General features: G+C 38.5%; 1 protein-coding gene across 3 annotated transcripts; it reads left to right on the top strand.

Moving 5' to 3' along the window:
- The first annotated feature begins 53,565 nt into the window (after positions 1–53,565).
- LOC118823674 (TATA-box-binding protein-like) lies at positions 53,566–60,528 on the top strand. Of its 3 annotated transcripts, none has more exons than XM_036593414.1 (9): positions 53,566–54,749; positions 55,100–55,207; positions 55,768–55,854; positions 57,169–57,314; positions 57,978–58,062; positions 58,248–58,339; positions 59,537–59,701; positions 59,936–60,027; positions 60,203–60,528. In XM_036593414.1, exons 3-9 carry the CDS (start codon positions 55,801–55,803, stop codon positions 60,310–60,312), a joined length of 744 nt encoding a protein of 247 aa, XP_036449307.1. In that variant the 5' UTR covers positions 53,566–54,749; positions 55,100–55,207; positions 55,768–55,800; the 3' UTR covers positions 60,313–60,528. The 3 variants fall into 3 exon arrangements, with proteins under 3 accessions (XP_036449307.1, XP_036449308.1, XP_036449306.1); XM_036593415.1 differs by having other exon boundaries at positions 55,119–55,207; XM_036593413.1 differs by having other exon boundaries at positions 53,566–55,207.
- The last annotated feature ends 420 nt before the right edge of the window (positions 60,529–60,948 follow it).

The following is a 60,948-nucleotide window of genomic DNA, read 5'->3' on the forward strand; positions in this document are numbered from 1 at the left end:
CCAATTTTGTGAGAAAAAATATCACTCTAGGTCTTTTGGAAGTTCTAGATACATTTGCTGACTGTGAATGCACTGAGCTGCACTGAGCTGCACTGCACAAAAAATGGTCTCTTGTCAAGTGAAATTATCTTAATTGTAGTCGATGTATCTAACATTTCTTATTTTGAGATGGCTGTGCAGTTATTATAAGGTTATGTAGCATATTTCTAAACATTATTTGCCTTTTTTAAGTAATTTTATTGACTAAAATTATCTCACCATACTGGCAGATAATTTAGCTTGTTTCAAGGACATTTCGTAAAACAAGCAAAATTATCAATTAATACAAGGGAGTTAATTTTATTCAATTAAATTATTTAAAACAAGTAAAAAATTGAACCTTATCTTAAAAAATAAGCTTACAACGATCTTAACAGGAGAAATATTGAATATATCGACTAGAGTTAACATAATTTTACTAGACAAGATACCATTTTTGCAGTGTGTAGTCTAACCAGGTTTCAGTCAGTTGTTAGGAATGGAAAACAGCAGCTGTAGCTCAATGCCAGGACATGTGCTAATATGTCTGTTACAAGCTTCAAATAAAACATATGTGTTTTACAAATTTGAATGTCTGTTTAGTCAAAAATTGTTAATGTGAATCACTGTTAGCTAAGCGCTAACAGTACTAAAATCCAAATACAAGCACTAACAGAAATTAGCATTATCATAGAACTGTTTTTTTCATGTTTTCTGACCACATTTGGACAGTTAGGGCCCCAACCAATGGCCTAGCTCTAACAGTCATGGTTTGCCACTGCATGTTGACAAAAATTCAATTCAACCTACTGATAATGAAACCGTAGATTTTTGTTGAAATATATACATTTAGAAGATGCTACAACTTGCAAATGCTATTTATTGTGTATGCATATGAAAGCTCACACTGTCAGGACAGTTCAGATGTAGTTTTTATCCTGTAATTGAGGATTTTAAGGATAAACATCTGAGTGCTAAGCTAAGCAGAAAGTCCACAGGCTTGTGTTAGGGCTGCAAACTAAAACAGTTTTTCTCCACCTATATACTGTCATGGGTAGTTTTTATTGTTACAGCTTGAAGCAAGATATTGTGATGCTCTCTTTTTGGCAAGTATAATGGTGTCAGTGACTTCAGTCACGCTAATGTAGATAATAGTAGACTATGCCATAGACTTAGCTAGCTAGTATCATTAAAATGGCTAAAGCTGAACTTCCTGCTTAGTCTATCAACCAGATTATCGTCTCTAAAAATCATGAGGTGAATGTGCCATGAGTTAAGCATGTTGTTTGCATGATGCTAATTATAAGCTTTCATATCTTATTAGCTACATTAGCCTTGTAGCTCCAGTGAAAAACTAAAGAAACACACTTCAGGTACCAATCATGTCCTGAGCACATTTGGGATTAGAAGAAACTGTGGAAATTAGATTTTAAGCTATTCCATTACTGCATAGCTGCACTATGTATGATTTAACATAAGCACAGGCCCAAAAAGTAGCGCCAGCTTAATGTTTAAGTCTGAAATACAAAACCATTATAATATGAAGATATCCCAGATAGCGAGCATATATCGGCCCACTGGCTTGATAAGTTTGGCACCTCGCTGACTCTTTGCCACTGCAGATCCACCCTCGGACCACCCAGATTACTGTCCTGTATATAAACTCTAAGCTTTAATCTTCTCAAACAGATTTTAAATGCAAACAGCCTTTTAATTTGCAAAATAAGACAAATATTACAAACAGCCGAGAGAAAAAAAATATATAAATGTCCTTATATAAAATGCTTTTATAGAAAGTGTTGTTGCTGACACTGTGCGAGATTAAATTTATTTACTAAATGAATTTACAAAGTATAACTAAAGAAAGGAAGGAAGGAAAAATAAGGGATGATACCAATAGTAGTTAATTCACCTCAGAAGACACGTCCTTCACCAAGGTTTGACTGAGTTTTTGTTGAATTCTCTTTCAACACACTCTCATCATCAGATTCATCCGCTTGGGGAAGAGGTCCGAATCACAACCCTCGTTACAAAATGTCTTCTCCATGTTGTGTGCAATTACACATTTCCACCAAAGAGGTCTCCAAATCCCCAAAACGTACATAGTGAAGAGGAACAGCGGGACATTTCAAAAGAAAACAACATGTCCCCAAATGTTTAATGGGCAGTGTAAGGAGGTATTTGTGCCTTGGATCTTGTATGCAAACCCTTGAAGACATGGGGAGGGACGGTAGTGCAGTGGGATTTGTTTATATGTTGATCTGCAGCAGCAGAAGTTAATCTAATCCCAGGTCTGAGTATATGGCTATTGATCTGCGCTGCTTGGGATGAATGCAGAACCATGCTTTGTTTCTCAATGAGCTTTCTTCTTCTGTTAAAAGTTTTTGAAGGAGTAAATGGGTCAGTGGAAAAGCTAAGTCTAAACATACACACACACCCTGGACAGGAGGAGTGTGTTATTGTCTCTGACTGCCCATGTACCCATGAGAATAGGCCTGAGGCGAGAGAGAAGAGAAAGAGACAGAAAAGCACATTCCCCAGAGGAAAGAAAAAAAATACAGAGTTCCGGAGAGACAGAGTGTGTGTATGTGTGTACGCAGTGCGTGAGCAGGTTAGCCATGTCCCAAGGGTCTACAGTACTGTGCAAAAGTCAGAGACCACTCTTCATGAATTTAATAAGATATTTATACTTTAGCATCAAGAAAAAAGCAGAAAATGTTAATTTAATAAAAAAAAATACACAAAAGCCTCAACAAGTAAATTGCTGTCACTACTCTTCACCTTTATTACAGCTTCTGCTGCTGTCAGAAGACTCGCTTTCAGTTTTTTAAAGAAATCTGCAGGGATATTTTTCCACAGCTCTAAAGTTCAGTCTTAGAAGTTGGTCGCATTTGCATTTTCAGGAGATATTTCTGATTAGATTGGATACAATAAAATCCACAGGAGTTTCCAAAACTGCATCTCAAAAAATAATTAAAAGCTACAGAGAAAATACGGCTCCCAACAACCACCTGGAAAACCTGATAGACCATCAGAACTGCCCCCATCAGATAAAAAGCATTTAAAGCTTTCATCTGTGAGAGAGAGGAGAAAATCAAGCTGCTTCAGATCTGAAAACATCCACAGGTGTTTCTGTCCATCCTTCCACTGTGAGAAGACGACTCAGCGCTGTGGGTCTGAAAGGATGTGTAGCTGTCAAGAAGACCTTACTGAGAAAAGGAGACACATCAAAAAGCTGAACAATGGACTGACCACCCCAGAGTCCAGACCTCAACATCACTGAATGTGTTTGATTACTTCAGAAAATGATCAACCAGCTTCTAAGACTGAACTTTGGAGGTGTGTCTGCAGATTTCTTTGAGAAATAAAAGTGAGTCTCCTAAAAAGAATGGGAGCTGGAATAAATGGAAAGAGTCGACAGTTGTCAGTGGACAGTGTCTCAACCAAAAATGTTAACCTGCTCAACATCAAATAAAGGCTAGCTGCACAGTGCTCCCCAGTCATTCCGTTATCAGCAGTATTATAATGAAAAGGAAATATACTTACATATACTTTACAAAATACGTCAATATAATTTGTAGTATAGTATATTTAGCCGTATTTCTGACATAGTGTCCTCTACAGAGAACACACCTGAATATGAAATTTTTTCTAAACTTTAGTGCACAATTTCTACTGATTTGCTGGGTTTAACATATTGAAAAAAACGTGCCTTAACTATATATATATATATATATATATATATATATATATATATAAAGAAATACTTGTAGTAGGTGCTAAGCTATCACATATATTGGTTTATATTACACACAGGATGTGAAAATGAAGAAATACATACGTACATTTAGACCCACCAAAAATATAGTGCTGGATGATAATAAATAATTGCCCCCCCCCCCCCCCCTTTGAAGGCATATGATGCCCTAAATGTAACTAAAGCCCAGCAGTGAGGAGCTGAACTTTACCCTCCTCTGCTATCACTGCAGACTGGTAGGGTCACTTACAGAGCAGCACTAGTAGCCTGATAATGAAGTAGTGTTCTCTTTATTTGAGGGTCCCATTTAGTAGGGAAGATTTTAACCACTACCCTTATAACTCAGTTCCAAGGGGCAAGGTGACACTAGAAAACAAGGAGTAGGGGTAAAAATAAGAAATGGGACTGGGCCATACATGTTTTTTGTAAATTTAACCTGACGTGGATTCTGAATAAAATTGCTCATGTTTATGGTAATGTTACTCACAGACTGACCCAGATAGGCTGTCCTGCTCCGACATGTTTTATGAATGCTGGCCCTGGACCCTCATTTTAGCTTTAACCTGCTACCGAAGCTGGAGAATGAGGATTTGACAAGAGAACATCTATAAAAATATAAATCACATACATACAGGACAGCGCTGTGCGTGTTGATTACTGAATTAACAGGTTCGTTGGGATTTACGTGTCACTTTGGCTGTGAGACACAGCATCGTTGTGGCTGAATAAATGACAGTTCAATTTCATACTTGATTTCTCTGTTTCCTGATTTATATTTAGGGCTCTTTTTTGTGTGCGTGTGCGTCGTCCCATTAGAATTATGGAACGCAGAAACGCTGTTGAGGAATGGAAGATTTTACGAGCTGTAATATTCAGGTTTGAACGAAGCAATGTGCATAAATAGCTAATGGATTTTGTTTATGTGAGAAGACAAGCATTACATTAGCAATGCTCAGAAAAGATCTGCGTGGTGTTGCAGATAAGGAGGCCACATTAGTTAGACTGAGATTTCTGTTCTTGCTCATCGCACTGAAATGATCTTATCTGCACTTGACTGGAACACAGCATTGCACTACAGTACACTGCTCTCTCTTCCATTTCTCTTCCATTTTTTTCACTTTTATTTTATAAAATAATAGGACCTGAATAATAAACCCAGTATACTTTCTCTTCTCAATGCAATTATCATGAATCTGTCAGGATTAAAGGTGCAGTAAGCAATATTTTCACATCCACCATTGGTTCACTGCTGGTCACCAGGCGTTCATGGCCTTCTAGCCTCTGGCTCAGATGCAAATAAAGCACATACAGCACATGATCTATGCTCAACAAAATGGAGTTACGATGAAATGTGTTATCCATGACAGATTAAAGGTGCGGTGAGAAATATTTTGTAACTCTTTACTTGAACCCATGACATCAACATAAACCACAAACTATGTGCCATTTGTTTTACAGATTTCATGGCAGCTTATGACAGATGATTTTTGCACGCAAAGTGTATGCTAGTTAGCCATCATGACATCAAACATTATGACAAATAACATGATTAATGGTAATGATAATATGACACTGCTATATTGCTGGACAAAATTTGTCATGGCAGCATATGGCATTTGCCATGACATATTTATGGCATGGTTATTTCAATGTAATGTAGCTGGCTTACAAAATATACAAAAAAAATTACAATATATTGCTTATTGCACCTTTAATCTTTCATGGACAATAAACACTTTCTCAATAAGCATTAATCATGTACTGTATAAATTTTATTTGCCTCTGGATAGAAAGCAGTGACCACCTGGTGACCAGCAGTGAACCAGTGGTGAATGTGAAAATATTGCATATTGTACCTTTAATGTCAATGTAAAATAACAGAGTTCAAGTGAAGTGAATATTTTAAGTTCCGCTACTGGTTTGGTTCTGGTCACATGGGACAGAAATAGACTACAATTCTGTCATGTTGCTTAAATTATATACCACACCAAAGTAAAATTGATTACTATTTACATTTTATTTGTTATACCTTGATTTATCATTCTGTTTATTGTACCTTTAATTCAGCCCACTGAATGTATCATGTTAAGGCTGCTTTTTATGTTGCTCTTATTGTTTTAAGATACTCCCACATCATGACCTGATTGTCGTAGATTATAAAACACTTACTCAAATGTACATTATGCAGATACTGCACATCCACACATGCTAAATAAAACTGGGTTTTAGCTTGAGATGAGCAGCTCTCTGCAAGCTGATGCCTTCAAACCAAAACACCAAAACATGTTTAATTCACATAACCACACATACATACAGCTCATTATCAGTCTCCAGCACGGCTCGAAGGCCCCCGAGATGAAACAAATATTCTTATTCTAATCCCCACCAGAGTGAATGAGCCGTGAGCTGGAATACTGTACAGTAACATGCTGTAATACTCATCTGCATTCACCGTGTGTGTTTTTCCCCCATCGCTTTCCTCAGCTACCCCAATCCAGCAAAAACCTGTAAAACCATCACTCCTCCTGAATCCAGAGCAGCGCCAACACCACACACCAACAGGATAAAGAGAGCTCACCTGAACACGATGAGTCAAATTAAAGGTACAATAAATAGAAATAAGCTGAAAAATCTATGACTTCACAATGATTCTTTAGGAAATGATTCAGTGCCTCATGAAATCTCAAATTTCACAATAATTTAATTCATTTATTTTGGTATTATTATTTTTGGTATTATTGGTTTCTCTGAGGTGGTTGCTAGGGTAGTGCTATGTGGTTGCTAAGGTATTGGGGGTGACTGATATGTTAGGATAGGGTATTGCTAGGTAGTTACTATGGTACTCATGGTTGCTAGGTTGTTGCTAGGGGGTTGTGGTGGTGTGTCCAGGTGGTTTCTATGGTGTTGCTGAGAGGTTAAGTGCTTGCTAGGGTGTTGCTATATGGTTGCTGTGAGGTGGCTGCTCGGATGTTGCCAGGTGGTTGCTATGGTATCTCTGGTGATTGCTCAGGGTTTACTATGATGTTACTATATGGTTGCTGTGAGGTGGATGCTAGGGTTGCCAGGTGGTTGCTATGGTATCTCTGGTGATTGCTCAGGGTTTACTATGATGTTGCTATATGGTTGCTAAGGTATTGGGGGGTGACTGATAGGGTAGGATAGGGTATTGCTAGGTAGTTACTATGGTACTCATGGTTGCTAGGTTGTTGCTAGGGGGTGTGGTGGTATGTCCAGGTGGTTGCTATGGTGTTGCTAAGAGGTTAAGTAGTTGCTAGGCTGTTGCTATATGGTTGCTGTGAGGTGGCTGCTCGGATGTTGCCAGTTGTTTGCTACGGTATCTCTGGTGATTGCTAAGGGTTTGGGGATGACTGATAGAGTAGGATAGGGTATTGCTAGGTAGTAACTATGGTACTTATGGTGGCTAGTGGATTGCTAGGGGGTTGCGGTGGTGTTCCAGGTGGTTGTTATGGTGTTGCTAAGAGGTTAAGTGCTTGCTAGGGTGTTGCTACATGGTTGCTGTGAGGTGGTTGCTAAGGTTTTGCTATATGGTTGCTGTGAGGTGGTTGCTAGGGTGTTGCCAGGTGGTTGCTATGGTGTTGCGAAGAGGTTAAGTTTTATAGGGATGTAATATGTAAGATTGTTTTCTGTTCTGTGACAACAAGGTGACAAGCAGGGAATCTGTGGTGGAGATGAAAATATTACTTATTGTACCTTTAATTTCAATAGATTAGTGGTAAATGCATTGTTTTCGTTAATGAGCATGAATCTTAAACTTAATAAATCTGTTAAGTTGCATACTATGTGCTTTATTTGTATTGAGACCTACTCTAGGCCAGACGCTAGAAGGCAGACGTTCAGTTACTTTAATCTTTGCTATGCAGCTTGAAAATAAAAGGTGCCTTTGCTTCATGGTTTTCTTTTTTCATTCTTTATTTTTTGAAATTTTTTTTTTTTCAGTACCAGCATACAGAAGAAAAATGGAAAGCAAACACAGCCCCGCTGGCTCTTGGATGATTCTTAAATTTCTGTTGCCCAAGCTCAAGACTCCTTCAGGGTCAGAAAGAAATGCGAGGTGTAGAACTGAGTAGAAGGAAAAACAATGTGGACATTATTTCCTTTTTTTTGGCAGTGGCCCAAAACACAACAGCTCATTAGAATTCATCAGTACAGACCTTAGATTCACAGAGCAGAGCGTGAAAAACACTTTGAATTCTGTATAGACACAACATAAGAGGATGGAAAAGGGCAGAGGGCGGAGTGGTCAGTTTAATCTGAAAACAGCCATTGCAATGTGTGCAGCTATAATCAGAAAGAGTTTATTTAACTCTGTAAGATTGTTAGTGTGTTGCTGCCAATATGGTACAACAAGCTGTGCTTATAATATTTAACAAACATTGATATACATTATATATACAGTGAACTTTGACATCTATGGAAAGAACATAATGGACAAATATCTCATTCTCATATCTAATTCCATCTCATTGTTCATTCAATATATAATGTAATACACATCAATATTCATTGTATATATATATATATATATATATATATATATATATATATATATATATATATATATATATATATATCACATCACTGTCCACTCCTACCTTGTTGGTCCACCTTGTAGATGTAAAGTCAGAGACAGTAGCTCATCTGTTGATCAGCCACTAGTTCTTCATCAGTGGTCAGGGGACGCTGCCCACAGGACTGTGTCTGATCCACTCACACCGGCACAACCCACGCTAACACACCACCACCACCGTCAGTGTTACAGCAGTGCTGAGGATGACCCACCACTCAAATAACATCTGCTCTGTGGTGGTCTGACCACTGAAGAACAGGGTAACAGATGGACTACAGTCCGTAATTGTAGAACTACAAAGTGCTCCTATATGGTCAGTGGAGCTGATAAAATGGACACTGAGTGTAGAAACAAGGAGGTAGTTTTAATGTTTTGTTTAAGAAATACTGCAGTACACATATGTAGGTTTTGCTAACATAAAAAGCCAATTTTAGCGGTTTATTTACTATTTAAAACATCAAAAGTGCAAAAGTTTTGGCACACTGTGTATATGCTTATCATTGTTTTGAATTTGCAGAAGAATCGCATATTTAAGTTTACTGTAGAGGATATACTAACTTAATCCAATTAACCAGTAAGCTGACATGTGTTGAACGTGGAGGTGTCTAAACTTTTGCATCTGACTGTATAAAGTGGAGGGAAACTCCAGAGGATGCTTTATTTTCTTTCTGCAATCAGCTCTGCATTTGTCTGACTGTTATGCATGTCTGAGAAACCAAAGGAAAACATTCAACATTGATATTTTTATGCAAAGTTTGATTCTCAAAAATGACCTGTCCTGATTGGATGTATGGATCCTATCAATCTGCCCATCCCAACAAACACAGGCGCTGCTGCATCTCTGTCTATACTGTCTTCTCTCACATGTTGCGTTTCTGAAAATTTACTATAGAAAATGAGCTGTAAATTCTGAACAAACAACCCTCTATTTGTTGTGGACCGCCAGTCGGTGTTGACTGTAATGTGCTCTGTCAAATCATCAGGAGCTTGTCAGCTAGGAGAGAGGTTTCAGCGTCCACATGTGGGCAAATGTCAGACATGTCAAAACAGGAGAGCCGTGGTGTTCAGAAGCCTGGAGAGATCATGTGGAAACGGAAAACTTGCATCATCACTGTTACCCAGCTGACCCTTACCTGTCTACAAAGCGTAAAGACACCTGACTGAATGACATCTGTTTTCAGTCACTGTTTTCCTTTTTATTCATTTTTTAGAAGGCCTACGCTTCACACAGTGAAATACAAACCTCAGTTCTACAAAAGTTGGCACAGCATGCGAAATGTGGTAAAAACAGGAAGCAGTGATGTGTAAATATACTTTGACTTGTTTTTCAACAACAGCAGTACAAAGACAAGATATTTACTGTTTTATCTAATCAACTTCAGTGGTTTTTGTATTGTCGGGACTAAGGGCTACCCCCTTCAACCCCAGGCCTCCAACATAATATTATGAATAAAAAAGAAATCTTTTAATACCAGCTAAACACTTTCACTAATAACTGTTTTAAGTCTAAGTCTTCAGCATCAGTTGGTACAGGATCTCGAGAGACCCAACTGCGCAAATACAGTGTTCCAAACAACAGTTTATACTACTTATCTGGGGTAGTTTGATATCCCCCCATTTTACTTCTCAAATTTTGATATTAGCCTGTTCTCTAATAAGTGCATCTCTTCGTGCATCAATTTGGTCATCGCATGTTGAGCTCACTCCTAAAAACTGGTTTCAACCGGTTTTTACTAGTCTGCTTTACCTTTCAAGGTCAACTTGCCCCTCTCTTCACTGGGTCAGTAGGTACACACAGGCCTGTCTTTGAACCCAGGGGCTTTCCAGTGTCTAGAATCTCCTACGCAGACAGACTAAGGCCGACCCTTTGTGAGAGAATTAATATTCTCTGTTAGCCAATTCTACCTATTTGGTTATTGATTACAATATCTAATCTATTTGATTACTGATTAAAGGAATATTTATTCAAAATCTCTGTCAGTATGCTCAATGGGCCTCCTTCACCAACCGTTCTTAAGAAATTTCTTCTTCTTCTTCACCTTTTCTTATTTGGGATTTGGGTAAAATCTACACGCACTCAAGAGCACAAAGGTGTGAACAGTGCTGTGGTTTAAGAACACGTCATGAATCTGACATAGACTTTTTCATAGGACCTTTCCCTACAACACATTTTAGAAAAAACTTAGGAAGATATTGGGGAATGAGGCCCATTCTGAAGTTGATGTGGGTTCTAAAAGTTGGGACAGAGCCAATTTAAGACTGGAAACATGTGAATGTTTAAAGAACATGTTATACAGGTGGTGACTCCAGGAAAAGCCCAGTCCTTTATGAACGAGGACTCACCAAAAAATGCACCCAACAGTTTAAAAACATTGGGCCTCATTCACCAATATCTTCCTAAGTTTGTTCTTAAATGTGAAAAGTGTCCTAAGAAAAAGTCTACATCAGATTCATGATGTGTTCTTCACCCACAGAACTCTTCTCACCTTTGTTCTCTAGAGTGTGTGTAGATTCTGTTCTTCCCTAAGAATCCCAAATAAGAAAACATCATGAATGTCAGAATGTTCGGGAAAACTACGTAAGTGGGTTTTAAAAATAAATTTATCCTTAAGAACGGTTGGTGAACAAGGCCCAGTGTTCCTCAATAAGTAGTTGCAATGATTTTAAGTATTTCACCATCTATGATAATTAATACCATCAAAAGATTCAGGGAATCTGGACAAATTTCTGTGCTTAAAGGTCAAGGATGAAAACCACAACTGAGTGGTTCATGAAAGAGATCACCACATGGGCTCAGGAATATTTTAGATTGTTTATTGTTTTCTGGGCAAAAGAAGAAAAGGATAATCCAGATTGTTACCAGGGTAAAGTTCAGAAATCAGAGTCTGTGATGCTATGGGAGTTTATTAGTGGGTAACTTGCACATCTGTGAAGGTACCATTAATGCTGAACAATATTTACATATTTATATATGTAATATTTATTTTTGAGCAACATATTCTGCCTTCGAAACAACGTCTTTTTCAGAGACATCTATGGCTTCGTTACAAGCCTCATTTCTCAAATCTGATTTTTTGCTCAGATCCGATCTCTATTACATGATGGTTCACACTTGTGGTAAGTGGTAGTTGCTTAAGTAAGTGACTCAAATCTGTCATTAATGTGAACAGACTGGTGTCCTGGAATGACCTGCATGTGCACATCCTAATCAGTAATGTCACATGAATGTGGTTCTAGATTGGATAAATATGTGATTCACGGCCATGTGGCCGTAATGAGAATGCTCAAATGGGAATTCATGCACTTTTTTGCCACTGCGCATGTGCCATCATTCAGCGTTACCATGGCAGCAGCACAGAACAGAAGTTAAAGCCTGTAAATGGTAAAAAACAAACATGTTACACGTGTTACAGCATGGCTGTGTAATCAGAGTGCGGGTGCTAGACTAGCCTGCCTCTCTCCTGTTACAACTGTGGCATGTTATGAAGCGCAAAATGTCAGCGATGGCCTCGTATGGTTGCTCAGGTCAAGACTTGGTCAACACTTTAAATGGAAGAATGACAAAAATCCTGCTTTCAAAAGTGGGTCAGTTGGTGCTGTTAAAAAAAGGTGATGTAACACAGTGGTAAACATATTCCTGTCCCAGCTTTTTCAGTTTCATACAGGTCCAACAGAATTTACTAATCACTGCTTTCTGTTTTTTCGTTAGTGTATCATTATTATTTCATTACTTTTCCACTTTCTTGGAATTGAGACTTGTACAGGGAGATTCACTCGAAAGAGGCCCCGAATATTCTGTAATAACTCTCGCTAGGATGAAGCAAGCTGAATAAAACAATGTGCAATGTGCTCATCAGTATATGGAGCTTTGAACAAGCCGCGATGCCCCTGCGTCGGAGCGATGAGGTAGGCGCCGGACAGCCATTGCGACGTTTAACCTCCATTTGCAGCTTCCAGGTGCATACCCCCCGTACCCCTTCAAGTGTGTGGCAGAAAATGGAGATCACTTACAGCATCGCATGTAATGCAATCAATTACACATACGTCAAGGTGTGTAGTTCATTTTTTTGGTTTAGATTGCTTCATCCTAACGGGAGTTACAACAGAATATTTGGGGCCTCTTTCGAGTGAATCTCCCTGTATAATCTGTATTTATGCTGTCTTTGTATTGTGTTTACTGTGCATATTAGACCAAATAGAACAGTGAGAAAGCTTTTCATTGTTGATGTTTTCTCTGCTCTCCCACTGTGCAGGTAAAAGTGGCTAACACTGAGCATCTGTGCTCTGTCAGCACTCCACAGGGGGTCCTGAAACACCTCTACACCTCCCACCTGACGCTCCACAGCCGGGATGCATCTCACAGCGGGAGCTACAGGGGAGTGCAGAGTACAGGGGAAATCCTTACTTTGAAAAAGGCTTTCAGCTTCACACACAGCAGAATACACTCACAACAGTGAGTTAAATATCAGTTTGAAATCACTATTAAAACAACAAAGCTTGAATTACCCAGGATGCTCAGTGGCTGTTCAGAGTACTGGACATTGCTGTGGTTCACGATAGCAAAACATAGTTTTTACCCTTTGGTTTGTAACAAGATACTCCAAAATATTTACATTCTATTGGCATTAAAATCCAGAAGAATTCTTGGAAGTGTACTGTTGTGATGGTTGGAAATAATTTAACTTTTTTTTATGAATTATACAAAATTTATTTGTACAATAACTGGAATATCATGAAGTTTATCAGTGTATGAAACTGAAAGTTCACTGCTATAATTATTGGAAATTGGAATGTGATGCCATGACCTATTTGTGCAGTAGTAAGAAAGTAGTGGGGAATTTATTTGTGTAATAATTGGAAATAATTGGACGTTTACTGGTATATTAAAAGATTGACAGTTTGCTATTGGAAATTTGATTGAATATTTATTGATAGAATATTTGGAAGTTTTGCATAATATTGGGAAATAACTAGAAATGTGTTTGATTAGTAATGGCTGGAAAAAATTATTCTTAAAATTGTTGGAAAATAATTGAAAATGTATTGCTTTAATAATTGGAATTTAATTTGTGTTATAATTGGAAATAATTGGAAATGATTGGAAATGTATTGCTATAATACTTGGAAATAGCTAGAAATGTATTTCTATAATTATTGGAAAATTATTTGTGTAATAATTGAAAATGATTAGAAATGTATTACAATAATAATGAGAAATGGCTGAAAATGCATCACTACAATGTTTGGAAATGTATTTGTGTAAACTGGAAATTTGTGGCTGTGTTGATTGGATGCATCCATTTTGCAACTTGGAAAACATTAAGTGATTTTAAACGTTGCTTATGGGAGACACTATCAGACTCAGTTGAGTGGTGTGGATTTGACTGTGCTGGTGTGACTGAGAGTTTGTGGATATGGGATTGGATTAGATTAGGGCTCAAAGTGAGATAGACAGTCTCTAAACTCCAAAAAAACAGCTTCAGAATTCCCAGCTTCAGGGTCAAGAAAAAACGTGTGGCTGTGAGATAAAGGAGATAAAGGAAAAGAGAAGCACTTTTCATGTGTGTCTTGGCTCAAGTTCTTACTGACGGTCTGCAGATAAATATCTGATAGAGCTTCAGCTCAAACCTGCTGAATGATAATCAATCATCTCTCCAAACACTGGAGATACAGTTGGAGTAGATTTCAGCATTAAATCTTAAACATTAAGGGTCAGTTTCCTAGGAGGGGATTAAGCCTACATTCTTAAAAAAGATGGTTCCTTAAGGTTCCTTAGTAAAGAAAATTGTTCTACATAGAACCATGAACACTCCAAGAACCCTTTGCATGATTAAAGGGTTCTTAGTATCATGAAAGGGTTCTCGACATTGATGCAGAATGTGCTGTAGATGGTTCTACATAGATCCTTTTTTAAAAGGGTTCTATAAAGCACAAAAAAGGGTTGTTACGATGTCAAACTTGTTACAATAGAAGAACCCCAAAGATCATGCAAAGTGTTCTTTGAGTGTTCATGGTTCTACATGGAATCATTTTCTTTGCTAAAGATCATTTGAAGAAGCATCTTTTTAAAGTGTGTAGTTCTGGACTGCAGTGGAATCTCAGAATAGAGATTCTTCAATGAAAGGAGTGTAGTTCAGGACTAGGCTTAAATGTAGTTGCTCTAAAGCTATGCTTTATAGCAGTGAGTAACCATGACTGACAGAGCTGAGTTCTCTGTTTGGACCATGAACGTTAAAAAATGTCATTAAAACCACCTGAATGGTGATTTCTGCTAGCGCCCCTATGGGATTTCTAGTAGCATGTTAGCACAAAGCCAATGGTGGTGCACAGGAACATCTGTTGGCTGTTCTAGATCATAGACAGACACTGAAACTTGCAAAACATTCCATATGTTTTGTTTAAAGCTTATAACAGACAAGCTATCAGTCCATATACACTGTCACCCAATGAGTGGGTAGTACAGATCGGACCTGGGCTTCCATAGAGTTATAAAACACACAGTACTGCATATGACACATTGTTGAAAACTCAGCTTCTGTGTTTAAGCTGGTTTATAAAAGCTAAATTAATGTTCTCGTCCTGCAGTTTTCGAGCTTGAACCACAAAACTTTACAGGATCGTAGGATCTTTTAGGTTGCTTGTGCTTTTCTAAGCGATTCCAGTGTTCGGTTTTCGTAAAACTATTGTTTAAAGATTTTTCCCATAGGAAATGAATGGGTGGAATGTTGGGCACATTCAAGTCTAACTGCCACAAGTGATGTCACAATGCACATCTCTCACACAGACACTCATACACAGTACACACAGACTCACACGCCTACAGCCTAATGCACAGCAATATCAGCACAGATATTGGATTTATGGTTGCACTGAATTTAAGGTGCACTGTTGGCTCCAACTTCTTAGCTAGTTCTGTTCTCTCAGCTCGTGTATCCTAGTGATGACTGTGGCTCTTGAGGGCAATTTATAAACGGAGTCATTGGAGACTATTGAGATTATGTCATGCAGACCTTCATCCTTATCCAGTATGTAAATCAGCCTGCATGCTGTGACTATCCATTTAGCACTTGCTACCATTAACTTGCTGGGGGTTGACATATCAATTGTTTTCAGTGTGGTCTGTCGCATGTTACCAGGCCTAACGCTGTTGGTGTTAGATGTCTGTTTGGCTTACATGTGATATCGTAGGCTGGATGTACTCCGGTTTTGTTTAGCGAGAGGTCTGGCAAAGTTTTGAAATGGAACCTTAATGGAACAAGAGGTTTTTCTCCATCATTCACCGATTCAAAGAATACAGACTGACTTCTTACACAGTCTGATTCACCATAAGGCTAGAGTGGCATTTCAAAAAGACAAAAAGAACCTGCCTTAATGGCACTAATTTCAACAGCACTAGTAAAAACACGTTAAAGTAATGGGTCAAAGTAAAAACGCATGTTAAAGTAATGGGTCAAACACACCACAATATGACCAAACATATATAACGCTCTGTGTCAGACACAGCAGGATTTCACACATCTCTATTTTTACTGATGTGACACATCCACATGCAGAGTCAATCCTGCAGGATTCCCCATGGCAAGCACACGCGTTCTCCGACAGTCTTCCACCTCCTGAATATAACAGAAGATCAGAAATGCATAGAGTGAATTATGCAAATGTGTGAAATATGTATGCAGCACAACTGAAGATAATGTATGACTCTTTCAGAGATGTGATGTACCACCATGACATGAAAGCCGTGATCTAATGGAAAAGAAGAAGACGCAGGTGCTGCTGTTGCTGTTTACACTTAGGAAAGACTCATTAGGGCTCAAAGTCGAGGATTCTGCGAATGGTGCATCAATGAAAGCGACTTCACAGGGTGACTTATTCTCACAAAATATGATAAATACTAAGACCTAACCTGAAAAACATAGAATTACTCAAATTTAATATTTTCTCCATCCCTGGTTGAAAAATGTACAATAGATTGAAATGATTTGATTGATTTTTGAATATTTGTGCAACTTTTTATGTTTAAAATGACCAAATTCTCATTGCTGCAAAATGTGAACATACAATTGCAAATAATGTTTTCTTATAATCAGGTTACTGCAGTCAGATTAAATATTAAATATTAAAAAAATTTTTTATAAAAAACTATTAGTAATAAGAAACACATGTGGACACATTGCAGTGATGAGAATAAGGGTTAAAAATGCCCAAGAAGTTTAAGTATTTATACATTATTAAATAAATATTGTTTATCAGTATGATAATTATGATAATATTTATGGATTCATGGTTTGAAGTGGTTTCATGAGAATGACCCAAGTGTAGCTCACATACACCAAATCCTTACAAGTTGCAGTTACAAAACACAACAATAACGGAAGCATGTTGTAATTTTAGTAATTGTTTAATTGTAGTGGTATGCAAAAGTTTGTCAAATTGCATGTTTTGTTAATTTTCTAAGTGAAAATAAGTTAACGCACCCTCTACAGGGAACACACTCAAATATGGCATTTTTTCTGCAAACATTAGTGCACACTTTCTATTTATTTGCTATATTTAACACTTTGGAAAAACTAAAACATGAAATATAAAATGTGCAATAACTTTTGCACAGGTCATGTATTATATTTTATTTTCCCCAGCATATTAAATTCAGCAAATAAAATAGAAATTGTGCACTAAAACATCATATTTATGTGTGTTCTCTGTAGAGGGTGTGTTAACTTATTTATTTTCACTTTAAAAATCAACAAAACCTGTAATTTGACCAGGGGTGCCCAAACTTTTGCATACCACTGTAATTATTTCCCACTCACAGGTCATTGAAACACACAGAGAAACTGTTGACAAACGTACAATCCTTACAACATTTGATTGGAGTATTTTATTACAACTTGATACAATTTTATTTTAGAAATCTAGAAAAAGTTGAAAAATGAAGTTATTTTTGTCTGTAGTAAAGTTTATGAGAAAAAGTCTTGCCACTTGTATTGTTGAAAGATTTTAACAGTGAAGCAAATGGAAAAACGTAGTACAGACTAGGTACTTTAGGTAAAAAGAATTCATTGTGTAATAACTATGTCATTAACTATTTAATAATTAAGTAATTACATTCAAACAGTAAATATGGTAATAGTAACCCGACATCTAAGGGTTAAAAACCTACACCCCATATAATCAGCTTCTTTTCCACCTTTAAAGGGCCATGCAAAGCACAATCCTGAAAATAAAGCAGAATTATTGATATTTCTCTGCGTTAGCGTGCTGGCTGTGACCTTGTGCCTCTGCGGTGGGAAGCGTGGGAGTGTTCCTGCACCCTCGGTGCACTGAGAGAGGTCCTGAGTGCTCTTCTGCTGTAGCAGGTGGGAGGAACATCACCAGGCCTGGAAAGAGTTCTCAAATATCCTACTCAAGTGGAAGAGCCGTTCCTTTAATAAAAACGTTGCATAAAGAAACGGCTGGAATGGCAGCGCAGCTTGTGCCACTGCAGCAAGAGCACACTGGAGCTGACACTTCACAGGAGTGCAAGATGATGAAGTGAATTCAATATACACTCGCCGTCCACTTCAGAAGAAATCCTTACTTTGTACTTCCTCTCACTGACCAGTTTATTAGAAACGTCTCCCTTTCAGGTCCACTAGTTGTCCACCACCCAAATTATCCAGGCAGGAGTAAGTCTATGGTCAGAAACTGATCACTCATGGAGGGCTAAATGATGGCTTATGCATATTTTTACGTCAACGGATGAGCTATAGTCTCTATCTATACAGCAGGTGGAGCTATAAGGGGGTTCCAATAAAGTGGACACTGACCGTAGCCCATCTAGTGCCTACAGTGGACAGTATACTTCAAAAAATGAAAGAACTAAATAAAAACAAACTACCGCTGAAGACACCAATCATAGTGAGTAGAAGGTCTCAGAACAAATGGCATTGGAATTAGGACCAATCACAGTCAGGGGGAGGTCTCAGAACAAACGCTGCTGTGATTAGGACCAATCGCAGTCGGGGAGGTCTCAAAGCAAACAAAGCAGTGATTAGGACCACTCACAGTCAGGGGGAGGTCTCAGAACATACAACAGGGTGTTTAGGGCCAATCACGGTCAGGGGGAGGTCTCAGAACAAACAACACTGTTATTAGAACCAATCGCAGTCAGTGGAAGGTCTCAAAACAAATAATGAGATGATTAGAACCAGTCACAGTTAGGGGGAGGTCTTAGAACAAACAACAGGGTGGTTAGGACCAATTACAGTCAGGGGGAGGTCTCAGACCAAACAGTGCAGTGATTAGGACCAATCACAGTTAGGGGGAGGTCTTAGAACAAATGGTGCAATGATTAGAACCAATCACAGTCAGGGGGAGGTTTCAAAGCAAACCAAGCAGTGATAAGGACCAATCACAGTCAGGAGGAGGTCTCAGAATAAAAGTCATTGGCAAAAGTCATTACATTTCAATAGATGATTACGAGAAAACAAGAATATTATCTTTTAAATGATATAATATGATGAATCTTGTTTCCTCATCCTTTCCCTGCCCATAAAGACCATACATGAAAATTTAGCTACAAAAACGGCCTTTTTGGTGTTCATGTTGCAATTATCAGGATATTTACATATGACATAAGACTCATTCAGCCTGCAGCATATTAGCTCCACCCATTCCTGTTGAAGTGAAATGGAGTGTTGTTACTGCAGACAGTCAGCAGCAGAGTTACTGGAGTGGAAGACATGGAAAAAAAAGCTTAAACGTTGTGCTGTTTCTGGCAAAGGGATCATTGCAGCCTTCCAAAGGGTCCACACATCCGAAAGGAGCAGCTTTACAGGGCAGTAAGTAAGAACAGAGGTCATTTACATATATTAGTCTTAAAGGCACAGTAACAAAGATAGTCTGTTTAACTCTGAGGGATAAAGAGAGGTTGGACAATGGTCATGTAAAATGAATTTAATCAGTGGAGAAACAAGAAATATAAAAGAAAAACGTAGAATAAGAGTCTTTTAAGAGCTTAAGGGAAAAATGAAGAAGAATGAAAAACATTTGAAATTAATTGCAGAATTAGGAGCAAAACGAACTAGTGAATTCAAACGCTGTGTCCATCCAAGCTGACCCCTCTGTTGTGCGTCAGCATCGTTGATGTGATGCGTAAAAGGCCACTTCTGTGTCCTTTCAAGTCCTGACCGAAAGCTGTATACCTCTTAGTGACAGGAACCTGAGAAACCCTAGCACGAAATATATTTTTTGCTTTTGAGTCCCACCAATCTCAGCTTTGGCATGTTAAGGCTTTGGGATGTGTGCACAAAAAAAAAAAACACCCCGTATTGTTTACTCCCTGCAGATTTACCTATGAAGCCATTCTCAGTGATAGAATTGGAAATTCGACTCCGCTAGAGGTAATGTAGCGCCAGAGTAGGTGTGAACAGAATGTGAAACAGCTCAGTGTGGCACGGTGTACTCACTCAGATACAGTGGCCAATAAGAGAGCATGTGGAAAAACTGAGCACATCCATCTGTGTAAGCTGCTCGTTTTACCCTCATGTGCAAGTTTAGACATGCCTTCATTTGAGATTAAATGCTTCTCCCTGTTATTTTTCAATTAAAGAGGAATTCCATCAGTTTTTTAAAAACACTGCTTAAATAAATGCCAGTTTGGAGATACAAGATTTAAAGGTTTTGGCCTGAAACGTATAAATTTTAAATCAGCTCATGTAAGAAAAATCAGATTGACCACTTTTTCATCATCATCAACCAAAATTCAACCAAGAGTTTCGAGAGAGTTTCATATTGCATTTCTTGGTGCAGCAGGGGATTGTGTTAAGGTTTTTGAAGTACTCCCGAACCCATGTGGCTACACTGTTAGAAATAAAGGTTCTGTGCAGGTACATTTTTTGTTCATCAAGGTACAAACAATGAAAATGTACCTCAAAGGTACAACAGTGGTTTTAAGGTCCAGTTGTGAACCTTAAATACGTGTTTTTGTTTCGGGTAAAAAGTTCATATTTGTACCTTTCATAACCTAATGTTTGAAAACAGAGCAATAAAATAAAAAGTGTGGAGACAAAAGAAGAAAATGTCTTTACTTTTATTTTATTTTTAAATTACATTTTGCTGCAAAAACATACTGCAAACATCAACAGCAAAACATAGGCACTTGCAGTAGACTTTGAAATATTATATGAAAACTTGAAATATTAAAAAACAAGTCCCCAGGGGTCTTTTGAACCTACATATGTACAACCTTAGTTAGGATGCTGTGTAAAATGTAAATAAATGTAAATAAAAGCAGGATGCAATGATTTGCAAATCTCACAGACCCATATTTTATTCACAGTAGAACATAGAACACATATCAGATGTTGAAAGTGAGACATTTTACCATTTCATGAAAAACAGTAACTCATTCAGAACTTGATGGCAGCAACGCATTTCAAAAAAGTTGGGACGGGGCAACAAAAGACTGGAAAGGTAAATGGTACTAATAAAAAACAGCTGGAGGAGCAATTTGTACCTTGAAGCAAAGATGGGCAGAGGTTCACCAATCTGCAAAAACCTGTCTAAAAATTGTGAAATAATTTAAGAAAAATGTTCCTCAATGTAAAATTGCAAAGACTTTGGATATCCCACCATCTACAATACATCATATCATCTAAAGATTCAGAGAATCTGTAGAAATCCCTGTACACAAGGGACAAGGCCAATGGTCAGTATTGGATGCTCGTGATCTTTGGGCCCTCAGGTGGCACTGCATTAAAAACAGGCATGATTTTGTACTGGAAATCACTGCATGGGCTCAGGATCACTTCCCAGAAATCATCGTCTGTGAACACAGTTCAGCTGTAAAACAGTAAAGCTGTAACCTGCAAAGAAGAAGCCATATGTCAACACAATCCAGAAATGCCGCTGACTTCTCTGGGCCCAAGCTCATTTAAGATAGACTGAGGTGAAGTGGAAAAGTTTCCTGTGGTCCAATGAATCAAAATTTGAAATTCTTTTGGAAATCATGGACACTGCATCCTCCAAACTAAAGACCTCCCAGCTTGTTATCAGCGCACAGCTAAACCACATACTGCATCCATCACAACAGCATGGCTTCGCAGAAGAAGAGTCTGCATGCTCTCCCAACATTCCTCTCCCAAAACTCCAGCAGTTGGTCTCCTCACTTCCCAGACGTTTACAGACTGCTGTTAAAAGAAGAGGGGATGCTACACAATGGTAAACATGGTTGAACAATACAAGATTTATTTCTCAAAATTCGAACAAGAAATTCAGAGGGATGTAGATTTTATAACCGATTTCACAGCTTCACAAATGTAATATCTTCCGATACTGGTGGTCTTTCAGATCCCTTTGCCCTGCACAGACAGCCTTATTTCTTGAATTTTTGGTCCAAATCTGCGTTCCAGTTGGTGCATTTTTATTGAATTTTCTTGAAAATGCTCGCTGCCAACTCTTGTTTGACTGTGTTTGAGCATATTCTAACACACAAAATGCCTTTTCATTTCTAGTGAACGCCATTCTTCAACCTGAAAAAAAAACATTAAAAATTAAACTTGGTTAGTTTTTCACATTTTGTTAAAATTTGAGATCATTTGAGGGAGAATTGGCTTTGTTATTAGACTATAAAATGATGTCAATTTTTTTAGGACACGCTGTAGTACAGGGCATTATGAAATAGGTAAAATGGGCTAATATTAATAGAAAATTAAAATACTTTTGTAGGCAAGATAAGATTGTGTCGCAGGCCTGATCTGGCCCATGGGTGTTTGACATATGGGCAGCAGGTGGTGAACGGTTCTTTGCAATCTCAAATCTGCATTTAGAAATGCTCTTTTTTAAATTGTTCGACAATTCTCTCATGGCACAAAGTGCTGAGTCATGACCCGTCTTTGCTTGCAAACACTGAGCCTTTGGTGGATGCTTCTTATTGTGGAATGTTTCAGGATGGTGTAACTTAAATGTTCTATAAAGCTTTTGCTTTTATTTTGCCCATCACAGCTTTTTGTTCTAGTTTTTCGAGGCACCAAATTCAATATTTGTTCATAATTGGTCAGCCAAAACACTGGACAGAAGTCAGGAAACACCCTGGACAGGTTCAGCCAAAACATTAAAAGTCATTTTTTTGTACTTTGTACTTTTCTCAGTTAAATAAAAGGTCAAGAATTAATAAAAACACAGATTCTTGTTTCTATTTCATTTTGCTAAATGTCCCAACTTTACTAGAAACAGGGTTTGTACTGTGATACAACATTTCCATCCTGATTGTTGTGTTCTCTTCCAGCATGACAATGTATGGTTTTATGATCACAAAAATTATGTAAATCATATGCTATGACCCTCACAGTAACCAGATCCCAATCCAATTGAACACCTATGGGAGATTTTGGACCAACAGCACTCTCCACCCAATAAACTAAACACAAACTGAGGGAATATCTTTTCGATGCTCCATCCCTCCATTACAGTTCCAGAGACGAGTAGAATCTACATTGAAGCTGTTCATTTTGGTGGATAGGTATCTGGTAGTTCACCCGTCTTCACGGTCAGTAAAGAAATGTAAAAATGTAAAAGCATTTTAGTTTCAACTAATTCAAATCATGTAATCTGAGTTAAGTAATCACTGCCCAGCTTGTTCCTCGCAACTGTTATTTTACATAAAAGCCTGCTAATTTACATACATTAATATGTAAAACTGTGTGTAGCTTCAGCTTGGGGAACCTTTCGCATCTGGGAGTCTCTCTGTTTCCATCTACCTGTCTCCCTCTTTCTCTTCAGTGCCAGAAAAGGACTCTTTGTTATCTATATATAGCACCAGCCTGATGCCCAGCAGTAGCACGTCGCCCACGGAAACGTTTCAGAGACGGCCTGTGTGATTCTACACCGCACCACTTGTGTACAGATAAGATTCAGGGTTGTAGCAATACTCAGGAAGCAGACGGCCTATTAGTCTCTGAAGTGCAGCTCTCACAACTCTACGGTTCAGGCCACTCGGCGTCCAGCACAAGCACTTTCACTGCTTCTCCAACTGCTGGGTCTGCTGATGTTCAAAGTCCTTTATGCTAAACAGTTCAAGCCTGAATTTCTTAACTGGGATGGGGTAGATTTATATATAGAATGCTTAGTAAAGCAGAAAATATGCAAACCTACTCTATATGGACAAAAGCATTTGGTCACCCCTCATGATTATTGAGTTTGGGGGTTTCGGCCTCACTCATTGCTAACAGGTGTATAAAATCAAGCAGCTAGACGTGCAGATCTGCCCTAGACAACTGTAAGTGCTATTATTGTGAAATGGAAGCGTCTAGGGGCAGCAACAGCTCAGCCATAATGCGGTAGACCATGCAAACTTGCACTAAGTGCTGAAGCATGTAGTGCCTATAAAACCACATATACTCTGTTGCACCATCTGCCTCTGGTAGCAACATCAAAACAAGAACTGAGTTTCGGGAGCTTCATGAAATGGGTTTCCATTGCTGAGGAGCTGCACACAGACCTTAGATCAATTTACGCAATGCCAAGCATCAGCTGTAGTGGTGTAAAGCAGTGGAAACTTGTTTTGGGGTGATGAATCAAGCTTCACTATCTGGCCAAATGATGGACGAATCTGGGTTTGGTGGATGCCAGGAGAACACTACCTACCACTACCTACCAGAACAGTAAAGTCGCAAAGGATGGGGCAACTTCAGATTAACACCCATGCTTTTTAGAATGGGATGTTCAACAAGCTCATGTAAGTGTGATGATCAGGTGTCCACAAATGTTCATGCTCCATCCATCCATCCATCATCTAAACCGCTTATCCTTCTGGGTCGCGGTGGGGTGCTGGAGCCTATCCCAGCTGTCATTGGGCGGAAGGCAGGATACACCCTGGACAGGTCTCCAGTCCATCGCAGGGCAGACATTCACACTCGCACCTAGGGGCAATTTAGCAAGTCCAATCAGCCTGACTGCATGTTTTTGGACTGTGGGAGGAAACTGGAGTACCCGGAGGAAACCCACGCAGACACGGGGAGAACAGGCAAACTCCACACAGAAATGACCCCGGTCACCCGGCCGGGAATCGAACCCAGGCCCTTCTTGCTGTGAGGCGACAGTGCTACCCACTGCGCCACCGTGCCGCCCGGATGTTCATGCTTCTATATAATATTTATAACTATATTTGCTCATAGTGAATATATATGTGCAAAAAATATGTGCTACATTTAACTGTGCCATTTTTTATATTTGAATATAAGCCAACACATGCCAATTTGTGTCAGTGTATGCAAATGAAATATACTGTATCTAACAGTGTCAAATATATACAAAAATATATTTCAAACTTAACACATTTTCAAAAAATATCTGAAAAAATATTTTTCTTTGCATATGAGATGGTACTGCAAATTTTGCAGTCGTACGCAAAAGTTTGAAAAGGATAATGATATTTTCTTGATTTTCTAACATCCTCTACAGAGAACACACTTAAATGTGGCAGATTTCTGTAAAATGTAATGCACAATTTTTATTTATTTGCTGAGTTTTTTAAAAAAAAAACATAGAATATAAAATGAGGTCAGAGAACATACAGTTCTTTTGTTATTCCTTTGTTATTCTCTTTATCACTTGCTGTCCTGAAATCGGGGGGTGCGGCAGCCCCCTCACCACCCCCGCATCCCACGTCCCTGCACAAGTAGATCCAATGCACATTAGGCTTTACTCAATGTTCTCTGAGAGTATAAAACAGCTTATATGAAAGGATTTTGGATATCAGTTTAATGAATCCTGGCCTTAGTTGACTGATACATTTATTACATAAGCTACTGTTGGTCACAGCAGACACAGCTAATGCTATCATAGTTTTATCCCTCTCAGTTATGCACTCACATGCATGCACATCGTTTGCAGTAGCAGCACACTTTAGCCAAACCAAGTTGTTAGCACAGCTAAGAGCTCTGGACTTGTTGCAAAGCAATGCTAAGAAAGCAATGCTAAGATACTAATACATTTCTTTTTGATGCCAACTTTCCTGTCACGTTCAGAGAATATCAATTCTCCTTGAAAGGCACCTGAAGGGAAACCTTTCCGAAGTGATCTTGTCCCAGTTTTAAACCTCCTTTAAGAGCGTCCTCCAAGTTCCCAAATTACCTAGCGCTTTTTTTCTCCCTTCCTTCAGTACCTTCCGGCGTAAACAGACGAGAAGAGCCCAGCCTTTCCATCTTCCATGTCACTGAAAAGGAAAAGTACAATAAAAGAAAAATCTACTTTGAGTGAAATTGGATTCTGACAAGCCTGAAATGATAGACAGAGTGATATTAAGGTTGATTAGCCACTGCGGGTTACGCCTGGTGTCCATTCTCTTGCATGGCTGCCATTTCTAATTTCGGAGGATGTGGAAGGAGGACAGAGGGGAGGACAAAATAACCATAAGTCACCTTAAATATGATGGACCTGTATTCATTTTTTGTTCTCACAGTCTTGTCTGCATCTTGAATTATTTAACAAGGTTTCCTTTATATCAGAGCCCTCAGATCACATAGTTAAAGCGTCCGGCAAAAGTGTTTCCAATAGTTGCCGAGCCGCCTGATTAATTCAGTAGTCCCACACTGAAGGCGGTGTATGTTAATCAGGATTTATTCTAATGTGTCGATTTACATTTCCCCCACTAAATGTTAAACGACTTTTCTTTAATACAGCCTCGAGGGATGTTGATGCTAGCAAGGGGGACGGCAGGTGAGGGCATGGTAGCAGAACATTTAGCTACTATTTCACTGCTAAGTTGAGAATATATGTAAATTGCCTATGCAAATTGACATGTTTTATCTCAAAGGAAGCTGCAATGTATTTTTTATAACTCCAACAAGGCCAAAATGTATAGCCTGCTGAATCTATACTCTAGCACCAAATGTTGTATATGCAGTCAAACTGGACACAAAGCCACAATACCACATTGGTTACGAGATGTTTTCAATAAATCACAAAATTCATGAGGTGTTCATCATGGCACCGACCCACCAAAGTGTTCTTCTATGAGGTCATCGATTGCTCACAAGGCCAAACGTGTTCCTGCTAACATGTTAATGACGTTTTTTGAACTTAAATAACTTTTGAAAACCATTTCAGGTATGTCAACATACTCAAACTCCCTTTTAAACTAGAAGGGAAAAGTTTGTGAACAAACTTTAAGTTGGCTTTAAAAAAGCCAGCTAATTACTCTGAGTTAAAATGGTGGAAGACTGTTGATGGCTGCTAAAGTGTTGCTTAGATGTTGCTAAGTGGTACCATCCAAGGTGGATGCTAATGTGTTGCTAGGTGCTAACTTAAACGGCTAACTTAAATCCACTGCCTCCTTAAATTCAATGGCACCTTAAATGTAATCATAACTTAAATTTCCTGCCGCCTTGAAATTCACTGCCAAATAAATCTACTGCCATCTAAATTCACTGCCACCTTAAATTCACTACCACCTTAAATTCACTTCCAGCTTAAATTTACTGATATCTTAAATATACTAACACCTTAAATTCAGTGCTTCCTAAATCTACTGCCACCTTAAATTTACTGATGTCTTAAATTCTCTGCCACCTTAAATTTCCTGCCACCTTAAATTCACTGCCAAATAAATCTACTGCCATCTAAATTCACTGCCATCTTAAATTCACTGATGCCTCAAATTCACTGCCACACTGTAAAAAATTGTTCTTTAGTTCAAACTAAAAGAATTACTTAATGTGGTAACAATTAAATGAACAATTTTTATTCAAACTGAATAAATACTTTGAATGAATGGTTCTTTCTTTTATTCATTGAGAATAAAAAGTAAGTACACTACTTAATCTTAACTTTAACATAATCCACTCTTCTTAATATAATCCCATGGCATTTAAAAATCTTTCATGGGGTAAAATTTCAACAAATTTAAAAAAGAAAATAAATTTGTGATTTGTCATGATTAACTATCCAAATTCATTACGAGTACATTTTTTAATCACTTGACAGCCCTAGTTTTTGTAAGTGGGGAACCCTCAGGGTCTTCTAGGCCTTCAGGGAATCTCATGATTTCTAGGAACCAAAAAATACTTTTCTGTCATTTTTAGTTATTTTATTTAATATAATCATCATGATAAGAGTATTACTACAATGTATGCAGAGTATTTAAACTCTGCTAGTAGTAATGCTCTTATCTCATTACATGGAAGAATGGATTCCACTAAATTTCAGTAAGCAAATGTGACACAGTCAAGAAACTGTGTAACAGGACAATGATCCGAAAACATACCTCAAAATCCACCATGAACTACTTCAAGAAATGCACGCTAAAGCTTTTGGAATGGCTCTTACAGTTTCTGTGCATGCAAGATGGCCCAACATACTATTAGAAATCTCATGAGGGTGGCTTTATTGTAGAGGTGTTTTTTATTCACTTTTTAACCATGTTTTGACATTTATGGCCTGAACAGAAGCTCTAAAAGTCATGGTTCACCACTAGTTTTTGCCAAATAGCCTCAGCTGTCCCACGTCCAGGTGACTGGACAAAGAGGGTACTGCCAATTTCCTTAAGCATGCTGAATTCAGAGAAAAAGCAGAGAGAGATCCAATCAGATATAGGGAGACAAAGGAAGAGTCACAGAGAGAGAGAGAGAGAGAGAGAGAGAGAGAGAGAGGGAGAGAGAGGTAGAGAGAATTAGAAAGAGGGAGCAGAAAGAGGGAAAGGAAGACAGAGAGAGAGATATTCTGTTAAGGAATAGAAAGAGAGAGCAACAGTGATGAAAGCTCACATCTAATATTTTAACACAGCAGGTTTGTATGAGGCCAAAGCACCTTTTCATCCTTACCCAACTTTACCTTCTGTGTCCTCAGGAAAAGGCCGAATGCACTTTCAAATGCACTTGGTGATCGAGCCGAATCACCTGAAACCTGAAATGACTCACATACACCTCTTCACTGACAGTTGCTAGCTTTTAGAAAAACTGATGAACTTATATGATGCATACTTTCATGATATTACGGATGAGAATCAACCACGATTAAATGTTGTTGAATCTTCCATCTACTGGAACTGAAGAAGCCCAGAAGTTTATAATTGTTCTTGCTTGTCTTGGAGTTACCCTTCATTAGTCTTAGAGATACTTTTACTTAGTCTTAGGGATCCCCTACTTTAGTTTTAATTACCATTTATTAGTCTTATAATTACCCTTCCTTAGACCTAGCTACGTTTACTTAGTCTTACCTGTCTTTAATCCTAGTTACCTTTACTTAGTCATAGAATTAACCTTTTTAGTTCTAGTTTCCTTTACTTAATCTTACACTTACATGTCTCTAGTCTTAGTTACCTTTACTTAGTCTTAGAGTTACTCATTTTAGTCTTAGTTGCCCTTTACTTCGTCTGAGTTACCCGTCTTTAGTCCTAGTTACCTTTACTTGGTCTTATAGTGACCTACTTTGGTCTTAGTTACTTTTGCTTAGTCCTACAATTATCAATCTTTGGTCTTAGTTAACTTACTTAATCTTGAGGTTACCTGTCTTTAGTCTTAGATACCTTTACCTGGTCTTAGTTACCTTTACTTAGTCTTCAAGGCACTCTTCTTTAGTCTTAGTTACCTTTACTTAGTCTTAGAGCTGCTCGTCTTTAGTCGTAGTTGCCTTTACTCCATCTTAGAGTTACCCGTCTTTAGGCTTAGTTAACGCTACTTAGTGTTAATGTTATCCATCTTTAGTCTTTCATTTACTTTGTCTTAGTTACCTTACTTAGTCTTAGAGGTACTCTTCGTCAGTCTTAGAGTTACCTTTACTTAGCCTTAAAGTTACCCATCTCTAGTTCTAGTTACCCTTACTTAGTCTTAGAGGTACTCTTTGTCAGTCTTAGAGTTACCTTAGTCGTAGAGCTACCCATCTTGAGCCCTAGTTACCTTTACTTAGTCTTAGAGGTTTGCTTCGTCAGTCTTAGAGTTACCTTTACTTGGTCTTAAAGCTACCCATCTTTAGCCCTAGTTACCTTTACTTAGTCTTAGAGGTTCGCTTCGTCAGTCTTAGAGTTACCTTTACTTAGTCTTAAAGTTATCCATTTTTAGTTCTAGTTATCTTTACTTAGGCTTAGAGTTACTCTTCATCAGTCTTGGAGTTACCTTTACTTAGTCTTAGAGTTACCCATCTTTAGTCTTTGTTACCTTTACTTAGTTTTACAATCGCCTATTTTTAGTCTTAGTTAACTTTACTTAGTCTTAGAGTTACCTATCTTTAGTCTTAGATAGAAGGGAAGGTGATTGTGAAAATCCCATGGATATGTCTTGCTCTGAGAGGCTCGTCATAATGATGTCCAGTGCAGGCATCTGTTTGCTGTTGCTAACAGCATAGTATGGCGCAGTTTCAAACCTGTGATTACACATTCTGTTGCCATTTGAGCCATTGTTGACCTGTACCCTAATGAAGTACTGGTGCTGAATTTGGTTACCCTTTTTGCCAGGATACCAAACGTACTGGACAGGGACATATGGACAGAATTAGAAATGGTGAGACCACTGATTAAGCAAAGAATTGCCAGAAGTCCTCCACACCAAATTTATACCATACCCCTCCACTGTCCCTACTTAGCTTTACACTTCCCCTACTTGGAGTCTTAGAGTCAGTTTTACGTCTTAAAGTTACTCTACTTGATGCGTTAGGATTACCCCCATCTTAATGTGTTAGAATGTGTACTGAATCATGCACAGAAGGGTAGGTACACTGTCTCTGTTAAACAAAGATCTGGACCTACAAACGTCAAGCTGGTCACATTTTAGTCTGTAACATGACAGTTTGGACTTGGTGTTGTATTACACTATTGTTCACGGTCTGTCTTTCAGGGTTAAGGCAAATGTTTCCTGTTAAAATGCCTGCATAATCAGCAAAACCATGTTTTACAGCCAGGCAAAGCCTGGAACAAAAAACCTTATAATATACTTCAAGATTTAACCCAGTGTGGTAATAAACAAAGCGAACGCTGCTTGTTCAGAGCATTCCCAGTAAGTACTATACAATGGTGCTCTGGAGAGATAAGGGGCTCAATTAAACCCAATTTGCTGCCTGTATACATCCCTTACCACTGCTTTATTAATAGTAGTAGATCATTAGTTAATTAGAGGATTGCTCACACACTGACATTCCTTAAGACCAATGCTGTCCTTGCGAGGATCCTTCGAGAGGCAGGGATTTGTAGAGAAGCTGTACCATTTGTAATCTATAATACATCCAAATTGAGCTTTTTTGGGATGGCTTACAGAGAGATCACCTTTCCCCAAAGATCGACCTGCAGAGGCATCCTCTCAAGGTCAGTCTGCCTCAATAAAATGCAGGAGTGAAAGAGTGTCTCAGCTGCATCAGGCCCATGTGGGTTAGCTTTACATAGCAACACCACAAATGGCTGTTTACTGTGACATGACGCAGAGTCTTATGCAGTAACAAGACTGAGAAAGTTTACTGGAGAAAAAGTTTCCTGAGCTGCAAAAACTGATTGCTTTAGAGGAGACTGTAGGGAGCTCAACTCAGGAAACAGAGGCAAAATACAGCATAAAGCACTTTCCTTCTATGAACAATTAAACAGCGCAGCGGTTCTCCTGTTAGCTCCCTTTGGATTGGGAAAGGAATTCTTCTTTGACTAGTTGGGAAACCCATGACATGCTGATGTATTTGTGTATAGGAAAAGTACATAGTATCTCCCTAGCTTTCTGAAGGTGGGTGCAATGTCTGTTGCAATGATAGATAGATAGATAGATAGATAGATAGATAGATAGACAGATAGATACTTTGTTTGAACCCTGAATGAAACTGTAGAAATAGGCAAACATCAAGAGAACTGTAAAAAAAAAACACATCACTGCTGTCATGCAAGAACCTTGTACCTCAATTTTTGACATTTTTATAGTTTTTAGGATTAAGTGGCTTTTATTAGTCCCACAACAGGGAAATTTCACCTCCACATTGAACCCATCTGTGCAGTGAAACACCACATACACACTAGTGAATGCACACACACTAGGGGGCAGTGAGCACACTTGCCCTGAGCGGTGGGCAGCCCTATCCACAGCTCTTGGGGAGCAGTTGGGGGTTAGGTGCCTTGCTCAAGGGCAATTCAGTCACATACTGTCGGCTCAGGGGATTGAACCGCTGACCTTCCGGTCACAGGCTTGTTATCTCTTGCTTGTGTGATGAACATTTCAAAATGATTTAAAAGTACATGCACTTGTCTAAAATGACATTAAGTTCCTTTAAAAGCAAAGACCGTTTTCCCTTCTCCTGTGAAATTACCATTTTGGAGATGCACGGTTTTGTTCTGACAGCGTCAATATATTAGGAGGAGATTTAACCCTCTATTGCAACTACTTTACCTCAGTTTTACTCAAAAGCAGTCATATAAAATTCATGTTTTATTGTTTCATTACGGAAAACGGTTGTTTTACTTTGAAAGGACAAATTCTTCATGACACGACCAGGAAATTTTGTTTGCACTCCTTTTTCCTTGGACACTTGACACTGAGAATATTATGACATAAGGCCTCCCAAAGTTGACGAACTGTTTAATATTTAGGCAAAAGTCTTTCAAAATAAAACCTGAAATACTATCTGCAGTGAGTTATCTTTTATTTTCATCATTAGAAACCATTTTTGACGTAATGATTTTTTTGTAAAATGATAAAATGAATTTGTTGCCATATGGCAACTACATGCAAATATAGAAGGGATCTGTATGCATTCAACCTATTGAACTGTAATTGACTTACATAGCTCTAGGCTACTGAGACTATGTGTGCTACTTTTGATTACATTTAAAAGGGATAAAATATAAAACATTTTTTCAGATATTTTTGTAATTAAGGTATTATCTAGATTATAAACTGCACCACTGAAAATCATGGTTTTAACAGAAGGAACATCCCATCCAAATTATGTGTTGATTACTTTTGTGTACATTTCTAGTCAAGACAAACATGATGATGACTAAATGAAATGAATGAAATTGAACAAGAATCATTAATGATTAAATAGGAAATACACTTGTTTCTAATCAGGAAAATGATGTCCCTGTGTATGTAATTTATGTATCTTGTTATGATGTTATTATTAACATGCATTTCAAATAATAATTGAAGTTATATTAATTTAACTGTGTAAATATTGAGTTATACATTTCACAAAGTATAAATTAGGTTTACATAGTCTTGTTTTTTTAATAAAAGGATGTTTTTTAGAGAAAAATGAGATTTTATGGTATTTTCCACGATTGCATATTGTTGCCATATGGCAACAATTTACCAACTAACAAAAAATATTTTTTCAGATGTTTCCTTTATTCTGTCACAGATTCCCCCTTTGCCCTCTGAGTGTGTCTGTTTCTTCGCCTCTGTGGTAGCCATGTGCCTTTAGTTTTCTTGTGCTGTGTGCTTTTGTTGTTGTTTTGTGGTTCCACCCTGGTCCTGCCCCCTTGTTATCTGCTCCACCTGTCTGTGCTCCACCCCTCATTAGTCCCAGGTGTTTCTCATTTCCCCTCAGTGTATTTACACCCCTGTGTTTGTTCCATCCTTGTCTTGCATTGTGGATGTTACTCTATTGCTTGTTTTTGTTGATTTTTTTTTGGTCATCATGGACTGGTCTGTTCTACCACCCTCTGCTACTCAGTTTCTGGACTCTGTTCAGTCTGATTTGAATAAATGCAACTCGCACTTGCATCCCGCCTCCTCACCTCCACCGTTACATATTCAAGCAATATTAATAATAAAGATAATTAATGCAATAGAGGGATAAAATTTAACAGTACACAGGAAATTTAAAAGTTATGAGTTTACAAATGTGTGCTTGAATGACACTGAGCATTTACATATAACATTTACATATTACAGCATTTACATATTTATATAGGTAGTGGTTTATGGGATATATAGATAAAATAAAAGGAAAAACCAGCATAAGGTCTCTTAACTCTTCAAGGCTGATGCCAAAAACTGGCTATTTCTGCTGTTTTATCTGCTCTTTTTTGTTAACAACCTGATTTCTGAATGCTGCAGCTCGTACAGGCATAACTAGTATTTTGCCTGCTTAACAATTAACAATCAGAAGATTTGTGGTGTGTTTGTGCTCAGCTTTGAGTACACTGGTGCAATATGGCAGCCACTTTATAGCATTTATTCATTTGTTTTGTTGTGTTTGTGTGAATGTTTTGATGTTTCCCTGCAGGCTGGGGAGTTTACCATCATATCCACCAAGATAGCGGCTGAGAGCAATTTTCCAACCGTGGCTCGGAGGCTTCTTGGACTGTTTGAGTGATGCTACATCACAGCTATGATGCAGCCTGGACTGGCTGCTTGAGTGACGCTGTACTGTGGCTATGAGGCTCTCTGCACTAGGGACCTGATTGACGTGATATTGCAGCCTGGGTCAGTGAAATCACCCCTGCTAGCTGTGGGAACCGTGGAGGTGTGTGTGTGTGTGTGTGTGTGTGTGTGTTCTGTGTTATGTATTGTTGATTTTGTATTTTGTTACTTTCGGATTGGAAAGTGTTCTTGAGCATGGGAGAAGTGCTAAATAAATACATTTTTATAAATTAACGTGATGATGATGATGATGATGATGATGACGATGATACGAGGTACACTCGTTTCTACCAGTGATGTACAAAAATGGCATTCATTTTTCCCATAGAGATAAACTGCTTAGACCTAAACTTCCTTATATGGGCGTGAGGCTGACCACAGAATAACATGACTTTAGAGGTCTACGCACTCACATACACATGTTGTGATCTCCTCCTAAGAGACCTCCTCCTTCCCTATTACATTTTTATGCCGGTGGTGGAACACCATAACTTCACAAGACTAGCAAGATTAGCAAGGCCAAGAGCAGCATAATTAGCATGCTAACACCATGAGGAAATATTCAGACCCCTGCGTGCTTTAGCTTGTACTGGTTATTTCATCTCTCCAGGAGGCCACAGGGATGTAGGAGAAGTTTAATTTTGTCAGTTTGGCTAAATCGTGTCAGACAGCGAGGGTGGGGGTGTGTGTGTGTATTGGGGAGGAGGTGGGGGGTGTTACCCATGCTTAGAAAGCAGCAGGAGAGTAAGAGCTCAATTTGGGAGATCTCATTAAGCGGGATGTCGGCACTTATTAGCGTTTTGTGTTTCATCTCATTCGGATTATTCCGGACGCTTTGGACGAAAGGGAAGCCAAACAGACACACGCTAGCTTTTTAAAATTGCTAATGCTGCTGTTTGCTTATAAAGCAGGCCGTTCTGTATTTAGTGTGTGCGGGTTGGGGGTGGAGTGGAGTGTACAATACAATTAAAATATTCCAGTGTTTAAAGGGATTAAAAAGGATAGCTTCACAGGACAAAAAGACTGTTTTTGTTGCCTGCACTTATCACCCCCATAAGTAAAATTAGGGCTTTTTTTGATGTTTTTATTCTTTTAAATATTTGAACTTTCTTTGCGAACATAATTTCAGAAGTTTCTGACAAACTGACTTTACTTTAGGAGTGGGTGTCTAATGTATTCTGAACGCAGGTACACCGTTGTGTGGGAAAAGGTCAAAGTGGTCAGGTCGACTGAGTGCAGAATCATAACCAGGCCATGCTTTTGTGATGCGTTTATGTAAAACTGTAGCCGCATCAGACATTGTTTGCATCTACTTTAAATCCTATGCCAAAGCAATTCTCCAGAAACATTAATGCATCCAAACTCATTGTATTAAACAAACATTAGATGAAAATACAGCAGGGCTACATCATATGGCCAAAAGTATGAGGACACCACTCCCATGTACTGAGCTCAGGTGTTTTTAGCCACAACCATTGCTAACATGAAAAAATCAAGCTCATAGACAAACACCGACAGTAGAATGGGCCATATTGATGAGCTCCGTCTACTTTAAACGTGTCACTGTCATAGGATGCGATCTTTGCCAAAAGTCAGTGAAATTTCTGCCCTGCTAGATCTGCCCTAGTCAACTGTAAGTGCTATTATTCTGAAATGAAAGCCTCTAGGAGCAAAAGCAGCTCAGCCATGAAGTGGTAGACCACACAAACTCACAAAGCATAGCACAAAAACACATCTATCCTCTGTTGCATCGCTCACTACACTGCTCCATAAAGACATGATTTGATGAGGTTGGTGTGGAGGAACTCCAGTGGCCTGCACAGAACACTGACCTCAACCCCACTTTGGGTTGAGGTCCTTTGGGATAAATTAGAATGCCATTTGCGAGCCAGGCCCTCTCGTCCAACATCGGTGCCTGACCTCACGCATGTTCTTTTGCCTGAATGGGCACAAATTCCCACAGATGGACTCTAAGATCTCATGGAAAGCCTTCCTAGAACAGTGGAGTCTGTTACAGCCTTAAACTCCATATTAATGCCTATGATTTTGGAATGGTATGTCCAACAATCTCATATAGATATGATGGTCGGTTGGCCACATACTTTTGGCATTATAGTGTACTCATATGCATCATTACTGTCAGTTGCTCTTTTTTTAAAGGACACAGATGTTCAAGGATTTACGACAGCAGTGACTGCAACCCTGTTTAATTAGCATATGCTAATTTCTGATACATATTCATCAGCTTATAACTGATGAAGATGTATTAAAATGTGTTTTATTAGTAAACTGACAGAGTTGCGCCTGTCAGCAAACACTCGCTCCAGAAAGAATGACAGTCTGATGGAAAGTGGTCCATTACTGGAGTAGGTGACCACTCACTGTCCACTTAATAAGAAAACCTTACCTTGTGCTTTCATTCACTGTCCACTTTGAGAGCTCCACTTACTTATATAGGTGCGCATTATATAGGCTATATAGGCCACTGCCCCATTCGTTACTTGTCAGTTTTAAACCAAAACACCGTTCTCACTCTCAGCAAAGCAATTGCAAAATTGATCATTTGCAATGATCGTTGGTGATAATAAAAACATGTAATTCTAAATAAAATATTTCTCACTACTAAGATTGTGTACTAATTGTGTGGAAAAGGGAGATTCTGAGATCTCAATCTACACCACATTTGTGTTTGTAAGTAAAAGTGGAGATATTTTATTTTGATTGGATCTTGATGAGAAATTAGTTTTGTTTAGTTTTTTTTCAAAAATAAAAACAATTATTTACATTCTTTCTTCTTTTACTTTGAAATAAACTGTAAAAATGCTAATACACAATGTATTTGTAGATGAATGTAAACATAATTCATTGTGTTTAACTATATATCTAATTACTAGGGCTGTCAAATGATTAAAACAATTATTTTTCTTTCACACTTGGGTCATTTGGGACCCACTTAACTTTGCACTATGTAATAACTATGCAGTTACACATTAATAAACCTGCTACCACAATGTAACTACTGGTTAAGTAGTCTGAGTTACAGATGGATTACAGTGATATAGCTTATGTACTTACACCAATGTATCTTGAGCATCATACTGTAGGGAATTGACACCTCTTGCCATCAGAAAAGTCTCGATGGAAAAATAATAGTTTGCCTTTTACACATGCATAATTACGTAAGATATACTTGTGTTACTACATGTGTACACACGTAAGTTGATACACGTGTATTTACTCGTGTACAAGTAATAACACCCAAGGCAGAATTGCACACCTGTACCTGTCAATACAGAATGTAACTAACTATATAGTTAAGTAAGTAAGTACATTGCTGCTGTCAGAATAAAACCTCCAGTTTCGTGTTTTTCAGGTTTTGACATAATTTGGAACTATCTGTTGCCCTTTACACTGTCTGTAAATTTCATGATGAATGGACCAAAAGAAACGGCCCAAAATTACTTGGAAAAAAGTCTGGTTCCTTTGACTTACATTAAAGGTAAATCATGCTTTTTCCTTCTCCTGTAAAATGACCATTTAAAGATCCGACAGCAGCGATATGTGAAAATCACCTAATGCAAACTGAAAACCAATAACTGTGGATTTCTAACAGTTAACCAGAGCAAAATATCTGAACTGTCTGTTGCTTTGAGTATTCAGACAATGACTCGTTGCTCTTTTGATGACTTAAAGGTGATGGAGTCTGGGAGTCTGGGAGAGAGAGGGGGGTTTGCAGGGTTTGATCTGGCAACCCTCCAGGCACCGCTGAAGACTAGGAACTTCACTTGATTCATCTCCATCACACAGCTGGCCAAGAGAGCCGGAGAGTACTGAGGTGTGCTGATTCTATCAGTTCCACTGCAGAGAACAGAGAGAGAGAGAGAGAGAGAGAGAGAGAGAGAGAGAGAGTAGGCATATTGAGTGAATGCTGTCAGACAGGTGGAAAGGAAAGTCCTGAAGGCCAGTTGGACTCTGAGGTGGACCGGATTAATGGCTGCCGATAGCACACACACTTATATAACAACCTCTCAATCCCACTATTCCCCAGATTTAAATGATTTGCTTGCTTAAACTGTGTACTGGACACTATGTCCTGTGGTTAATCTCTAACCTGAGTTCTAACTGTGCTTTTGCACAGTTTGGCCACACCTAGTCCTGCAATCCAGACAGTCTACTGTCAGAGAGTTTTTAACTCACTGTATTTTGCCAATATTCTCTTCTTTTGGCATAAAATGGGCAGTCCTAATCTTGGGTAGTGCATATGTAAGCAGTATCCTCATCAAGACTGTGTTTCTCTATGGTTTCCTTCTCTCTGTTAAAGTCAGAGAAACTTACCAAGAAAAAGCTAACCACCGAGCGAAAGCACACCTAGAAAGCATAACTATGCTAGTGATCATTTGGTCGTCTGGCCATTACAACATTCTCTGGATCCAGCAGTAAATTGAATAAGAACCCTCTTTAAGACATCGGCATACAAAAGCTGGATAATGTTTTTTATTGAGTGGATGCAGTCGGGATTATGGAGCACCGGAAGGGACGAAGGTAATAATTCGTGTGAACGTTTTGCAGTTCGTTTGGACGATTTCTTTTATTCATAGTCACGAATTCTTTTTTCGTTCCCATGATTAACAATTTGTTCTCTCATTTTCTTTTTATCATGCATGTTTTCTTTACTTTCTGGGTACTTCTTTTTTGTTTATGATCACAATTTTTTGATTCATTCTTTCATTTTCTTTTAATCGTGCTCATGTTTTCTTTTTAATTGAACGCATGCTGTTGTTTTTTTAATTCATGCACAAACAATATAAACGTAGCTCATATAGGCTGCATTATTTGTCCTGTGCAGAATAGCTAACAGCTCCCTGAGACTGTCTGACGGGTTTTGATGAGTTAGATTGATGTGATAATGGACAGAGATGCTCATCAGGCCTGATTTTGATTTGCTGACATTTTGAGGACACTGTAGCTCCTCTTCACAGCAACATTAGAATCAGCAAACGGCCCACAGATTCATCAGTGCAGCTGCCGTTTGGTGGAGAAATGTAGAAGGACGATAAACTATAACCACAATCTTCACTAAACTGCACTTTTTACTATTATATTTAACAGAGATAAAGCCGCAGCGCAGCCGCTTAGCTGTTTTTCAATAAACTCCAATGCACTCAAAAAAGTACCCACCAATTAAAGAAACATGATTAAAAGAAAACAAGAGAACAAACTGTTAATCGTGGGAACGAATTAAGAAATCGTGACCAAGAATAATAGAAAAAGTGCATATAAACTGCAAAACATTCATTCAAAGTAATTTTCGGGGGATCCGTAGGGGCTAGCCTGTAACACAACCTACACGTAGAGCCCATTTCACTCATTTCTACCAGCTTGAGCTGTTATGTTTAGTTCTGCTTCAGTGCTGTAGCAGGCTGGACTGAGGGCTGTCACGCATGCTGTTCAGAATATTAGGCCACGCCCAGACAGTTCTCAGACAGTTCTGATAAGCAATTTTTAAGCCACATTTTGTGATATTTCTGTAAATTTTTTACAATCAAACTTTGCTGGATGTGTAATATAAAATTTAATTTTAGTACCAAACAAATATTCTTATATTTTACCTTGTGAAACAAAGCTGAAAACATGCATGGATATCTGGCTTCTTAGTCTGGATCATTGAAAAAGTCAAGGAGTTCAAGAAGGAAGTCAGCATGTGTTTCATTGACCACATCAAAGCCTTTGGCTATGTTGACCATGAAAATTTACCTAATGTCCTCAGGAGTGTCTCATCATTCTAATGAGGATCTCTACACTAATCAACAAGTAACGGACGGGACAGAAAATGGACAAACAGACCAGTTCCACAAGGAAAAGGGCTTAGGCAGGGCTGTCCCCTATCCCCATACCCATTCAAACTGCATGCAGAATATATAATGAGAGGAGCAGGACTGGAGGAAGACGATTGAGGATTCAAGATTGGTGGAAGAAACATCAGTAACCTCCAATATGTGGATGATTTAACTCTCAGCTGAAAATCTAGAAGACCTGAAGGCCTTTATAAGGAAGGTTAAAGAGCAGAGTGAATAGATGGGACTTCAGCTCAACAGGAAGAAAAAAGGCTTTTGCCTACTCGGATCAATTATTAACAACAGAGGATCCAGCGCTCAAGGAAAACAACACAGATTGGCACTTGGCAGAACAAGAATGAAGGATCCTGTGATGTTGTGTGACGCTTGAGTGGTTTCAGGGAGTGGATTTGCTATGAATGGACAGCACATTTTCTCCAGGTAAGCTCCCTTTATTAATGTGACCAACATCCAAACAAAAACTTTTTACAGTCCTGGGAAAAATAAGTTTTCTAAAATGACTCTTTAGTACCTTGACTAACCTACAGTAGTCCTGGACCAATAACAGCTTCAAATCAGCTCAGGTACATACACCAAACAGACCACACACATCAGCAGTTAGAACAAACTAAAAAAAAACAAAAAAACAAAAAAACTTCCAACACTCGATCGCAGTGCTTTAATACCAAGCCCTCAATTAGGGTCTGGATCATATCATTATCTGTCACTAAAGCTCTTTTACAAAATGTTGAAAGACTCTTTAGACTGTTTCTAACAGTATTACTTTCTTTTAGCTGCAATTACAGGTAAGTGAATTCCTACAGCCATAAAATAGTATTTAACAAGGTTTCTTTTGTTACAGGCCTTGCTGCGCTCCCCATCCCAGGATTACCATGGATCGTTCCGGCCCTAGAAGATGAATTTGTTGGCACCCCCCATTCCTTTAGGAACTAAGGCAAGTATACAATTAACTTTTTTCATACAAGCTTGTTTTTATTTTTTGTTTTTACCAATTTCCTTATGAGTCAATGTGCCATTAAACTATGTTATCTTAAGGTAAAATGATTACATTGTAAAATTGTTGCTTTAAGTAAAAGTCTTTGGGTTCGAGTAATCCTCTGGTGATTAGACCGATCAGTCTTCATCACAGAGACTGAAAAGATCTTGGAATGCAGTGAATCATCTCTACAAACAAAGAACAGAACTGTCCAGGCTGTGGTCTTCTCTTTGGTTCTTTATAGATGTGAAAGCTGGACAGAAAACAAGCAAGACAGGAAAATATTTGATGCCTTTGTTCTTGGCAAAGACTTTTGAGTTTTCCTTGGATGGCAATCAAATGGAGCCTCAAATCAAGCCTCACATCTCAATGAAACCCAGATAACTAAACTGAATATCTTAGTTTGGATTCTGAGCCCAAGCAGTTTAGTAGTTCATTGAGAAAACCATTCCGTGAAATGCTCAATTCTAGAGAAACTTATACTCTAAGAAAAAAGGGATGAAATTGGAGCAGTACCCCTCTTGTCACTAGGGTGGTACCCTCAAGGGTACATCTCAGTACCTTTAGTCAGGGAACATAATTGCACCATAATCCATTGAAATTATATTGTCTAAGTTGTATTGACTCCACACACCCCGTCTCGTTTTATTTTATGTTCTGTTTTAAAATATTAGGTTATGAAAAGGTACAAATATGTACTTTTCACCTGGAAAAAAACTTATTTAAGGTGCACAATTGGACCTTAAAACAACTGTTGTACATTTGAGATACATTTACATTGTTTGTTCCTTGATGAACAAAAATGTACCTGCACAGAACCTTTATTTCTAACAGTGTAGGGTGGTTCCCTCAAAGGTACATCTTCAGTACCTTTAGTCAGGGAACGTAATTGTCCATAATTCAATCCAATTATATTTTTTAAGTTATATTGATTCTACACACTGTTCTGTCCAGCCTTCTTGTTTTAATTGTTCTACTTTAAGAGATTAGGTTATGAAAAGGTACAAATACACCCCTTTCCCTTGGGTAAAACTTAAGGTACACAGTTGGACCTGAAAACCACTGTTGTGCTTTTGAGGGTACATTTGACCTGTTTGTACCTTAATGAACAAACATGTACCTGCATGGTGCAGTGTACAGAGTCCAAATTGTTCACAGTGGTGGTGATAGGAACCAGATGTCCACCTCTAAAAGCTCCCTAAGACATCATTATATGATAGTTTTGACAAAAGATTTTAGCCTAAAATTTGTTTTTTGAAGTATGTCCATGGTGGAGACAAACATGCAGGGCAGTATAAGGTAAAATATGAAAGCAATATTTGGTTCTTATCACCATCACTGTAAAGGAATCAGTGAGAAATCCGTACCCACTCTGAATGACTGTTTACATCTCACTGCCTGAATTATGCCGAAATGTGGAACAATCAGTGGAATTCCCCTTCAACCTTTTCTGATCTCTGGAGCTCTTGTATTTAAACCAAGGCTTCTCTTTGGATCAAAAAGATCTTTGATAGAGGACTAAGAGAGTCTTGAAGGACAGATTCAAAAATAAATCGCTTATGTTTTCGGCAGCTTTTCTGTGGAAATATTAAAATCGCAGAAACACCCCGCAGCGCATTCTGGCAGGGTGCCGTCATCGGGGCATGACACCGTTTGGAGAAAGCCTCCATCGGATATTTTTATAGCTGGCTTTGCTTTCCAACAGGCTGTCAGATCAGAACCGTGTTAAAGAGCAAGAACAGAGCAGAGAAACGTTGCTTATAATTACTGCTTTTCTTTCATTGGCTGCATCTGTTTGTTTATTTATTTATTTCAGTTCAGCTGTATTAGTGTAACACTACACTGCTAGTGGAACAGACCCATATAAACCAATATCAAACACACAGTTTCCTCTGTTTTGTTGGGGATAAACATTTTCTTTGGTTTAGATAAAATAAAGCAAAATCTTAGTGCAATATAAATCTCACAAGTACTTCAAATCAACTATCCATGCTAGGAAGTGTCCTTCATTAGCCATTCTTAAAGGGTAATGAGGTGGAATTTTAGATAATATGGAAGATTCTTCAGGTTAATTAAAAGTAATAAATGATTTCAATCATAACTAATCACATTATATTATACTGTAGGCCTCTCTGTCTGTGCATGTGCAGCTTTCTCCCTGTGTGTGTGTGTGTGTGTGGGTGACCCTGAGTATGTTGTAAATTGCAGTAGTGTGTGGCAGGTAGGCCTCACCTAGGAGGGGCACACACACAGAGAAGAACCTGTTTGTTCCATATAAGAATTACAATGTTTTTGAAGGAGAACAGCACATATGTGTGTGTGCTGTCCTGTGTGTGCTCCTCTATGTGTACACTGGTGCTATGTGGCTGCTGTTTTACATTGGTTTTTCATTTGTTTTGTATTGTTTGTGTGAATGTTTTGATGTTTCCCTGCTGGATGAGGAGTTTGCCATCATATCCACAGATATAGCGATAGAGAGCGATTTTCCATCCGTGGCTCAGAGGCTTCTTGGGCTGGCTGTTTGGGTGGCACTGTATCTCGGCTATGAGGCTCTCTGGACTGGGGAACTGATCTACATGACATTGCAGTCTGGGTTGGCTGCTTGAATGACGCTGCCCTGCAGCTGCGGGGCTGCCTGGACTGGTAGTGTTCGGCTGCATGAGCAGCTTTACGGTGCAGCTACGAGGCCTAAGCGAGGCTACATCGCAGCTATGTTGCTGCCTGGGCCGGCCATTTGGGAGATGCTGCATTGCAGCTATGAGGCTGCCTGGACTGGTGGTGTTCGGCTGCAGGTAACCGCTACCTCTTTGTGGACATTTTTCGGCCTTCAAGGCTTTCCGGGCCGGCCTCCCGCGTGACACACCACAGTTGAGGTGTGAGACTTGCCCCCACGGCTAAGGACTCTGTCCAGGCTAAGTGACTCTATATTGTGATCAGTGAAATCCCCTCTGCTAGCTGTGGGAACCGTGGAGGGGTGTGTATGTGTGTGCGTGTGTGTGTGTGTGTGTGTGTGTGTGTGTGTGTGTGTGTGTGTGTGTTGATTATGTATTTTGATACTTTCTGATTGTAAAACATCCTTGAGCATAGGAAAAGTGGTATATAAATAAAAATGATGATGATGATGATGACATATGTAGAGAGACTTAAATTAAAGTAATACACGAAGTGAATAAAGTTTAAAGGCCCAGGCCTGATTGTGGCCTTGGCCTGTGATTTTTTTTTAATATGTTACATTTTGTTTTAAAATTACTGGTAGAATTCAAAAGATGTTGATGAAGATGGTGTAAAAATCAAAAGATATTGAAAATTTGGGAGGGGTGAGGAGAAGCCAGGTGATGACCCCTCCTTGCCCAGAAAGGTGTAAAAAATTATGGGTTTTTGTGGGTTGGTCAGTTGTTGCCTTGGCCAAGTCAGATTAATGCTTGTTTATTGCTAAGCCTTAATCTTAATAAAGAAATTGTGTCTTTTCCTGCCAATCCTGGGGTTTTAAGCTTTATTTTATATTTATTTTAGTTTTTATACAAAGCTGTCTACAGTAATTCCATCAACTTTTCAAAAATTCCTTGTATGCAGTGGTTGAGATGTAAACCAAGTCATTCAGAGTGGTTTGGTGTGAAATGCTCCATTTTAGAGAAATTTGTTTCTTTACCGTGGTGGTGATAGGAACCAGACGTCCACCTCTAAAAGCTTCCTCACAGAAAGTAAATGCAAGAAGTGGTTATGAATATGCTGCCTGATGCCTGAGACATCATTTTACAATAATTTTGAGAATATTTTGGACTAATCTGTATTTTTTAAGCATATTCATAATGGAGGGTACATTCAGATTTCCCGCTATTTTACCATCATCAACATTACAAAGAAAAACTCAGAAGACACGTGTGGGTTCACTGATAGTTTGGACAGTAAATGACCTATGGACCTTTGAATGGGGGGTTGGAGAGAGGCTGGACAGTTGTTCTTCAGATCGCTGATACTGAAACAACTCTCCTCTTAGAGGCACAAACACTTGCCCCACAGTGAGGCAGAAGCCAATGATGTAGCAGAAATTTTGAGGTGGCTTTTGGGGTGGCCAGTCAGATTTTGAGGTGTGTTGGCCAAATCAGCCACCCCTTTAAAACTGTGCATTCTTCTCTGAATGACCTATAATTTTAGATCAATTTAATAATGTACATTTTGTAAAAGTCCCCTTTGCTGGAATACTTTATCAGATTGCTTAACTGTGATCATAAGTTTGGTCTTGTTTCACAGCAACTCTAGCTTCTGTTTCTAATGCTGGATTTTTATCTTAAAAATTCTGAAAAAAGCTCCAAGCATGATATGTACAGGTACACTGTATGGACACAAGTATTGGGACACCCCTCCTAATTATTGAGTTCAGGTGTTTCAGCCACTCCCATTGCTGACAGGTGGATAAAATTAAGCACACAATTGAGATGGACAAACACTGGCAGTAGAATGGGTCGTACTGAAGAGCTCACTGACTTTAAACATGGCACTGTCACAGGGTGCCACCGCTGCCACAAGTCAGTTTGTGAAATTCCTGTCCTGCTAGATCTGGCCTGATCAACTGTAAGTGCTATTATTGTGAAATGGAAGCACCCAGGAGCAACAACTACTTAACCACAAAGCGGTAGACCACACAAACTCACAGAGTGGGGCCACCAAGTGCTGAAGTGCACAGTGCCTATCCTCTGTTAAATCACTCATTCAAGGGTTCCTAATTGCCTTTTGCAAATTGTTAGGAGCTTCACAAAGGGTTTCCATGGTTGAGCAGCTGCACAAAAGCCTAAGATCAAAATGCACAATGCCAAGCGTTGGATGGAGTGGTGTAAAGCGCCCGCCACTGGACTCTGGAGCAGTGGAAACGCATTCTGTGGAGTGACGAATCAGCAGTCTGATGGAAGAATTGGACATCATAAAAGCTCCTGTACGTGTAATGTATAGGTGTCCCAATACTTTTGTCCATAGAGTGTATGCTGTTATCATGTGCACATGCTTTCTCATGCTGGATCAACACTGCGGATGACCACTTACTATATATAAAATTCATATTCAACCTTTTCTTCTGAATGCTGTAGTCTTTCAGTCAGAACTGCGGAGGCACCACAAAGCAAACTGAGCAATCATCTTGCATGCGCTGTATGACACAACAGTGAAATATTTATTGTCCACCGATGCTGAGGGATGCTTTTTAAATGCAACAAAGGCTTCAGGGCTGTGGCAGAAAAAAGTGGAGTAAAAGGAATATTCTGGAACGGATTCGCTGGAGAGAGCAGAAATTGGAATAAACTTCACGCTCTGGACGAGACTGGAGTATCGAAACAGTCAATAAATACTGATGAGACTGAGAATCAAGTGTGAGCCTTCAGAATCATCAGGGAAACATATTCAAAAAAAGAGCAGTTAATATGCCTCAGAGTTGATTAGACAGAGACGAGATCAATTAAGGGCCGTAATGAGGCGAAGGATTCTGGACGATGACTTTGAGTGTGGCAATCAATGCGAGTGAAGTTTGAGTGTGATTGCTTTGTACCTGATTTAAAACAATCTAAGTCATTGGAAATGGACTATTTGAGAAAATAAGGTTTTGTGCTCAGAGTGAGAGTGAATGGAAATCGTACTGAGGCTGTTAGAGTTCTATTTATACTGTATTTTATCTTAAAGCAGGCAAATTACATGCTGTGCTCATTGTGTAATGTAAGTGTAATGTTGAAGGTTGAAGCACTGAAATTATTCATCCAGTATTTGCAACCTTATGCAAAAGTCCAAAAGGCCAAATTAAGTGAAAATAAGTTTTAGCAAAGTTTTAATGCACAATTGACTGTTTGCAAATTTATGATTGGCAGGCCTCTCAGCCAATCACAGTTGTGTCCATCAAGTGAAGAAAAAAAATCTTCCGAACAAACCCGCAGTGAGAACGGCAGTGGTAGTAAATTAGTCATATCAGGATGTCTGTCTGCCATCGACCATGGACGATGACATCGTCTGTTGGCCCAACCCTAACGGACATAGCAACAATAACCAAAAGAGGCGGTTAATTACTATTTATTTGCTGAATTTCACACAATTTAATATAAAATGTACCAAGAGAAAAAGTCGATAGGAAACAAACTTTAATATCATATATTTCTGCAAATTTTACTAGACAGTTACTACTTGTTTGCGGAATTTAACCAATTAGAAAAAGGTTTTTTTTTTTCTTCCAATGTGTGTTAAATTCAATACATAGGCAGTCAACTTGCAATGAATTTGCAGTTTGCATTCCCTGTAGAGAATTTTTACTCAATTTATTAATCAATAAAACATAAACTTTTGCTTAAGACAGTATGTGAACAAAAGTAGTAAATAAATAAATAAATCTGCGCTAATTCTTCTACTTAGTTATTTGTAAATTATATGCCTGCAGGCTAGTAAGCAGTCAAAAAAGTGAAGTCTACAGTGGACTCCCAGCTGGTTATGGTTTCTAACTCTGGTCACTAGAGTCCACCTGGATCTGCATTATGGCAACACTGCTGTGCAGTGTTTGTCATAACCATGTTTTATGTCCATGCATTTCTTACTTTCACCCTAATCTGCCTCCAAATTACAATTTAGAAAGCACTTTGCTCTTCAGACACAGCTCTGATATGATTAGCTCTTCATTACAGGAAGTAAATTGCTTTGAACTGATAAACATTTCCCAACATAGCATTATTATCACACACATACAGCCTATGTGTGATCACTGGTTAGTAGTGCAGTAAAACAGAGAGGATTTATAAAGACTGAAGGTCTTCTGTGAAGGTGTCATGTGGTATTCGTGAGTGGGGGTACTGATTCAGGGGACAACAGAAACTTGAAGCACATTAACACCAAGAGTGGGAAAATATGGCTTTTTCATCACATATTAGTGGTTATTCTTCCCCTTCAGTGATTACAGTGAACTTGCTTGTGATTACTAGACTGTTGTGACTATTTATGGCATAAGCACACATTTTCTAATGAGCTGATTTTAAAGCTTCAATGTGTAAGTTTTGGGGATTTGGCAACCTCTCTGGTGGAAAGTGCAATTGCACGCAACATGCAGAAGAACACGTAACATAGATTGTGCTTCGGACACCTTCCCTGAGTGGATGAATCTGATGATTAAAAGAAATTCAAAGAGAACTCGGTCAAAACCCGAGGAAACGCATCTTCTGAGGATGTGAGTGAATTATCTACTATTGTCATCACATCTTCATCAGTATAATGTCGATTCTGAGATTATTTGAGACGTACACATTGAAACAGACCTTCTTTTTGAGCTTGTTTGTTTGATGATAATAAGTAAAGATGTACAACGTGGTCTGAAAAACGTTCTCCCCCACTCTTCTGACTTTTAAATGATTGTGTCAGACTTCACAGGGTGTATAGCAGCAGTGCACACTCACCATATTTCAGCCTGTTTTTTCTCCACTGACTCTGGGACCTGCTCTACATGCTGCTGTTGTTGCCCTGGGAGAAAGGGGAGGGGTGAAGTGGATGATGCAAGGTGGCACTCCCACTTATGCAGGACTTTTTGTCCCTCTGACATGAACAGGCATGCACTGCATCCTGGCTTACCTTATATGTGATCTTTGATATAAGAACAAGCCCTTGCATGTGTTCACTCAAACTCTTGGCTTCACACATGTCTTTGCATTCTAGTGTTTAAAACTGTCAGTTGTCATAACTGGAGCCAGAGTGCTTGTTGGCAAGCCACCACTCCTTTTTTGTTCTAGCTGTACTGTGGGTAGTCTTGTTTCTGTGTCTTCATCCAGATTCTACTACGTCCTGGTCTACAGTCACTCAGTTCTTCTGAATCTAACAGCCACTGTTGTGGACTTATATAATTGGTACCCTGGGGGGGACAAACATTTTTCACTCTCGCTGATACCCACAGACATTTGTTTAACTTGCTGACCTTTGCACACAAGGTAAAGCCACAGAAACTGGGACAAGAAAGGGGCATCTTGGTAGGACTGGAAGACATCTGGGCAATCCCCCTAAAACAACCTGGCTTTTGAACTCTGTGTTAGTTGGCATCAGTCCCTGACGAAAAGCACTCGGTAGAGCTGAGCTAGCCTCACTGCAGTCTGTTTTGCTGGACCAGGCACCGGTGTGCCCCTGCTGTTTCCCGACAAGACCTTGCACCTTCAGCGGAGGAGTGGACCACGGCAATCTCTGAACACTGGAACACTCTTCCCCTCTGGACACTGCTTTTTCCTTCTGTGAAGATGGCCCTGGTCAATATAAGATCACTCTCAAATAAAACTTTTATACTAAATGACTTTTTTATAACACTAGATTGGACTCAAACATGGCTCAGTGTCGGTGAGTCAAGCCACTTTTTAGAACTTTCTCTCCTTTTCTCTGTAACTTTTTCAGTTGAATGAGCCCTCTTAAAAGGCCAGGGCCCAATGGCGGGACCAAAGCTTTATTACACGCTTCTATAACCTAAGAATAACATAATGAGTTTGCATTGAAGTCCCTGTAGTCGCTGAATAATAAGCCTTAGTATGTAATAAGCCTGAGATTTTAAGGTCTTAAAATGCTGTGCACTTTCTGTCAACAAGTATGTGAGCTTTGAAGTTTAGGTTATTAAAATTGGAGTTTCAAATCCTCTGCTTTACAGACCACCTAAAGCAAATAAAGATTTTAGTGATAAAGTCTCTGATTTTAATATTTTATTTTGCCCTTATCTGACATAATTTTAATTTGGGGTAATTTTAATATCCATGTGTGCTGTCCATCTAAGCCTATGGTCAAGTCAGCTCCATTTATGCTTCATAAATCCTGACTTTTTCGAATGCATACTCAAAGTATGATTTCAATTACAGCTGCTTCTGCTTTGCAGAGCATAGAAGAACTGGTCTTCCTCTCCTACCAGGGCACAATATTTCTCAGGCACTATTTTAAAAAATTGTCATAGATCAGTACCATTAATTCTATGCTTAATCTACCCAGGCTTAGCCCTGATCTGTCCACAGACACTTGTAAAAATTAAAAAAAAATATATAATTTAGCCAGGACTTCCCACATCACACCATCTTCTAGTCACTATCCAACTTGCATGACTGTGTTAAACCAGGTCGAGCCTCTCTCCCCTCCTTAGTACAGACAGTGTCACTCATGAAGCCCACTATTCTCCCATTCTTGTTATCCCATTTAAGACAATGGGACCCACTATTTTGACCATTGTCAGTGCCAGTCTGGCCACTTCCTGCAAGCTTTAAATGTGCAGTGGTCCGGCCCTGACCAATGATTATTTCGTGCTGTTAATTCTAGCATTTTAATTCACTTCTGCCTCTGCGCCACTTTGAACCATAATATACTTGAGCATTGGGTTGACATCCAGGGTCCTGCACTTAACTGGTTCACATCATATCTAGCATAATACGATGACAGAATGCTCTAGGAAAAACATATGGATCAAGTGATTAAATAGCTAGATTAAAATAGCGGGTATACTGAACAAGGAAGCACAGTTAAAGGACAATGCAAGGCTAAAGACTAACAGCTAAGCTAAAAGCTAATGGCTAGGGCAACAGCTATAGGCAATGACTAATGGCTAAAAGCTAAAGCTAAAGGATAGGGCAAGCTATTTTCAAAGGCTAATGTCCAAAGGCTAAAGCTGAAGGCTAGGGCAAAAGTTATATTCAAAGGCTAATGGCTAAATGTTAAATCTGAAGGCTAAAGCAAAAGCTATAGGCAGTGGCTAATGCCTAAAAGCTAAAGCTAAAGGCTAGGGAGTGGCAAAGGAGGCGGAAGGAAAACCAACAGTATAAAAGACAAAACAAAGATCACATCAGAGGTGCAACAGCGCTCTATGAATGACTGAGAAGGGAAGGGTGTGAGAGACGGGTATATATATATATATATATATATATATATATATATATATATATATATATATATAGCATCCCTCCAGCAGACTGTCACTCAGAGGGACGTCCCACACTGCACCAGTGCTCTCTCTGCTCGACGTCCATTACAACTTTCTCAGAAGACTATTTACACTGTACAGAAAGATTTATCTCTCTGTTAGAGTGGAATGTGCTGCTTCTTTCCATTATGTACATTCAGTTTGACTCACTCTTTACTAGTATTTTTACAGTTATATGTCATCATGTGGTCAGCACAGAATAAAATAACCTAAAATGTGAGTTTTATCATTTACACATTACAGGCTGTGATACTACCAGAAAATAATGTTTTGAGAATTTGTATGAAAGCAACGTTACTCAGCAATACCATGTGATTTATATAATGTGGTTGTTTTTTTTTGTTTTTTTTTAAAGATCAAATTGTAAGTCGCTCTTGATGAAAGCATCTGCCAAATGGTGTAAATGTAAATGTCTTTGTGAAGCACTTAAGTTAACACTAATCTAACACTTATCAAAATGTATTGTGTTGCACTGGGTCTTAATCCTATTTTTTAAAATCTTTCTTTCTTGGTATCAGCACTGGCATTTGTTTCTGGCAGTGTCTTAACTCAAGGGTACTTTGAGTTTGTATTAACTAGGATACATTCTCTAAGTGGTCAACAAAGCACTTTTGTAAGTCATTCTGGATAGGAAAAATGTTACATGAGATGAGCTTTTACAGTATTTTATATTTAGAAGCAATAATATTAAGTGCTGAGAAATTGAGCTTACAAGATAAACATAACGTTACAGAGACGAGCATAAAAATATTTAGTGTAAGCAGCATATTTTGGTCTAGAATGTAAAAATCCATCCCAGGATATTGTTCCAACTGCCTGGCTTCTCTAGTTTTCACAAACCAGTTGGAACAAAATCCTGGGGAGGAATTTTATCTGAATATGCTGCTTAGGCTAAACTTCTGTGGGGAATGGTTTGCAAGCTGGCTCAGCTTAACACTGAAAGTATGATAGTGTGAGGGTTTCTCCAAAGAACTCTGGTTCATTCCCTGTTAGCAGAGCTGGTTTATGAGGAGCCTGGCCTCTTCCTATTTCCCCCATTATATCAAAAACATGACTGCAACACGCCAGAGAGTGCGTGCGAGCGAGTGCTGAATGGGAGTAAATGGAGCTAAATGGCTAAAAACAAAAAGTTAAAATAGTTTCTAATCACTTACCCGGAACTTTCCTTTAATTTTAGAAAGTAGAAGCATGTATTTCATTAAAAAAGCAAAGAAAGCTTACCTGTGTTACCTGTGTGTTCTTTTTTTGGGGTCAGCAGGACGCTAACATTGCTGCTACTCAGTGCTGATTGGTTGGCATTACTGATACTGAGTGCTGATTGGTTACCGAGTGGAGCAGTTCCTTGGCTGTACGTGCTCACTGACGTCAAGAATGCACGAGGCGCTGTTTCAAACTCCTATGACTCCTATGAGTAAAAAACCTCTTTAAAATATAACAGCAGTATTAAAATGTTTTTCTGCTGCTCAGTGTTCAGGAAATGAATGTATTCTTTTATATTAATGAGGTTTAAGTGTTTATAAACTATGATTTTGCTCAAATGCTCCATCTTAACCCTTTCATTTTGGACTCACTCGGGAGCGCCCTCTAGTGTTTGGGAAACCCAGAAGACATTACAGAGTGGTAATTCTCCTCTCTACAAGGTCTCTGCTGTTAGCAGACTAGGCTCCCTCTGTCTTGCCGCTAGGCTCTGTCAGAGCCATGTAGACAGAGAGTCGCGTCAACGACCATCCAGCATTTTGACTCTGTCTGTCAAAATGCTAGATGGTCATGTGATTCACATAGACTTCAGATAGTTCCATGAAGTTCTTGGTGGGCAATTCAAACCTGTAAACACATAGAGACAGAACCAATCTTTTTGTAATTAGCAGTGAATAAATGCATTGATTTACAATATTTATATAGCACACCAACATATGTATGTAGTTACTTCAATATTATTTTTTAAAGTAAAATTTCATACTATTTGAGGATTAAACAGCTACGTTCACTTGCATGTTAGACGTGTTAGGTTAACCTTAACGTTACCATGGTTACCAAGTGTACTGTGGTTGTTTATTGCTCTGAATTTTAGTATTAGAGATATTATGTTCTTAAACAGGTATGGTAGTTAATATCAGTCATATCTAATGTTTATTGATATATTTAGAGGGAGGGGAAGGGAAGGAATGTTTGAAAATTGAGATCAGATTAATTTTCTAACATTACCATATCTTTAATTGAAGGTGGCTTCAGGAATCCCAGGGCCTAGACAATCTTAATGACTTGATGAGTAATGTAAACTTTATGACTTTCAGAAAGGACAGAAGAAGAAGGAGCCAAATAAATATCTGTTTGGCTTGCACGTGCAAAAATCTGAAGAGTACATTAAAACACATCACATCCAGACAGGACAGGACATATTTAAACACATCTATTTATATTTGTTTGTGCACATATAAACATATTTTATGTATTGTGTCTTTTTACTATGCACTTCTTTACTACAATGAATTCATGAAATAAAGCTATAACAAACTCAAACATGAATAGCATGGTAAGCAGTTTGTCTGTGCCCCTTTCTCCAAGTTGTCCTTGCATATAGTCCCCAGCATGGTTTGTTGTGCTGCATGGAGATGCTTCAGTCACTTGGAGAAAGGAGTAAGAATGTACGGTTTCCCCACTGACACAGAGAGGAGAAAAGAATTGTTGGCTCAAGTCAGCAGGAGCAATTACTAAATTACTTACCATCACTAAAGATTAAATGTCACATAGCATTTACAATGGCCACACCATTGGGAAGCTTAATGTTTTGTTTATTAAAGATTAGGAACAGGTAAAGAATTTCAAACCCAGCGTGTTGAGACTCAGGGAGCAGGGTGTGGGTACTGTCTTATTGTAGGGAGTCTTTAGGCTGAGTTGAATCCCCCCGTGGTTCTTGCCATCAATCCAAAAGCGACTACACTGCAACATAATATGGACAGATAACCGTCAACAGAATCACAAAGCCTGCAAACACCCAATCCAAGTGTTATATTTGTTTACTCTTTGAAATCTCCCATATCCACTCTAAATCCATATCATTGGTGACATATCATGAAAATAGCTTTCTTTTTATTGTATATGTAAGCTCGTACTCCTAATAGATAACATTATCCTCAGTTTACCTCCTCCGCCACCACTCTACAAGCTCATGCCCCAATATTATATTTAACTAATATTTAACTCTCACCCCATCACTCTGGCACGTTTAGAAGCCTTTTTCTCGAATTCAACAATGGTCGATGAAATGACACTAAGAGCAGGGAATTTAACATTAAGGGGCTGTTTATGGTTAATGTTATGTGTTGCTAACTTTACTCAGTATGTCAGCCTAATCTGTAATCTGTTCCCTAAATCTACTAATTTAGTTGGGGATAATCCACTAACATGCTTTATTATACATGTTAATTTAATTCAGATGTGCTGATTATTTACAAACTTATTCTTTAAATGTCTTGCCCTTTAAAAGTGCATCATAATCTGTCTATTCTGCTGCAACTTGGCTGGGCTGCTAGTATTTGCTGCTATCGAAAGGCTCCACAGTCCGCCATTGCTGAAAGAAATGACGCAGTTATCTCTCTACATGGCTCTGGGCTCTGTGAAGCGCCTTTCAAAGTTGAAGCCCTTGCAAGAAGAAAGTATAACAAATGCTGAACTCCTTAGCCTCCGACAAATTGAACTTGAACAAGTGAGATAAGAAAGTGGCCAATCTTCTCAATATTGTAAACCTGGACCACCTGTTTTGAAGCATCATCAGTTACAGAATTCTGTTTCATTATAAGTGATAAATTCACCAAGAACTGTTTTGTAAAATTGTTTTGTGTTTTCAATTAGAGAGTGGTGCTGTAAGATTATATCATGGTTGATAACTTGAGGACATAACTTGAGGAACTGGTAACACCTCCCATCAGAGTTATGAATTATCCTGCTTGGAATGTAATTTAACTAGTTTTACTGGAACCGAAAATAAAAGCAAGGACAGCACCAGTTTATTCTTGGACTCAAGGTGAACACTGGTAAACGTATGTGCTTCTGGATAAGAGGAAAGATGTTAAAGGGACTACAGTACAGAAATGGAAATTATACGAAGATGCTTCGGTCTGAAAAGATGCCTTTTGGAGATCTATTAACAACACTGCTCATCCTGATGAAGACAGAACCGGACTTTCTTACTGATGATTCATTCTGGACTCAGAAAAATGAAGATTTCCTGTTAAATACTCAGGGTAGGAGCAGGAGGAGAAAAGGACTGGAGATGAACTCAGACAAGTATATCTTTATGTAAGCTATTGTCTATTTCCTTAACATTGAAGCGTCTCTAAAGACAAAATGCCTACAGACTGATATTACCAAAACTCTGTACTCATATATGCAAACTCTCTTTTTTCCATTATTATTATTATTATTATTATTATTATTATTATTATCATTGGCAATTATTTTTATATTTGTCATTTTCTTCGACGTGAGATTTGACTAAAGCAAATTTTGTCAAATAGCATTGTCCCATTTATAAACACATAAAATGACATCTTGAATTTGATGTAATTCATTCAAAATAATATATTTATTTATTTATTTGATCTTTTTTATTGATTTACTGCTGCTTTCCCATTGGTTATTTTAATGAGGGCCTGTCTCTTAACCAAGAATGCTTCCGGGAGGAGGAGTACAAAGCATGCTTTTGGCGCGAAAGCGCAGCTTTTTTGCCGACCAAACGTTACGGTGAAGTTCGACGGGTGAGCTTGTTGGAACTCTTTTTAAACAGTTTTTAGCTACTTAAAATTTACTTGATATTTACTCATTGTGCCAACAGAGTTTGTTTAATATCAATATTAGCAATATTGTGTTTTATTTGTGTACTGTAGTTTTGTTAACCAGCTAGGTAGAAGCTAGCTGCTAACCGTGTCGGGTTAGCAGCTATCTGGTACATTGCTGGCACATTCATTGTAGCTTGTTATAGGCCTCAAAGGTTTTTAAAAAAGCTTTTTTGTATTAATCAGTAGTATTAATCAAAGTAAGTCATTAACCTGAAGAAAATGTTATTTTCACACCTGAGGACACCTTTTGACCTCAAATCGTCAAATCAGGTACTAAAAAAATGCCTGTGTTAGCTGAAATTATTATTTTCTTGCAATGAGTACACTAAGGTGCTTTTAGACCTTTTCAAATAAATTATAAAAATCCAAAGTTTTCTTGGAAAGCACTCACATGTGAAACCATACATGCAGCAATTTAATCAGCCTATTTTATCTCTAGTTCTCTTTCTCTCTCTCTTTCTGTGACGTGATTTTTTTAGACAAATTTTATTCAGAATTAGCTGTATCCCTTTATGAAGATGGAAAGGATCAACCGTGCTGTGCTCCATGAAGCCTTGACATCTCTTGTAAGTAACGTTGTAAATGTTATCATTCAACATGAGTAAATGAAGCTGCTCTTGTTGTCAGTGTCTTATAATATTGAGTCCTAAAAGACTATAACTTCACTCTTGAACAAGTACAGCATGTCAGCGTTATTATAATGTAATTCAATAAATATTATGGTGCCATCTTGTTAAGTAGGTGTTCAGTAGTATGATATAAGGCTATGTTTCTTCTCTAAAGCACTTACTATCTATGCAAAATGAATTCATTGTTTTTTATCATTTTAATGTCACATGCTGATCTAAAGTGTGGACATATGTAGCTATTTTGAATTTCATGCAATATTCAATGTTAATGTTTTAATTGTTTTAATTATAGTTCTACAATACCTATATACTTTTTTTTTGCAATTACCTTTTGCAGGTTCTATAAATTATATATTTTCCTGGAATCAGACAACAGTCTATTTAATAGTCTATTTGAATGATACCACCAGTGGACTAGGGGAGTCTGAGGAGATGCTTACAGTGATTTTCCTTTTTACTGCACACATGCTTGACATGTTTTAAAGAACTAGTGTGTTTAAAGGAAAATTCCATCATTTAAAGAAATACTGCATGATTAAGGGTTGAGATGTAAACAGAGTCATTCAGAGTGGTTTGGTATGAAATGCTCTGTTATAGAGAAACTTACAGAGTCAGAATTGTTCACAGTTGTGGTGATAGGAACCAGACGTCCAACCCTAAATGAAATGGTTATGAATACACTGCTAGATGCCTGAGAAATTTACAAGAGTTTTAACAACTTTAACAAGTGTATTTTGTTAAAATACAGCTGTATACAAATATCTGGGTGCCCCTCCATGCTTTTGTTGATTTCCTAGGTGACAATAAGTGAACACATCCTCTACAGAGAACACACTTCTGCATATTTTACTGCACAATTACTGTTTATTTGCTGAATTGAACATATTGGGAGGGAAATAAATAATAAGGTGTGGCACATTTTATGTTATGTTTTATTTGTTTTCAATAAGTTACATTTAGCAAATAAATAGAAATTGTTTTCATTTAGTAAATCCACTATTTTATCATTTACATGATAATGTCTATATTGTAGACATGGTGTCCCCTGGTTCCCATCACCACCACTGTTAAGAAATCTGAGTCATTAAGTTTCTCTACAGTGAACCATTTCACACCAAACCACTCTGAATGACTTTCTTTACATCTCGGCGATTGATTTATGCAGACATTTTGAAAAATCGGCTATTTAAAGTTATGTTAGTGCTTGTATAGAAAAGAATTCACCGAAGTTTTAAAATGTCTTCCTAACAGGGCTTGCAGCAGGAGGGTTTGCCCATCATCTCAGAAGAGGTGACCATGGCAGTACTGGACAACTTGCTCCTCAACACCCCCCCTCCCTCTCCTGCCTCTCCTGATGCAAATACTTCAGAGAACTCCAGCATCAGCCCACAGACAATGTGAGTTCATCTGTCTTCACTGCTGATAGTCGTGACTTAGAACAGACAACAGAATAGTTTTAGGTCGTAGGCTATGCCTGTTTACCTGGACAGTTGTTTAAACCGTAGATGTCACTGTTATCACTAGACACAAACATGTTATAATTAATATTAATTATCTATTCATTGTTGCTCATATTTTATGATTTGTGTTTGTTAAAAAAAAAAAAAAAAGATATTGTTGTGCAGCACTGTTTTGTGCAGGGCTGGCTCTAGCCTTTTAGAGGCCCTAAGCAGGATTTTTTGGGGGCCCTCCATCTGCCTAGGTGCCCCCCCCAGACTGACCAAACTTGTAAACAGTTTAATAATAACAGCAGAGAGATCACTTTAAAAACGTAAATATATATAGTTTTGAATTATAATTTTAATATGTGCTACACAATTTTTTGTTAATTACTTGTAATGGCAATTTTTTTCTCAATCACTTAAACAGCATTTTCTGTTATACTGGTGATATTAACTAAAGGTAGTTAATTGTCTGGTTAACAAAGGTATTTAATATGCCATGTTTATTTATTTGAGTCAAATTTTGTTTATATTAAATATACAGTATTTTCTGATGTGTTGTGTGTGAAGGTGATCAATAGCTGATTACCACACATCTGTGTATTGCTTACTTTACAGCATTGTGTCAAAGGTGAACGTTCGATGCCAACTTGATCTGGTGACAATAGCACAGAAGGCCAAAAATGCCAAGTACAATCCCAGAGTAAGATTTTTAAAAATATTCAACGCACCAGTTCATTTTGGTCATATACACATTGCAATTAAAGCCAAAAGACTTTAAATGTGAGGTCATTTTATTTCATGAGTAGGGGCTGATCTGACACAAATATAATACATTTCAACATGCATCAACATTATGTGCATGATTTCTGTTGTGATTGTTTTCAGATGCTCCCTTTGGCTGTAATGAATCTACGAGAGCCCAGAACATTTGCCTTGATTTCGAAATCAGGAGAATTCTGGTGCGTAGGAGCTGAAAGGTGAGTATACGCTAAACACGTACAAACAACAGTTAACACATTCATTTTTCCATGAGGACGGTGACACTTCATTCTGAGTGGTCCTTTTAGATGAAACAAACACTCAACAGACTCACAGTAACATGTCAAAACATATGAGGGTTAGAATCAGGTTCTGGGTTGAGGTTAAGGTTAGGGTTAAGATTAAGGCCAGGGTGAGGGTGATGGTTAGGATTACGTTCTGGGTTGAGGTTAAGGTTAGGGTTAGGATTAAGGCCAGGGTGATGGTTAGGATTAGGTTCTGGGTTGAGGTTAAGGTTAGGGTTAGGATTAAGGCCAGGGTGAGGGTGATGGTTAGGATTAGGTTCTGGCTTGAAGTTAAGGTTAGGGTTAGGATTAAGGCCAGGGTGAGGGTGATGGTTAGGATTACGTTCTGGGTTGAGGTTAAGGTTAGGGTTAGGATTAAGGCCAGGGTGATGGTTAGGATTAGGTTCTGGCTTGAGGTTAAGGTTAGGGTTAGGATTAAGGCCAGGGTGAGGGTGATGGTTAGGATTAGGTTCTGGGTTATGGTTAAAGTTAGGGTTAGGATTAAGGCCAGGGTGAGGGTGATGGTTAGGATTGGGTTTTGGGATGAGGTTAAGGTTAGTGTTAGGATTAGGGCCAGGGTGATGGTTAGGATTAGGTTTTGGGTTGAGGTTGAGGTTAGGGTTAGGTTTAGGGCCAGGGTGAGGGTGATGGTTAGGATTAGGTTCTGGGTTGAGGTTAAGGTTAGGGTTAGGATTAAGGCCAGGGTGATGGTTAGGATTAGGTTCTGGGTTGAGGTTAAGGTTAGGGTTAGGATTAAGACCAGGGTGAGGGTGATGGTTAGGATTAGGTTCTGGGTTGAGGTTAAGGTTAGGGTTAGGATTAAGGCCAGGGTAAGGGTGATGGTTAGGATTAGGTTCTGGGTTGAGGTTAAGGTTGCTACTGATAAAGCAGCTACTGATTATATATTATGTCAAAAAAATGCAAAACAACAAAAAAGGAAAGACAAGGTTTTGTCCTGACAGTGACAATAAATGATCGATTTAACAAGAGATTCCACACTTTTGAACAGCAATGTATTCCTCAGAAATATTACTGGGAGGCTTTGTAAATACAAAGTCCAACTAGTTCTGTACTCTTCATTATTCAACACATCAATAAAGCGTTTGCCCCTGTGTTTTCCCATTTTTATAGCGTGGACCAGTCCCGCCTGGCAGCTGGAAAATTCATCAGAATTCTACAGAAACTGAGATTTCCAGCCAGATTTTGGCAGTGTGAAACCTTCTTTTGCAGAGAGTATGATGTCAACTTCCCAGTTCGTTTGGAACTCCTTCAACTTAGACATCCCTGCTTCTTCCGGTTTGCCTTTATCCTTATCATTGACTCTCACATACTTTTTTAAAACGTTTATGAGACATTCTCGTTTGACGTGGCATGTTGCCTTAAGAAGAGTTCAAATTTCGAATGATGCTAATGTAACAAGACCATAAATAACTCGTTATTCGTTCAAATGCAAAAAAATCAGATGTCAACTCTACAGTCTATCCACGACATTTACTGATTTTTCTTCATTTTCTTCATTTTTTGTTGCAGTTATGAGCCTGAGCTATTTCCTGGCTTAGTCTACGAGATGAGTCCCAAAAGCACACTCAAGATCTATGCCTCAGGAAAAGTTTTTATCAAAGGTGAGCCTTACTGTGTAATATTTTTAAATATTTTCACAGATTAACAGCATAAACTGACTATAAAAGACATACATACATCTTTTAATAAATATCAGAATGCAATAATAATAAATGCATTTATATTCTCACTGTATGATGTTAAAATACTTAAAAAGTGAAATATCTGTATTTTTAGCTTCAGAGATGCCGAGCGTCCATGCAGCATTTGAAAAGATTCTTCCAATCCTACAACAGTATAGGAAGAAGCCTGCAACCGCACAGGCTTTGGGATTGCAAGTGAAGTGATACTGTATACAGCTTTGCTTTGGGTTTTTTGGTAAATGAAGACAAGACATACAGTTAGATTCTATTTCAGCTCTTGCTGAAAGTTCATGAATGTGGTGTAATTTTGATTGAAATGCAGCCTGTGAAACCTCCGACTTGGTCAGCTTAACAAAAAACGTTCTGCATGCAACACTGTAAAAGCGATGTACACCTTACATTCAGCTGGTTAAACTAATGTCAATGTTCTGAACCATTAAAACCAATGCTTGGCAAATATAAGTGACTGCGTTGTTGTTTTTATACTAATTTTAGAAAAAGCATCTATTTGAGTTCATTTTCCATTGTATGTATAGAGAGGGGTAAAAGTAACACACCTCTATTTTTGTCAATTTTTATTTTTCTGCATCAACTGAATATGCTGTCCTTTACATTGTGTGAAAATGCCATGATGAATGAACCAAAAGAAGTGTCCAAATGTATTGCCTTATATCCAAAATATATTATATACAGTTGTATGCAAACATTTGGGCACACCTGGTCAAATGACATGTTGTTGATTTTCTAAGTGTGCATTAAGCTAACACATCCTCTTTAGAGAACACGCTTCTGCACATTTTAGAGAAATAGCAGAGCAAATCAATAGCAAATTAGCAGAGA

Source organism: Colossoma macropomum, unplaced genomic scaffold (genome assembly GCF_904425465.1).
Source record: "Colossoma macropomum unplaced genomic scaffold, Colossoma_macropomum, whole genome shotgun sequence".
In the NCBI taxonomy this organism is placed as follows: domain Eukaryota; kingdom Metazoa; phylum Chordata; class Actinopteri; order Characiformes; family Serrasalmidae; genus Colossoma; species Colossoma macropomum.

Bases quoted from the DNA above. Each gene is read 5' to 3' on its own strand.
- LOC118823674 (XM_036593413.1), top strand. From the start codon at position 55,801: ATGAAGATGGAAAGGATCAACCGTGCTGTGCTCCATGAAGCCTTGACA. The intron at 57,315-57,977 runs GTGAGTTCATCT...CTTACTTTACAG, and splicing joins AGCATCAGCCCACAGACAAT to CATTGTGTCAAAGGTGAACG. The intron at 59,702-59,935 runs GTTTGCCTTTAT...TTTTTGTTGCAG, and splicing joins AGACATCCCTGCTTCTTCCG to TTATGAGCCTGAGCTATTTC.